The sequence below is a fragment of the Aotus nancymaae genome, unplaced genomic scaffold, assembly GCF_030222135.1.
Source record: "Aotus nancymaae isolate 86718 unplaced genomic scaffold, 86718_ANA_hifiasm-v0.15.2.pri h1tg000006l, whole genome shotgun sequence".
NCBI lineage: Eukaryota > Metazoa > Chordata > Mammalia > Primates > Aotidae > Aotus > Aotus nancymaae.
In genome coordinates, this window is record NW_026988417.1 from 37,564,069 (window position 1) to 37,636,157 (window position 72,089).

Below are 72,089 nucleotides of genomic sequence, written 5' to 3' on the forward strand. Positions count from 1 at the left end.
AGAATAAAGGTTCTCTTGAACTTCAGCTACCCTCAACTCCAAGCTGGCTAGACCCGAGGACAAATACCCAGGACCCTGATTCCAGGAGAGATTTCTGCATGGGATCCAGTTGCTGCCTTGCAAGAGGGCATTTGCCTTTGAGGGAGGTGGGGGCAGGGGTATCAAGTTCTGGGGGAGAAGACAGGAAGTTTGCCAGTGCTACCCAGAGAGGAAAAAAACTGCGGAGGAATCAATAAAGTTGACAATAGCAGGAGATTTCCCTTTTCCCCTGGAGTCCTGGCCTGCATGAATAGGTGGAATCAGAACAGCTAAGATTCAGTGAGTCCTTCCTGCACAGGCCATGCAATGCACTTGGGACCACATGCATTCATTCATTGAATGCGTTCAACAACCCTATGGCATGCGTTTTATTATTTTCAGTTTGCAGGTGAGAAAATCATGGTACAAAGAAAGTAAATCACCTGCCCAGGGGCTGCTCAGCCCCCAGGAGGCAGAACCAGAGTCTGAACCCAAGCGATCTTCTATGGCCCTTCCCTGCCAGCTGGCAGTGGGGTATTTCTATGGTCCCTCTCACTTAATTTTGAATCTGATGGCGTATGCCAAAGTATATACAGAAAGGGCATCACTTTGGAGGGTATGTGTGGCTACTATAACAAAATTTTATAAACTGGGTGTCTTATAAACAACAGAAATTCACATCTCACAGTTCTGGAGGCTGGAAATCCAAGATCAAGGCACAGGCAGAGCTGGCATCTGGTGAGGTTCTGCCCTTTGGTTCATAGATGGTGCCTTCTCACCATGTCCTCCCCAAGTGGAAGGGGTGGAGCTCTCTTTTGGGCATCATTGATAAGACACTGCTCCCATTCAGGAGGCCTCTGCCTTCATGACCTGATCGCCTCCCAAAGACCCAGCTTCTAATACATCACCTTAGGGGGTAGGATTTCAACATCTGGATTTTAGGGAGACACAAACATTCAGACCATAGCAGAGGGGCTGAGAGACACCTGAAGCCTGCTAGGGCTCCTGAGAGCAGCTGATAAATGCATAGGATTTTGAAGAAACTTTTAAAGTCTCAGGGCAATCAACTTTGTTCCTGCTCTGAGTCTGAGAGGCCCCCATTAAAAGTTAGCCCCTCACTCGGTCTTTTTTTTTTAATTCTGAGACAGGGTTTCACTCTGTAGCCCAGGCTAGAGTGCAGTGGCGCAATCACAGCTCACTGCAGCCTCACCTCCCAGACTCAAGCAATCCTCCCACCTCAGCCTCCTGAGGACTACAGCCACCATACTTGGCTAATTTTTGTATTTTTTGTAGTGACAGGGTTTTTCCATGTTGCCCAGGCTGGTCTGGAACTCCTGGGTTCAAGCAGTCCACTCGCATTGGCTTCCCAAAGTGCTGGGATTACAGGCCTGAGCCCCTCACTCAGTCTTTATTGCAGAGCTTAAAAGGGTGGAAGGAGCCTTCACAGAGCTGTTCTCCTCCTCCCACTACCATGAGAGGTACAAATTCTACCAAACCTTGTCTCCTGGCGTCTCTGCCTCGGGTGCAGGTTGAGATTTGGTCTTCAGGGAGTCTTCCTCTGAGCTAATTTCTTGCAAAGGACGTGACAAAGGTCACTAGAGAGAAAACACCTCAGCACGCTTTCCAAATGGCTCATGCGGTGAGTTCAGCACCGGCCCCATCACCGCGCAGACCAGATGAGAGGACTCATGCATAGGAGGCCACCCCACGAGCAGGGCTATTTTAATAGAATGTCTTCGGGGTGTGGTGAGAAACACCCCGGCCTGGGAGTGTTTGTGGTTCATCTGGACTCAGGCAGCGCTATTATAAGATTGTGGCCTATACGGGCTTCCTGGGTTTCTGCTCATCGGTGCCCATTGCAGGTCCTGAAAGAACGGTACTGGATCATTCCCTTGGTTATGTCCACGTACGAGATCATTCCTTTGTTTAGTACACTGCAAATACTTCAAGAATGCTACAGACAGTTTTAAGATCAGAGCCTTTCCCACAAAAGGTCAGGAGTTCCAGTTCTCAATAAGCGGAGGTATCTGTGGTTAAAGAGCAAGCCCAGAAAATGTGGGCTCTGGGCGCCCCCTGCTGGAGAGAGAGGCCCAAGCACGTGGGGCTTCTAGGGCTGGGGTCCTCTGAGGGTTCTTCCAGCATCTCCTCGCAGCTCAGAGGGCTCTTCTTCCCGTCCTTCCAGGACTGCCTTGCATGAGAGCAGAGCTGCTAAGGGTAATGTGGCTTAGTCTTCAAGAAGGTGGACTCTAGAGCCAGATTGCTAGGGCTCAAATCCTGCCCCTGCCACTGCTGTGTAACTTTCGGCAGATCATTAAACCTCTCTGTGCCCCACCGTCCTATCTGTAAAGTAGGGATGATCGTATTAGAGCCTACCTCACAGAGTACTTATGAGACATAAACGAGATGACATCTCAAACACTGAGGCACAAATGAGGCAACATGGCAAAACACTTAAAATAGTGTCTGGCACAGAGGGAGACACTATGTGTTAATTACATATTGATTATTGCTATTATTAATATGATAATCATTCTCTTAGTTATTAATAAAACCTAAGAGAAAGCTTTTCTCTTCTCTCTCAGCCCTAAGGGTCACTCATGGGCATCAGATTCTAGGCTCGAGTCATCGCACTAGGCCCATAGCCACTTGTTATTCTAGATACTAAGAGAAGGGAAGAAACTGCTAACACTATTCCAATAAAAGCATCTTCTGACCGGGCGCGGTGGCTCAGGCCTGTAATCCCAGCACTTTGGGAGGCCAAGGCCGGGGGATCAAGAGGTCAGGAGATGGAGACCATCCTGGCCAACATGGTGAAACCCTATCTCGACTAAAAATGCAAAAATTAGCTAGGCATGGTGATGTGTGCCTGTAGTCCCAGATGCTGGGGCAGGAGAATCGCTTGAACCTGGGAGGCGGAGGTTGCAGTGAGCCGAGATAGCACCATTGCACTCCAGCCTGGCAGAGTGCAGTGATAGAGCTAGACTCCATCTCAAAAAAAAAAAATCTTTCTCAAAGAAAAAAGGTAGGCCAAGTCCAGTGGCCATGTCTGTAATCCTGGCACTTTGGGAGGCTAAGGTGGGAGATCACTTGAGGCCAGAAGTTTGAGACCAGCCTGAGCAACCTAGCAAGACACCTTCTGCAAAAAAAAAAAAAAATTAAAAATTGACACATGCCTGTGGTTCCAGCTACTTGGGAGGCTGAGGTGTGAAGATCACTTGAACTCACGAGTTTGCAGCTACAAACTGTGATTGCGCCACGTCACTGCAGCTTGGGCAACAGAGCGAAACGCTGTCAATAATGTTTCAATAAATAAATAAATAAATTTTAATTAAAAAGAAAAGAAAAAAAGGTAGAATAACTTTCCTACCAGCCAGGCACTTCCAAAGCTTGTTGGCCCTGTTGGTTGTCTCAGAGCAAAATAATCTATAGACTGCCTTTTGTTTTTGCTTTTGGGAAAATTTAATAAAGTTTGGTTTCTGAAGTGGCAACATGTAACCTCAATTTAACAATTCTTTTTCTTGAAAATTCAGAGATTATACATATGTCTATACACATGTATGCATATATCGTATGTATATACACACATGTGTATTTCTGCAAATGTATATACATCTATATTGCATTTTAGACATTTGGCATATGCTTACAAAGATACATAAACATATATATAGTGAGCATGTTTAAGACTATATAGGCCAGGCACAGTGGCTCACACTTGTAACCTCACACTTTGGAAGGCCGAGGCAGGTAAATCACTTAAGATCAGGAGTTTGAGACCAGCCTGGCCAACATGGTGAAACACCATCTCTAATAAAAATACAAAAAAATTAGCTGGACATAATGGCATGCACCTGCAGTCCCAGGTATTTGGGAGGCTGAGGCACAAGAACTGCCTGAATCTGGGAGGCAGAGGTTATAGTGAGCTGAGATCACACTACTGCACTCTAGCCGGAGCAACAGAGTGAGACTGTCTGAAAGACAACAACGATGACGAAAGACTATAAATACACACACATACAGAATATCTTATAGATGTTTATGCCCTTTGAGTGGAACACTGGTGGTTGTGGCGAGGAAGGCACACATGAAACAGGTATCAATAGCCATAGGGTTCCCCAGGGGACAATATTCTCAAGAAATTTGGAATGTCAGCAGGGCACAGTTTAGAAAGATGATGGTGGTGGTGGTGGTGGTAGTGGTGTTGATGATAGTGATGGTGGTAGTAGTGATGATGGTGGTGGTGGTGATGGTGGTGATGATGGTGGAGGTGGTGATGATGGTAGAGGTGGTGATGGTGATTGTGGTGGAGGCAGTGGTGGTGATGTTGGTGGAGGTTTTGGTGGTGATGGTGGTTGAGGTGGTGATGGTGCTGATGATGGTGGAGGTGGTGATGGTGATTGTGGTGGAGGCAGTGGTGGTGATGTTGGTGGAGGTTTTGGTGGTGATGGTGGTTGAGGTGGTGATGGTGGTGATGATGGTGGAGGTGGTGGTGGTGATGGTGGGGGAAGTGGTGATGGTGGTAGAGGTGGTGATGGTGATGGTCGTGGAGGTGGTGATGCTCATCATGGCAGTGGTGGCAGTAGTGGTAGAGGTGACGGTGGTAGTGGTTGTGGTGGTAGAGGTGGTGGTGGTGATGGTGATGGTGGAGGTGGTAATGGTGGTGATGGTGATGGTGGTAGAGGTGGTGGTGGTGGTGGTGATGGTGGTAGAGGTGGAGGTGATGGTGGTGGTGGTGATGGTGATAGTGATGGCGGTAGAGGTGGTGGCAGAGGTTGTGGTGGTGATGGTAGTGGAGGTGGTGGTGATGGTGGTGATGGTAGTGGAGGTGGTGGTGGTGATGGTGGTGATGGTAGTGGAGGTGGTGGTGGTGATGGTGGTGATGGTAGTGGAGGTGGTGGTGGTGATGGTGGTGATGGTAGTGGAGGTGGTGGTGGTGATGGTGGAGGAGGTGGTGGTGATGGTGGAGGAGGTGGTGGTGGTGATGGTGGTGATGGTGGTGATGGTAGTGGAGATGGTGGTGGTGATGGTAGTGGAGATGGTGGTGGTGATGGTGGTGGAGGTGGTGGTGGTTGTGGTGATGGTGGTGGAGGTGGAGGTGATGGTGGTGGTGATGGTGATGGTGGTGGAGGTGGTGATGGTGATGGTGATGGTGGAGGTGGTGGTGATGGTGATGGTGGTGGATGTGGTGGCGGTGATGGTGGTAGAGGTGGTGGTGGTGATGGAGGTGGAGGTGATGGTGATGGAGGTGGTGGCGGTGATGGTGATGGAGGTGGTGATGGTGATGGTGGAGGTGGTGGTGGTGGTAGTGATGGTAGTAGAGGTGGTGGAGGTGGTGGTGGTGATGGTGATAGACATAGTAGTGGTGGTGGTATATCTACATGATGCAGCAGGCTAGTAGAAGATCTCAAAAAGTTAATTTCAAGAGTAGCTGGTGGTTGTGGTAGAACCAGCTTTGCCATTCTTTGCCAGGAAAAGCTTGTGCTTGGCATCACTACTTGTGGCACGCCTCTTCCGAGACCTGGACTACATGCCCTCTCTGAGCCTCCATAGCACTCTGTACCACTCACTCCTACCACAGTGTCTGTCACTCTCTTCCCTGATCTCTCAGTAGAATGGAAGCTTGATGAGAGTGAGGAGAGCTTTTCCTTTTCACTCCTCCATCTCCAGCCCTCAGCACATTGCCTGGCACAGAGTTGGCATGCTGTAAATATTTGTTGCATGGATGAATGGATAAGCAGACAGATGGACACATGCATGAATGAATAAACAAATGAATAAGTGAGTAAACGAATAAGAGAATCAGAGGGTGCAAGCCTGGAACCGGGAACTATCCCTACCTGAGGAGCTCCAGAGAGCAAGAGCAAGAGCTGGGGATTTACCGCCTGCTGGGGTTTGCCTCCTGGTAGAATGATGGATCAGTAGCAACGGCATTTTACCATAGCCCAAGGACATAAAGCTTCCCGAGTCAGGAAGCCTCTTTTCTGAGACTGAAGAACCTCCTAGCTGAGAAGATATTTCTCCAAGGCTGCCCTAGCCAGAGGGGAAGTCATTTTGGATGAAATGATGCTATGGTAGTTAAAGAACACAATGTTATCCACACCTACTCCCTGCAATGACGGCATCCATCTTCCTCTAGAGTTCAAAGCTTACTTTGGCCTTGCGAAGTAGGCATGAGTATTCTATAAAGTGGCTGGCTAGTAAGCAGCAGAGGCAGGATTCAGACGAGCTCTGTTGGCTCCAGTATTCCCTGTAGCTACTTGGGAAAGCAGCACTGATGAAAAAAGGAAGAAATTCTGTTGGCTAGAGTAACGCTCACTGCTGTAGCAAACTCTGAAATTTGTAATTGCTTCAACAATAGACGTGTATTTCTCTCTCACGTAAAGTCTCAAATGGGATTCCTGGTGAGCGATGGGCCTTCTCCAAGAAGAGATTCAGGATCCTGCGCTGCTTCCATCCTGAGGTCCCATCAACTTCAACCCGTGACTTCAAGCTGCCACGCCCATCTGCTTCAAGCTGGCAGCAGGGAAGAGCGTGAGGGAATGGGAGATTTTGTGGATCAGACGCAGAAGTGGCACACATCACTTCTAATCTCCCTTTGGCCGGAACTCAATTACATGGCCAGCGCTTACCAGCGATGTAACTTCAAGGTAGGCTGCAAAATACAGTGCAGCTCTGTGCCAGGAAAAAGGTGGCAGTGAGTTTGGTGAAGCTAGGCAGTCTCCACCACAACCCATACCCAACAATCGGGGCCAGCAGTGAGATTCCAGGACAGCAAAGGCCCAGCTCAGCCCTCCACTAGAGTACAGTAGCCCTGTAGGCAAGAAACTAAACTTTGAAGCTCTGTCTGGGGCTGCACATGTACCCAAAACCTTGTTTATTTTATCCCCTTCTTTGGGGAACTGTTCCTCTCGAACTTCAATAATGCCAATCTGAGTATCCCTAGACCCCTAGCTAGAAGTAAGCATATGGTTCAGGTTTCAGGGTCTGCATTCAGGGGTTGGTTTAGGGAAGGTCATGTGATCCAAGAAGAGCCTGTTGGCATGCTTCCCTAACCTATCAAGAAGGCTTTGCTCTTAATTGTCTGGTTACAGGGCTGCCAGAATGGAAGTGGGGAGTGGTCTGACATCAAGCCTGCACCTTCATTGGAGAAAGGCCAGAAGAAAGAAGACAGCCTGCAGAAAAGAGCAGAGAAAGAGAGAGAGAGAGAGAGAGAGAGAGAGAGAAATGACAGCGTTCAAGTCCCTGGATCTTTAAGACTAGTCTACTCCTCCTCTGCCTTTTTTTTTTTTTTTTGAGACAGAGTCTTGCTCTGTGCCCAGGCTGGAGTGCAGTGGCACAATCTCAGCTCACTGAAACCTCTGCCTTCTGAGTTCAAGCAATTCTTCTGCCTCACCCTCCTGAGCAGCTGGGATAACAGGTGCACACCACCATGCCAGGCTAATTTTTGTACTTTTAGTAGAAACAGGATTTCATCATGTTGGTCAGGCTGGCCTCGAACTCCTGACCTCAAGTGATCTTCCCACCTTGGCCTCCCAAAGTGCTGGGATTACTGGTGGGAGTGACCACACCTGGCCACCCCTGATATTTCTGTGGTTTGATTATATAACTCAATATATTCCCTCTTTGCTTAATCTAGTTCAAATTGAGTTTCTGTCACTTGCAATCCTAAGATTTATGAATTAACACATCCAACATGCCAGACACCAAGGCACCAATAGAGATTCTAGCAGGTAGATGGGCTTCAACAACAAATCCATCTCAACTCCCACAATGCTTTTGTCCAGTGTTAGCTCTGCTCATACGTATTCTCTCTCTCTCTTTCTCTCTCTCTCTCACAACACATACAAACCCTCTTGCACACTGGGTGTACCGCTAAAATGATCCATTGAAGTTCTAACTCCCAGTAACTCAGAATGTCACCTTCTTTGGAAAAAAGTCCATGACAGAGGTCCTCACGTTGAAATGAAGTCGTTATGGTGGACTTAATCTGGCATGACTTACGAAAGAGAGAAATTTAGACAGAAAGACACGCACACACAGAGGGAAGATGATGTGAAGAGACATCATGAGGGAAATGGACAATGCCACACGAAGATGAAGGCAGAGACTGGGATGACGTGTGTACAGGCAAGGAACACCAAAAATTGCCAACACATCACTGGAAGCTAGGGGAGAGGGCTGGAACAGACTCCCTCTCAGCCAACAGAAGGAAGGAACCAACCCTACTGACACCACGATCTCAGACTTCTAGGCCTCTGAACTTAAGACAATTAATGTTTACTTCTCACCCAATTTGTGGGTCTTCATTATGGCAGCCCTAAGAAACTAATACATACACTTAGTTTATTGTCAGATAACTGGGGGACTTTGCCAGCGCTATGGATTCTGGGAAGAAAAGCAGTAGCTATTTGTCTTTGTAAGCTCTCTGGAAAGATTGAGAAATTTCACTTCTCCTGTCATACTATATATGCACAGGTATGTGTATATGTATGTGTATGTATATAAACACTCTGTGTGGGAAAATGAATAGAGAAGATTAAGGCAGTCTAGCTTACAGATGGGGTGTGTGTGTGTGTGTGTGTTGGACATGGGGAAGAAGGTTTCCATAATTCTGGTAATACTAATTTCCATTTATTATTATCTGCTTTATGTCAGATATTATTCTTTGTAAATTATTTATTTTCTTTTTTCTTTTACAAGATCCTACAACCAGCATGTCAGATACTATTCTTGGACATAATAGAGACATGATTTCATTTAGTTCCAGTAAGAAAGAGTGTGTCTTGATTTGAAGTCAGTTCATACCTGAATTCGAATCTCAGTTCTGCTGTTCATTAGCTATCTGGCCTTAGATTACTTAACTTCCATGAGCTCTATTTTCTCTATGGAATAATAATTTCAATTCCATGGAATTTCAGTAAAATTAATGCAATAATATATGTAAATTGGATGGCCTATAGGAAGCCCCCTAATAAATGTATGACAGATAACATTCATCTTCAGAATCGCCCTCCATGACAGGCACTTATAATTCCCATTTCACAAATGAAGAAACCAAGTCCCACCCAGCTAGTAAGTGACAAAGAACTCAATTAGATGCAGATCTCCCCGGTAGTTCCAAAGCCAAGGTCTCTCTCCTACGCGATCCTCCTTGACAAGGAAAAGATGGAAAGGGCAATAATTTGTCAGTACAACACACTCATGTCGTAAGTGAATTTGAATTCTACATATTTGAAATTGTTTAATACAGAACATTTAAAAGGACTCATTTTGTACTCAAAATGAGAAATTGTGCCAATCCCCTAAATTAAAATAAAATCAAGAATTGCTTGATGTCAAAGCTGCTCAGACAAGTGAATTGTAAACTGTGCCACTTCAGTTCTAAAACAGAAATTCTCCTTCCATTTGCAGCTATCTCATAGACTATGCTGCTATTCACACCGCTCAGAAGCTCAAGTGATGCTGGTGACAATTGAAATGTTATTATAATTTAAAATACTTTGTTAATATCTTATGGCCATGTCATGTGAGCATTCATAATGTGATGGTGCAGAAAAGCCCAAGAAGCAGTGCATTTATTCTGCAGTTTAGATGTCATAAAAAGGCTCTGCAGAAGACCAGACAGCCATTATGATGTGATATGCTTGTAACTCGGCAGATTGATTCCTGCAAAATATAAGAGATCACGCTGAAGAAATGAAAAGCACCATTAAAAAGCAATTATGTACCAACTGGTGTAGATTTATGTGCACTGGAAATCTACTCTTCCATACTTTACATGTATTAATGTGGGAAAAATTGCTTTGAGTTACATAAGTTTTGAATAATGCAGTCTTCAGGAATGTATCCATTGTATAAAATAAACTCATCCTAAAGATATTATCATTTACTCCTAGGAACTAAAATACCCAATGCCTTTAGAAACTAAATTTCTCATGATAATTTATAAATTGATAGTTTGACTTATACATCAGTCTCTAAGGAGCTTATCATGAGTTACCTCTGGGGACACTGTGGAGAATCAATTATCCAGTTTGTAAGCCTAGGGCCTGCCTTTGTACTGTGGCAACTTAGCCTCTGGTATGCACGAGCATGTAGCACATCTGGGTGGACCTCAGTTTTCTCTTTCCATTTTGACCAACTTGGACAAGAGTCAAGGCTTTCTGAGAGGCAAGCAGATGTACAGTGGTATGCGATATACAGTTAGTAGCTACCACTTATTGGATTCTTTTTTTTGTATATCAGACATGATTCTAAGTACTTTATGGACATTATTTTATTTCATTGACCTAAAAATCTATGTGCATGAACAAATGAATAATTGAAGCCACAGGAATGTTGACTAACTTGTCCAGATTATTAATTAGGATGTGGCAGAGATGATTGTTCCAAAAGCTCCAATTTGCTTTTAAATATTTCCATACATACAGTTTGATGTCATGTGTATTGCTTTGATTAAGTCATAACCCAGCTGGTCAATTCTTTTTTTATTTTTTATGTTTAGAGACAGGGCCTCACTATGTTGCCCAGACTGGCCTGGAGCTCCTGGGTGACCCTTCTGCCTCAGCCTCACAAGTAGCTGGGATTACAGGCAAACGTCACTGTGCCAGGCCCAGGTGGTCAATTCTAAGCAAGAATTCTAACCCAGGTGGTCACGGGGCATTCTACTGTGCCCAGGCAGCAGCTGCTATACGTGCTTCAGTTATTTGTACCTTGATCAACAGCCACTGTGTAGCCAATCAGCAGAGAGAATGTCAGACACGGGTTTTTATTTCTGATCTTAATGACCTGTTAAATAGCATGATGGACTTTTAGAATAGGCTCTAATTGGGACATTTAAGGTATTTAAAATATGTGGCTTGGCTAAAGTATTTTAGAAATACTTGCACAGGTGGAACATAATGACCTTTGACTCCTGTAGTCTTCACTGTTGACGGTATAGCTCTGGGTTAAAGCCCTGACTCGTTCCATATAAAACCATGACTCAGCGGATCGCAGCTCACTCTCCACTCAGTGCCCACTGTCAAGGTAACAGCATCCTGTCTCTAGAGGTTCAGTGTGTCTGTTTTGGATGAACTTTCATTCAGTGTGGTAGATGAAGCACCTCAAGTGACGGAGAGTTGGGGCTTCTTTTAGCCTTAAAGAACCAGTTGCAGACATGGCTCTGGACTTGCTTGCTAATAAATGTTTGCTAAATAAACAAGCAAATAAGTAAGTAAATGTAGTGGAATTATAACCTGGAAGCATAATTGTGAGGAGGGGAGTCACCAATCCTCACTTACCTCACTCAACTCTCTTCTGAGACAATAGGAGAAACCAAGAGCTTTGTCTGACCAAAGTGACTCAGGTGAGTTTTAACATTGGTATTTAACCCAGAACTGTTTGTCTGTCTCCAGAAGCAGACAGATAGTCTGCTCTAGCCTTAACCTATATCTTAGAGCAAGAGCTATACTGAAAAAGAAAAAAGCATCATGGTTTCAACTACAGGGTCTCACACTGTTGTCCAGGCTGGAGTGCAGTGGTGCAAGCATGGCTCACTGCAGCCTTGACCTGCCAGGCTCAAGGGATCCTCCCATCTCAGCCTCTGAGTAGCTGTGACTACAGGTGCACGCCACCATGCCTGGCTAATTTTTTTGTATTTTATAGAGATGGGGTTTCACCATGTTGCTTAGGCTGGTCGTAAACTCTTGGGCTCAAGCCCACTTGGCTACATTTTCTTCTTTTTTTCTTTTTCTTTTTTTGAGATGGAGTCTTACTCTGTTGCCCAGGCTGGAGTGCAGTGGCACGATCTCCACTCACTGCAATCTCCACCCTCCATGTTCAAGTGATTCTCTTGCCTCAGCCTCCTAAGTGGCTGGGATTACAGGCGTACGCCATCATGCCTGGCTAATTTTTGTATATTTAGTAGAGGCAGGGTTTCACCATGTTGGCCAGGCTGGTCTCAAACTCCTGACCTCAAGTGATCTGCCTGCCTTGGCCTCCTAAAGTGCTGGGATTACAGGTGTGAGCCACTGCATCTGGCCTTTTTTTCATATTTTATAGAGATGGGGGTTTGTCATGTTGCTCAGCCTGGTCTCCAACTACCAGGCTCAAGCCTGCCTCATCTTCCCAATGTGCTGGGATTACAGGCATAAGCCACCATGCCTGGCAGCTTTCAAGTGTTGAAACAATGGGTAGGTCAAACAAAAGAGGAAAACCCAAAATTTTGGGAAATAATGGCTAGCAGACTCCAAATAGGACCATCACCCCATGATACTGATCTCTCTTGGAAACGACTGGCCTAGTTGAGAAGAGAAAAGACTGGTCAGCTCTCGGAGCTTTTCTGTCAGCCCCTATTGCACTCACCTATTTGGGTCAACAGGTTAAAGATGACCAATACCTTTAACTCATAGAAGTAGGCCAAACCCAGCTGAGATGTTATCAAAAGGAAGTTGGACCAGGCGTGAATTACAAAGCATGGGATAATTCTTGGGGATCGCTGTCATAGTTTGAAAACCAGAACATATATTCTCTTCAGGAAGCCATTGTGTTTGTCTGCAGAGAGGGACATGTGCTTCTCATGGCGGGCCTCACTTGCTGGGTGTTATGGTCCATCTCCCTGTCCTCTGCTCCTCGGCATCCAGGTTTAGTCCGGGTCTCGATACTGTCTGGCTTCTCATTTCTCCAGCCACATCTGGTGAACTGGATTGTAATGAGATTTTGGACAGAATTTCTTTACTTCTGGTTTGATGAGTAAGTTATGGATAAAGCAACCAAACTACCCCAAACTCTGCTTGACACTGGAGCATCTTAAATAGTCACCTAGACACAAATGCTGCCTTCCTCTACTGAGGTGATATTTTATGCTGATTTTGAAAGGAAGTCAACTTTCCATTTCCACAATAAACTCTTTGAATAAATAAACATGGTCACAATGTTTTATACTTTTTATATATGGCTGAATTCAAGTTACTCATGTTTAATTTAGGACATTTTCATGTATGTGGGATTGGCCTGTAATTTCCTTTCTTACAATGTTGTTGTCAGATTTTGGTACTAAGTGAATACTGACCTCTTAATAAACTTAAGAATTATTTCATCTTTTTCTATGCTCTGAAAGAGTTTGTGTAAAATTGGTTTTCTCTTTCTTTCTTTCTCTCTTTCTTTCATCTTTTTTTTTTTTTTTTTTTTTTTTTTGACAGGGTCTCACTCTGTCACCAAGGCTGGAGTGAAGGGGCAAGATCTTGGCTTGCTGCAACCTCTGCTTCCCAAGCTCAAGTGATCCTTCCACCTCAGCCTCCCATGTAGCTGGGACTATAGGAGCACGCCACCACTCCCAGCTAATATTTTTATTTTTGTAGAGATGGGGTTTCACCATGTTGTCCAGGCTGGTCTCAAATTCCTGGCTTCAAGCAATCTGCCTGCCTTGGCCTCTGTATTAGTCCGTTTTCACACTGCTGATAAAGGCATACCCAAGACTGGGCAATTTACAAAATAAAGAGGCTTAATTGGACTTACAGTTCCATGTGGCTGGGGAAGCCTCAGAATCATGGCAGAAGGCAAGGAGGAGCCGGTCATGTCTTACATGGATGGCAGCAGGCAAAGAGAAAGAGCCTGTGCAGGGAAACTCCTCTTTTTAAAATCATCAGATCTCATGAGACTTACTCACTATCATGAAAACAGCATGGTAAAGACTTGTCTCCATGATTCAGTTACCTCCCACGAGGTCCCTCCTACAACACGTGGGAATTCCAGATGAGATTTGGGTGCAGACACAGCCTAACCATATCAGCCTCCCAAAGTGCTGGAATTACAGGCAGCAGCCACCATTCAAGGCCTACAATTGGTACTATTTCTTACTTAAAGTCTTCATCAAATTCTCTGGTGAAGCCGTTGAGGCCTAGAGTTTCCTTTGTAGGAAGGATTAAACTACAGATTCAATTTTAAAATGTATTTATTAGACTAATGAGACTTCTAGTGTCCACTTTGACCCATTATTTTTCTTTTTTTCTTTCTTTCTTTTTTATTTTTTGGAAACAGAGTCTTGCTCTATTGCCAGGCTGGAATGATTTCAACTGACTACAACCTCCACCTCCTGGGTTCAAGTGATTCTCCTGCCTCAACCTCATGAGTAGCTGGGACTACAGGCATGTGCCAACATACCCAGCTAATTTTTGTATTTTTTAGTACAGACAGGATTTTACCATGTTGGCCAAGATGGTCTTGATCTCTTAACCTCATGATATGCCTGCCTCAGCCTCACAAAGTGCTGGGATTACAAGCATGAGCCACTGTGCCCAGCCGGCCAGTTATTCTTTTAAGAATTTGTCTGATTTATCTTAAAAAGTTTGGCTATATTATTACTTATAATACCACCTTGTGATCTATTAGCATGTAAGGTGACATATTTCCTTTTCCATTTCCAGTATTGGTGATTAGCCTTCTCTATTTTGTTTATGATCTCCCTCATCAAGGTCTTACTTTTCACTTTGCTGAATTGTACATTGTTTTCTAGTTCATTTGGCTTTTTAAAAAATCTTTGTTATTTTCTTCCTTCAATTATACCTTCTTTAAGTAAAATTTTCTGTTTGTTTTCTAATTCCTTCAGGTTTATTGATTTTTCAGCTTTCCTTTTTTTCTTTCTTTAATATATATATATTATTGTACTTTAGGTTCTGGGGTACATGTGCAGATCATGCAGGATTGTTGCATAGGTACATACACGGCAGTGTGGTTTGCTGCCTCCATTCCCCTGTCACCTGTATCTGGCATTTCTCCCCATGGTATCCTTCCCCAACCTCCCTATCCCCCGCTGTCCCTCCTTTATTCCCCCACAACAGACCCCAGTGTGTGATGCTCCCCTCCCTGTGTCCATGTGTTCTCATTGTTCAACACCAGCCTATGAGTGAGAACATGCAGTGTTTGATTTTCTGTTCTTGTGTCAGTTTGCTGAGAATGATGGTTTCCAGATTCATCCATGTCCCTACAAAGGACAAGAACTCATCATTTTTGATGGCTGCATAGTATTTTCCTTGTCCAGTCTATCATCGATGGGCAGTTGGGTTGGTTCCAGGTCTTTGCTATTGTAAACAGTGCCACAATGAACATATGTGTGCATGTGTCTTTATAATAGTATGATTTATAATCCTTTGGATATGTACCCAGTAATGGGATTGCTGGGTCAAATGGAATTTCTATTTCTAGGTCCTTGAGGAATTGCCACACTGTCTTCCACAATGGTTGAACTAATTTATACTCCCACCAACAGTATAAAAGTATTCCTGTTTCTCCACATCCTCTCCAGCATCTATTGTCTCCAGATTTTTTAATGATCGCCATTCTAACTGGCATCACGCCAGCTTTCCTTTTTTCTAATCTAAATACTTAACACAAATAGAACACTTATGGAAACTTAAAATCCTATAATAACAACCAAATTTTGCATCCCAAGAAAATTTTAAAAGTTAAGACTGTGTCCAGCTAGATTTATTTATTTGTTATTTATTTATCTATCTGTCTTAGAAACAGGGTCTTGCTGTGCTGCCCAGGCTGGAGTATAGTAGATATTCACAGCAGTGATCAAGCACATTACAGCCTTGAACTCCTGGGCTCAAGCAACCCTCCTGCCTCAGCCTCCTGAGCAGCTGGGACTACAGGCATGTGCTCTGTCACCTGGGTCTAATTAGAATTAAATTAGTGCAGCTCAGTTTATATGTTATCATTACATTACTTGAATTCCATCACCCAAAAGACCCATTAAATTTGGTAAATTAAAAACATCGGAATGGGCGCGGTGGCTCATGCCTGTAATACCTGCACTTTGGGAGGCTAAGGCAGGCAGATCACTTGAGCTCAGGAGTTCAAGACCAGCCTGGGTAACATAGTGAAACCCTGTCTCCACTAAAAATACAAAAACTATCTGGGCATGGTGGTGCATGCCTGTAATCCCAGCTACTCAGGAGACTGAAGCACAAGAATTGCTTGAACCTGGAGGGCAGTAAGCTGAGATGGCACCATTGTACGCCAGCCTGGGTGACATAGCAAGGCTCTGACTGAAAAAAAAATACAAATAAATAATAAAATAAAACATCATTTACAGTTTTGCCCTCAGCTTCACCAGTCACATCAAAATAACAGTGAGTCGTTTAAAAAAAAAAGATATTAATTCACAAGGACAAAGAGAAAAGAAAGTAGAAAGGAAAAGGAAATATTCTGGAAGCTGGAGAGCATACAGGACAAGTGATTACCAGCTTAGCTGACCAAAGAAGCAGGAGCCAGTTCGGGGCAGCCTGCAGTAGGATGATTTGAGACACAGAACCTCAGAAAGACTCAGGAGTTGATGGTCCCAGGGCTGCAAGTGAGGCTGAGAGCAGAAGACTGATTACAAGCCTGCACGGAGGTGCATAGATGCCCCCAGACCTGCCAACTGCTATCTCCAGTCTCAGAAGTTCAGAGTTGACCCCCCAAAAAGGGTTGGTTGGCCAGAGAGACTCCAGCTTCAGCGGCATCAGGGCAGGGCACCATACAGAAAACTGGGGATCAACTGGAGTTCTACATCCTGAACTCTGGGCCCTCATCCCCTTCCCTCCACTCCAGTCTCAGAATGCTGGCAGTCAGGTTTATAATTCTCAAATGAGAAAGGACTTGAGGAAACTGTCTAGCTTAAGAGAAAGGACTCAAAGAAACTACAAAATGGACGTTTCCCAGTGAAACATCCCAGAAAGATCACTGTAAAGGAAAGTTCATCCATTGGAAAACTCCCTCCAGCCCTCAACACCACCATGTATGCACATGCACACACACACACACACGTATGCACACACACACACTACACAACATGCAATCAGCTTTTTAGTGCTTCACTTTTAAATATGGGAAACGAGTCAAGGACGAACAAACATCTGAGAAACTTTCTAATAAGAAAACTGAGATAAAAACAAATAAGATTTTAAAAAGAGCTCAGTAGAAGCAGAAGTAATTTTTTAAAAAGCAGAAGAAAATTTCAAAAAGCTATAATTGATGTGTTCTGAGGGAAAAAAATGAAGGAAATTAGAAAGTTAGATGAAAGCTCATTGAAAGACCAAAATTTGAGCTCTTGGAAATTAAAACTACAGCAGCAGACATACAAAATACAGTAAAAATGTCAGAAGATAAAGTTTGGGAAAGTAAAAAGAAAAATTCAGAAATGGAAAATATACGAAAATACCCCGTGAGAAATAGCACCAATTTTATATAAACTCTTTCAGAGTTTGGGAAAGTAAAAAAAAATTTCGGAGATGGAAAATATAGAAAAAATTAAAGACCTGATGAAGAACTATAATATTCAAATAAAATAAGAGTTCCAGAAAGAGAGAACAGAGAAAATATAAGGGTTGAAACTATTCAAAAAATAATTCAAGAAAATTCTTCAGATTAGGCACAGTGGCTATGCCTGTAATCCCAACACTTTGGGGGCCAAGGCTGGTGTATCGCCTGAGGTCAGGAGTTCGAGACCAGCCTGGCCAACATGATGAACCAACACTCCCCACACACACTAAAAATACAAAAATTAGCTGGGCATGGCGGTGTGCACCTGTAATCCCAGCTACTCAGGAGGCCGAAACAGGACAATCACTTGAACCCAAGAGGCAGAGGTTGTAGTGAGCCGAGATCGCACCACTGCACTCCAGCCTGGGCGACAGAGGGAGACTGTCTCAAAAGAAAAAAGAAAAGAAAATTCTTCAGAGCTGAAAGACATGAGTTTTCATATTGAGAGGCCTCATAGAGTCTCCTGCATAATGAGTTTATAAAGTCCCACACCAAGATACATTATCATAAAACATTGGAATTCCAAGGACAAAAAAGATTCTAAATGCATTCAGAAAGGAAATAGTATGCCTCATTAAAAAGATAAAACACCAGACTTCCCAATGGCTGCACTGGAAGCTAGAAGAGCAACACCTTCAAATTTCTAAGGAAAAATATTTTCAATTTAGAACCCTAAAGCTAGTCCAATATCAATCATATATGAGGTTGAAAGAATTGTGCAGATACTCATGATCTGGAAGCTGCAGGAGGATGTGCTCACCCAAAATGAAAGTGTGAAATGAGAAACAGGGTGTCATGGGACCAAAAAAAAAAAAAAAAAAAAGGGATGCAATACAGAGGAGAACTGAAAGGAATTTTGAGGTTAAGAAAAGGAAATCCCAGGGTGACAGCTGGGCAGCAGATTTTGAGAGCAGCCAGTCCAGATTGCAGCAGGAGGAGAGAGAGCTGCAGGAAGGATCTCTTCCAAAAAAAGATTTACACTGGCAGAACATATGGAGAGATTTACATCTCTGATGCAGGGTTTGGGATGATTTCAGTAAAGGTAAGAAGTCTCTTACCTCTTAAAGAGGTAAGAAGTCTCCTCCTATCCGTGGGGATATGTTCTCAGACCCCCAGTGGATGCCTGAAACCACAGATAGTCTGAGCCCTACATATACTATGTTTTTTCCTATAGTACAGACCTATGATAAAATTTAATTAAGCATAGTACTCTTGGGGCCATTATTAAGTAAAATAAGGGTTACTTGAACACAAGCACTGTGATACCACAATAGTTGATCTGATAACCAAGATGGCTGTTAAGTAACCAATGAGCAGGGAGCACAGATCTTGTGGATAATTTTTTTTTTTTTTTGAGATGGAGTCTCGCTCTGTCGCCCAGGCTGGAGTGCAGCGGTGTGATCTCGGCTCACTGCAACCTCTGCCTCTTGGGTTCAAGTGATTCTCCTGTCTCAGCCTCCCGGGACTACAGGTGTGTGCCACAACAGGCTAATTTTTGTATTTTTAGTAGAGACAGGGTTTCACCAAGTTGGTCAGGCTGGTCTCAAACTCTTGACCTCAGGTGATCCACCATCCTCAACCTCCCAAAGTGTTGGGATTACAGGTGTGAACCCCATGCCTGGCCTAAATTTTTTATTTCTTAAATTTTCCACTTAATATTTTTGGAGTTGAACATGTGGTAACTGAAACCACAGAAAGTGAAACCACAGATAAAGGGGGATTGTTGTACATTGAAAACTAAGCAACAAGAAAAAAATGAGATGATAAACTCCAGTGAAAACAAATAATTGAAAAGGAAAGAAAATATAATCATAATATTCTATGTGGCTCAGCTATAGATATTTTTAAAATCAGAGTTATGTAAACACTAAATATTAATCTTAAAAATTTGTGATAGAGATATAGTGTCAGATGGCAGGAGAGATGTTTGGGGAAAGATGTGTAAATGGTGTTTTGTAACAACTGAATCATAATTCTTTTATAATAGAAAGACAGATAATAATAACTGAAAAGTCAATGTAACAACAGTAGTGCCAGGCACTGTTAGAAGTACTTATTTTTAACAAATTAATTCCTTTTGTTTTATTTATTTATTTATTTATTTTATTTTATTTTATTTTATTTTATTTTATTTTATATTTTTTGAAACGGAGTCTCACTCTGTCACCCAGGCTGGAATGAAGTGGTACAATCTTGGCTCACTGCAACCTTAGCCTCCTGGGTTCAAGCAATTCTCTGCCTCAGCCTCCCGAGTAGCTGAGGTTACAGGCTCACGCCACCATGCCCAGTTAATTTTTGTATTTTTAATAGAAACGGGGTTTCACCATGTTGGCCATGCTGGTCTCGAACTCCTGACCTCAGGTGATCCACTCCCTTGGACTCCCACAGTGCTGGGATTACAGGTGTGAGCCACCATGCCCAACCTGAATTAATTTCTTATAATGCTTACACTAATCTTATGAAGTTTAAAAATGTTTGTAATGGATGAGAATATGTAAAATAGTGATATAAGCATATAATTTAGAAATATGGGGGCAAACTCCAGAAGGAACAGCTATAAAAAAGAAAGTAATTGCCTCTGTGGAGAGAAAATTAGATGGAAAAGAGCATGTAGAGGTCTGCTAGCTTTCAGTAGAAACCTTGGCTAGACGCAGTGGCTTTCACCTGCAGTCCCAGCACTTTGGGAGGCTGAAGTGAATGGATTGCTTGAGCCTAAGAGTTCAAGACCAGCCTGGGTAATATAACGAGACCTCATCTCTACAAAAAATACAAAAATTAACCAGCCTGGTGGTACGCACCTATAGTCCTAGCTACTTAGGAGACTGAGGTGGGAGGATCACTTGAGCCTGGGTGGTAGAGGCTGCAATGAGCCATGTTCACACCACTGCACTCCAGCCTGAGTGACACAGTGAGGCTTGCCAAAAAAAAAAAAAAAAAAAAAAAGACAAAGCATTACAAAACAATTTTTTTGTTTTGTTTTGTTTCAAGACAGAGTCTTGCTCTGTTGCCCAGGCCAGAGAGCAGTGGCACAATCTCAGCTCCCTGCAACCTCCACCCACCAGGTTCAAGCCATACTCCTGCCTCAGCCTTCCAAGTAGTTAGTAGCTGGGACTACAGGCACATGCCACCATGCCTGGCTAATTTTTGTATTTTTAACAGAGACAGGGTTTCACTAAGTTGACCAGGCTGATCTCAAACTGCTGACCTCAGGTGATCTACCCACTTCAGCCTCCCAAAGTGCTGGGATTACAGGTGTGAGCCACTATGCTTGGCCTGAAACCATTTGACTTGTTAAACTTTGTACATATAAAACTTTGATAAACTAAAAATGCTATTAAAACACAATTCAATAGTTTATTAATCTATCAGTGATACGGTGGGGCTCTGGGCCCCGCCCAAATCTCACGTTGACTTGTAATCCCTAGTGTTGGAGGTGGGGCCTGGTAGGAGACTGGATTATGTGGGGGATTGGTTTCTAATGGCTTAGCACCATCTCCCAAGTGGTTTTTCATGATAGAGTTCTCATGAGATCTGGTTGTTTAAAAGTGTGAGGCACCTTCTCCTTCTCTTTCTCTTTCTCTCTCACATTGAGTTATAATGTCTAGCGTTGAAGGTAGGGCCTGGTTGGAAGTGATTGGATCATGGAGACGGTTTCTAGTAGTGTAACATAATTCCCCTAGTGCTGTCTCATGATAGAATTCTCATGACATCTGGTTGTTTAAAAGAATGTGGCACCTTCCCCTTCTCTCTCTCTCTCTCTCTCTCTCTCTCTCTCTCTCTCTCTCTCTCTCTCTCCTGCCACCATGTGGCACCAGCTGTTCCTCTCCTCCCTGCCTGGCCCCTGGCAACCACTGACATTTTCACTGCCTCCATAGTTTTGCTTTTTCCAGAATGTCATATAGTTGGAATCATACAGTGTGTAGCCTTTTCAGATTGGCTTCTTTCACTCAGTAATATGCATTTAAGTTTCCTCCATGTCTTTTCATGGCTGAATAGAACCTGATTTTTCTTTCTTTTTTTGTTTTTGAGATGGAGTTTCACTCTGGTCACCCAGGCTGGAGTGCAATCGCGCATTCTCGGCTCACTGCAACCTCTGCCTCTCCGGTTCAAGCAATTCTTCTGCCTCGGCCTCACAAGTAGCTGGAATTATAGACACCCGCCACCATGCCCAGCTAATTTCAACTGGGTGGTAGCAGGTGCTTATAATTTTTGTATTTTTAGTAGAGATGAGGTTTCACCACATTGGCCAGGCTGGTCTCGAACTCCTGGCCTCAGGTGATCTGCCTGCCTCAACCTCCCAAAGTGCTGGGATTACAGACCTGAGCCACTACACCCAGCAAAGAACCCTGATTTTTAAAAGAATCTTTTCTACTGTACTATTGAACATTTGTAAGTATTTTTGGCTTAAAACTTTAGAAAAACACAATACCCTTCCATCCATATCCCAGGATAACTCTTATCTTTTCTACCTCCAAGGTGGGTTCAGGAATTTGCGGGAGCCCGTGGCCAACCATTCATTAATGCATTCAGTGTCTGTCATCCACCACTGTGACAGTTATTATGGATTCATAACAAATAACCCCAGTGATTAGTGGTGCACTCCATTTATTACGCTCACAGACTCTGTGGGTCAAGACTTGGCCATGGCATACCAAGGATACCCCATCTCTGCTCTGCAATGTCTGAGGCTTCAGCTGGAAGACTTGAGAACTGGAGGGTGGGATCAACTGAAGGCTCATTCATTCACTCATCTATCTGGTGGGTGAAGCTGGCTGTTGGCTGGGGGCATCTTTCACCCTCCACGTGAGCTAGTTGAGGCTTCCTCATAACCCAGTGGCTGGTTTCAGGGTCGAACATCCCTAGGGAGAGAGCAGCAGGCAGAATCCTAATTGCTTTTTGTAATGTAGCCTTGGAAGTCAAGGATTCTGTAGCATTCCAATTATTGAGACAGTCACGGAGTCAGCCCTTCCCCAGTCCTGGGTCTCGGGAGAAGAGAACTAGATTCTGCCTCATGATGGGAAATGGAAAGTTTGTGGAAGAACATGTGAAACTGGAAATATTGCTGTTTCTATTTTTGGGAAACATAGTCACTTCTGCAGGGCAAGGACTTTGCCAGGTCCAGGGATTCACAGTGAAAAGCCATGGTTTCTGACCTCAAGACAAGGGAGAGGACTCATAGGGGAAGTTAACAAGCAACAACACTAATGATTTTAAGTTCTATACTAGTAAATAACTGAAGTGTTTTAGAAAACAGGAAAAGCCTCATTGATATGACAGGAGACAGGGAAATACTGGGTAGAAGAGGGCGGTTCCCTGGCAAAGGCCCCACCTGCAAAAGACCCGCAGCCCTAAACAGGGACAGCCATTTCTGTTTTTGCGTGCAAAAAGTTGCCTTTTGGCCCCCCATGCCCACCTATCCTGTACCCATATAGACCCCAAACCCCAGGATCCAGAAGCAGGTGAGCAGACAAGGAGACAAGCAGACAAATGGCAGAATGGCTCAGCAGAGAAAGAGAAAAGAGGAGGAATGTCTGAACACCGAGAGTTTGGCTGGGGGCGGTTAGAGGAGATCAGCTGCCAGATGGCCAAACTCCAGGGGATGATCAGCTTCCCACTCCACCTCCCTTCGTGGTCCCCCTCCATCCTGCTGAGAGCCACCTCCACCATTCAAGAAAACCCCCACATTTCTCCTTCAAGTCCATGTGTGACCTGATTCTTCTAGGATGCTGGACAAGAGCTTGGAATACAGAGGCTGTCACAGTGGCCCTCTGCCTTTGCTTGTTAACACTCAAGCCGTTCGCAGACGGCTAGGCTAAAAGAGCACATTGTAGCACGTGCCCACTTGGGCTCCTGCACCTGCCGGTCTGCATGCTCCTGCTCCCGTAAGGGGTCTGAGCGGTGGCCGTGACCGAACAGACAAGCCACCCCCCTGTTGCACGTCCTGCGAGAGGGGTGAGGGAACTCTCCCATTTCATTACTACCCAATTTTGGGACTCAAGAAAGGTTTCACAGGGAAATTCTTGCATAATCTCATGGAAAATCTCACATGTATTTGTGAAAATACAGTGTGTATCTGTGGGTTTCAACACAGGTCACAGGGGCCCCCTTCTCAATCCACGTGGGTTGTTATAAGTCTGCCTCAGTCTCCTTGAGAATGACATGATGCTATGTCATTTGGAAGGCAGGAAGTTTCCACACCTTCCAAAACATGGCAATATGAGCCAAGGCAGAGACTGTGGCTCCTGCTTTGGGAGTCACCTGGAATTCTTGAGAGTTAGCAATCCCAGAACCAGGTTTGTTAGGGTTAACTGCTCAACCAGGTTGTATTGAAAATGGTCTGAAGTCAGAGATGACAGACGCAAACATGGGCTCAATTGCTCAGTGAATTTTTCCTTTTCTCTTCCTCCTACTTGTTCCAGCTTCAGGGAGGACTCAGGAGAGCACTGTTTGAAAACCACTGATCTAGTTTTACACTTTCATTTTACAGGAAGAAACTGAGAGCCACAGAGATTCAAGTGACTCATCCAAGGTGACCCAACCCCTGAGTTTATTGGTGGTTGTTTTTTTTACACTATACAAAGCACTAAAAAACATTCATTTGAAACAGGTGAACAAAAATCGAATTTGTAGTGGGGTCTGGGGGGATTATCGTCCAGTCAATTCCTCAATTCATGAAGGAGCATTTGGGACGCCACAGAGAAACATACGCAGGTGTCCCTACTCCCACCCGACACCATTCAGGAGCAGCAGTTCCCTCTCCAATGGACTGGTGTCCCAGGAGGCAATGCACTGAAGCAGATTCATTTCCCTCAGGGCTGTGGGAGGCGATTGAGGCTGAGTGAATGATACAGCCTTTTAATTTGTTTTTAATTGTCGTGTCCTGGTAACCCTTCCAAAGACCCTTTACGGAGAGTAGTTTTTTCACTTATTAACCGCATTCACTAGACTGGAAAAAGAATTCCCCATCTCCCAAGAACTCTCCCTTTCATTCTTCTAATTCCTTTTTTTTTTTTTTTTCCCAGCACCAGGAAAGTAATGTGTGTAAAACTAGAGCCAAGTATATTGTGGTTTCAAATACAAGCCTGTTTGGAGCAGAAGCCCGTGGGATTGCTGCATTTCAGCCTCAGGGGATGGCCTGCCGTTGGCCTCGGCCTGTGTAAGGGAGGGGCTTGAATGGCCCTTTGATTCAGCCCAAGTCTGGGGGTGGAGAGTGGGAAGGGGCAGGCCTGTTATTTGACACTCTCTGTTGGGCTTGGCCCAGGCCTCACTCCTTGTGCAAGCCTCCCTGGAGCCTGCAGGCCCTCTCTGAGGATGCACATTTCAGCCACGGCTGAAATGCATAACATTCCTTGCTGCTTAGAAAGTAGACCCGCAATCCCCAGGGCTCCCAAATTCCATGTGCTTTGAGAATGGTGCTCTTCATAACGTTCCCAATCCACACACACACACAACCCAAACATACACACACAAGCACACACACTCCACATACACCCAAACGTGCACATACACACACACTTCACACACACACACCCAAATATTCACACACATGCACACACTACACACACACCCAAACATACACACACATTCCACACACACACACCTAAATATAAACATGCATGCATAAACTACACACACACCACACACACACACCCAAACATACACACACATGCACACACACTCCACCCACATCCCAAACACATACATAGTTTATACACACACCCCAAACATATACACACACTCCACACACACACCCTAAACATACACACACGCACACACTCCACACACACACAACTCCCATACACACACTCTACACACACACTCCACACACACCCCAAACATACACATACACACACTTCACACACACCCCAAATATACACACACATGCACACACTACACACACACCCAAACATACAAACACGTGCACACATGCACTCCACACACACACCCAGACATACACACATGCACATACTCCACATATACACTCCATACACACACCCTAAAACATACACACACTACACACACCCATACACACATATGCACATACTACACACACTATACACATATTACATACACAATCTACACACACACTCCATGCACACACTTTATACACACATCCCAAACATATGCACACTCTACACATACACCCCAAGCATACACACACATTCCACACACACACCCATACACACACACTCCACACAGACCCCAAGCATACACATACACACAGTCTACACACACACACAAACATATACATGCACACATTACACACACCCCAAACACACACACACTCCACACACACCCAAACATACATACACATGCACACACTCCATACATACATACTCCACACACTCTACACATACACTCCCCACATGCTCCATATGCACACACCCCAAACATACACAACACACCCATACACAAACACTCCACACACAAACCTCCAGAAACATACACATACACACACACTCAACATGCACACACACCCAAACATACACACACATGCACATACACTATGCACACCCAAACATACACACACACACTCCACACACATACTCCATACACATACACCAACATACACACACTCCACACACACTGTACACATACACACTCCATACATGCACACCCAAATATACATATACACACTCCAAACATATATACACACACTTCACACACATACTCTACATACACATTCATACACACATCTACATACACACCCCAAACATATACACACACCACATATACACACACACTCCACACACACCCCAAACACACATACACAGACCCTAAACATCCACATCCACACACATACATCCATCCACATCCACACACATACATCCATCCACATCCACACACACATACACACTCAAACACATTCACACATAAAAATCACACACACATACACACACTACATGCAGACACCCCCTCACACCCATACATACACTCCACACACACTCTACACTCACATACACACACTCCACATACCTCACAATACACACCCCATACACACCCTCCACAGACACACATCCTACACACTTTACTATGGCATTGACCATGTGTTTGTTTGCTAGCTGATTTTTAAAGTATTTATTATCACTGTTGTCTGCATGGAAAACCTGAGAATAGACAGGCATATTATCAGAATTAGTAACAGAGCTTACGAAGAGTAAGAAGTAAATGCAGTAGTGTGGGTATAGCCCTGGATGTTGGAGAACGAGTTGGAATCCTGGCTTCACCACTCATGCTGGAATCTACTTAAGCTCTCTGCACTTCTTTGGACTTCAGTTTCCTCATCTATAAATAGTTATAATAATAAGAGCTGCCTCACTGGATCATTGTGAGATTGAATGGCAAAATGCCTAGAACAGTGCCTGACACATGGAGAGAGTTATATGAATGTCTGCTGTTATGATAAGGTAGTATGATATTCTGATACGGCTTTGAGATCAATATGCAAAAATTGATAGTATTCTAAACACTGCAACAAATAGTGAGAAAATATAACTTGTAAAAGATCACACTTATATAACTTGTAATAGCAAAAACATAAGATATCTTGGAATAAATCTGACAAATGATGTGCCTGATCTTAAAAAGAAAAGTATAAAATGTTAACAAATGTAATTAAAGAGACTGACATAAATGGAGAACTATTCGATGTTCTTCATGAAAAATTGATTACCTGGAATACTTTTCTTCCTCTCATATAATTCCTTAATTCAAAGTAGTTCAAAACAAAATATTGATTGGTATTTTTAGTGTATGTTGTGGAACTGGATGAGTTTGATTTTAAACGGAGACTGGTAAATAATTAAGAAGCGTGGGATCAGCACAGAGATTGACAAATAGAACCATGAAATGCAAACAGACGTCCAGGAAGACTTTCCGTCATTTATAGAAACTTGACAGATGGCAAAGGTGATATTGCAGGTCAGTGGAAACAGGATGAATTATTCAAAAATAATAATACTGGGGCAATTAATCAGGCATTAGCAAAAGCTCAAAATTAGATCCTAGCTTCAGTCATACCCTGGACTAAAGAGTTCAGTGTGAAAAACAAAACAAAGCTGAACATCTTCCTGATGACCCTGGGTCACAGGAGCATTTCTTTTTCTTTCTTTCTTTCTTTCTTTCTTTCTTTCTTTCTTTATTTTTTTGAGACAGAATCTTGCTCTGTTGCCTAGGCAGGAGTGCAGTGGCGTGATCCCGACTCACTGCAACCTCTGCCTCCCGGGTTCAAATGATTCTCCTGCCTCAGCCTCCCGAGTAACTGGGACTGCAGGCGCCCACCACCACACCCAGCTAATTTTTTTGTATTTTTAGTAGGAACAGGGTTTCACCACGTTGGCCAAGACGGTCTTGATCTCTTGACCTCATGATCCGCCCACACAAGATTGGAAAGCACACACCATACAGGAAAAACAGATAAATGTGACTATGTTGACGTTAACTTTGTTACTGTTTTATTATTTTCTGGTTCACCAGGGTAGGTTACGGTCCCAGTTTTGCACTGTCTCCGCACAGTATCATCACACAGCTGTGGCCTTTACATGGTGACTTTGCGTCACCTGCCTGTAGGGTGGGTAGCATGCATCTCCACACAATTGAGTTTGAGTCTCACTGGGTGACTTGCTTTGGCCAACAGAATGTACGACAACATGCATGATGCCCAACCGATTTTTTTTTTTTTTTTTTTGAGAGAGTCTCGTTCTGTCACGCAGGTTGGAGAGCAGTGGTGCAATCTCCACTCACTGCAGCCTCCGCCTCCCAGGTTCAAGCAATTATCATGCCTCAGCCTCCTGGGTAGCTGAGATTACAGGCATGCGCCACTACACCTGTCTAATTTTTGTATTTTTAGTAAAGATGGGGTTTCATCACGTTGGCCAGGCTGGTCTTAAATTCCTGATCTCAAGCGATCCACCTACCTCGACCTCCCAAAGTGCTGGGATCACAGGCGTGAGTCACTGCACCCGGCCCCAACCTGAGATTTTAAATGTGCTTGTGTGGTTTTCTTTGGCCTCTTCTGTTTATCGTGAGATGAGCATACCCTGAGTAATTGCTATCTTTGAATGTGAAATATAGACCACAGACTTAAACCAGACCTGAAGTCTGAGGCAGACCCACCCTGGTTGAACAATAGAACTGTGAGTTAGAAAAATACAATTTTTTTTTTTTTTTTTGCTTAACTACTGAGATTTATCTGCAATATTATCCTAGTAATAACTGACTAGTAGGTCAACTTATTCAAAAAAAATTTTTTGGAGGGGAAAGGACATCAGGGCTCATAGAATCAGTAAGAGGGTAGAGGCTTCGAAACAGGCAGGAACCAGGATATTTCTCGGGGATGGATTCCAGGACCACTAGCAAGTGTAAAAAGCAGGGTCATAAGGCGAGGGCACAACTGCTAGGATGAAATAGAATTATTTTCTGCTTCTTTGATCCTCTGGTCAAGATCCAAATACTAGAAAGAGAGTATGCAATTGTCCTAGCTTGTACTACCTCCACCCATGAACTAGAGAGTACAGGTATCTTGGTCACTCTCTCCCAGACCATAGCCCTGGGAAGAAAGAAGGTCTCAAAAGAAAATGATGAGCCGGGCATGATGGCTCACACCTATAATCCCAACACTTTGGGAGGCCAAGGTGGGCGGATCACTTGAGGACAGGAGTTCGAGACTAGCCTGGCCAAGATGGGGAAATCTGTCTCTACTAAAAATACAAAAATTAGTTGGGTGTGGTGACTCGCACCTGTAATCCCAGCACTTTGGGAGGATGGGGCAGGTGGATCACTTGAGGTCAGGAGTTTAGGACCAGCCTGGCCAATATGGTGAAACCCTGTACATACTAAAAATACAAAACTTAGCGGGGCATGGTGGCATGCGCCTGTAATCCCAGCTATTCAGGAGCCTGAGGCAAGAGAATCACTTGAACGCGGGAGACGGAGGCCGCAGTGAGCCGAGATTGTGCCACTGCACTCCTGCCTGGGTGACAGAGTGAGACTCCAACCCCCACCCCCCACAAAAAAAAAGGAAATGGTGTACTTTTCAGAAGAAAAGATTGACACTAGGTAGCCAGAAACCAGAAATGGCCAGGACACATGCTGACCAAGCAGCCTTCTGATGATGCCATTTCATCCCGTGAGGGCCTCCAGGAGAGAACACCGCCAGCATATGCACTGGCCTGGTCACCTCAATAGCCATATCTCTCACAGTGAACTTGCGCTCTGTCTTGAAAGAAGGCCGTTCTACTCTGTGGCTCACCAGAACTGCCTTCCTGTGTCTGGATAGGACCTAACTCCACACTCCTAGTGACTTAACCCAGGTGCTACTTCCCAAGCACTAGGTGGCTTCTCTCCAAGTCTTCTCCAAGGCCAGCACTCTTCTTGTCACACACGTAGTCTAGGCGGAGCATAAGGGAAATCCACGGAGTAACAGCAAACAAGTTGGTTGATATTCAATTTGGACACCAAATTGCTTTGGAGATGACAGTGGCTTGATGTTACATAAGCAGCCAGGCAGAGCTGGGGATCATTTTGAGGGGGAAAATCACCCAAATAAAACTGTGTTTTAGGAAAATTAACCTTCCTAGGTTGTATAGGTTGAAGAATGAAAAGGAGACACTGCCCACGGACTCTTTTTCTCTATAGTGTAGCTTTTTCAAGCTAGAAGAACAACTATAATACTTTCTGAAGTCAGTTTCCTTATCTGCAACTTCCCCACAATCTCCCATCCAAGGCCAAGGTAGCCTGATCCCACTAGTCATCAGAGACCAGATAAAGTCAGGTGTGTTCAGGATTGTATGGTGTGCCATTTATAAAGCACTCAGGGTGTGCTTCTACACCGGGGGTTACCAGATTGCGGGCTAAGAATACCTTGGAGAGCTTTGGAGCTGTTTCACGAGACCCCAAGTCTATCTATGCCACAACCATGGTCTGAGGCTTGGTAGATAACATAATTTATATCCCTCTACTACCCTTCCCTGAATATCTATAGATGTTATTGGATGTTACTGGATTTAATTCAATGCAAATTCATTTTCAAGAGTTACTTAATTTATGGTAATAGTTTCTTCTTAGTGTAGATTTTCCTAACCAACAAATACTACAAACAAAATGATGCCACATGGGAGTCTGCAAAATAGAGATCACTATTTTGATCTCAGGTTGTTCTAAGGTTCAAATGACTATGTATGTGGAGGTGCTTAGAACAGTGCTTGGGACACAATAAATATGCAGTAAAGGCCGGGCACGGTGGCTCATACCTGTAATCCCAGCACTTTGGGAGGCTGAGGTGAGCAGATCATGAGGTCAAGAGATCGAGACCATCCTGGTCAACATGATGAAACCCTGTCTCTACTGAAAAAAAATAATAATAATACAAAAATTAGCTGGCCGTGGTGTCGCGCCTGTAGCCCCGGCTACTCAAGAGGCTAAGGCAGAAGAATCACTTGAACTCGGGAGATCGAGGTTGCAGTGGGCCAAGATCGCGCCACTGCAACTGCACTCCAGCCTGGAAGACGGAGCAGGATTCTGTCTCAGATATATATATATGCAGTAAATACCAACCATTATCATAAAGCGATCCTCATTCTTGAAAGGTGGAGCTCACTCATCTAGATGATCTTTGAAGCCATGCTTTGTGCCTCTGAGCTTTAATGGCTTTATAAATTCTATGAACAATCGTGATGGGAGCAGACATTCTTTGAGATCTGTTGCTGTCGCTGATGCAGAAAGTGACTTAGCCTATGAGCCATTCTTCTAAGCTTGGATAGAAGGCGTCCTTGGAAGAGGGCCCATATCTCTTCAATTGACAGTGTGGCCCAGAGAGGCCGCAGTCCAAGGCCTCTGCGCACTAGCACAAGGGCGGTCTGTTTCCTAGAGGGAGGAATGAACTGATTGCTGTTATGTCTCACGCCGCTCGTCCACCGCAAAGCTCAGCGAAAAATACTAAAGTGATCGCAAGGTGGCGCTGCGACCCAAAATTTCACACAGGAGCTCACAGCCTCAGTTCCATTTTTTGGTTGGTTTTTGATCATATCAATTATTTTGATTATCTTTAGAGATGGAAACACAAAACTTAAGAATTTTGTAGAGAACTTGAGTGACGTTAAGAGTGTGTCCTCAGAGTCCAGTTTAAGAAGCACTGCTTCAGAATGGGAAGTCCTGGAGTTGCTGGAAGTACCCTGCCTTCATTACCCAAATGTTTAATGCTCAAGTCAGGGTGAGGGTCTCGGAGGTGATTTATTCCTGAATTCGGGTATTTGCAAGCTTTTCAAAGCTTTCAGAGCTATCACAATCAAAGGGCCACAAGATGGAGAAGCCACTTCTTGAAAAAATATCCTTTATTTTAGGAAAGTAATTTTTTAAAAATTTGAATAGGTTTTGGGAGACCAGATGGTGTTTGGTTACACGCATAAGTTCTTTAGTTTCTGAAATTTTGGCGCCCTCATCACCCAAGCAGGGTACACTGTACCCAATTTCTAGTCTATTATTCCTCACCCCCGTCCTGCCCTTTCCCCTGAGGCCCGAAAGTCCATTGTACCATTCTTACGCCTTTGCATCCCCATAGCTTAGCTCCCATTTATAAGTGAGAACGTACCATAGTTGGTTTTCCATTCCTGAGTTACTTCACCTAGAATAATAGTCTCCAATTCCATCCAGGTTGCTGCAAATGCCATTATTCTGTTCCTTTTTAAGGCCCTCGGTTCATTTTTTTAGAAAAAGAATATATGATATTTTACATATTTATGGAGTACATGTGCTATTTTGTTACATGCATTAAATGTGTAATGATCAAGTCAGGGCATTTGGGGTCTCCATCACCCGGAGTATCATTTCTATGTGCTGGGGAACATTTCATGTTCTCTCTTCTAGCTACTTTGAAATATACAATACATTGTTGTTAACTTTGGTCACTTTACTCTGCTGTTGAACTCCACCCCTCCCAAAAAAGAGGTTGTATTGCTCAGTTTGTTTTTAAAGCCTTCTTTCTCAAGCTTTACTGTGCATAAAATCCAGCCAGGATCTTGCTAAAATGCAGCTTCTGAATCGGTAGGCCTGGAGGGAGCCTGAAAGTCCTCATTTCTGATGTCGCTCAGGTGAAGTGAATGCTGAAGCCTGGTTTTAGCTCAAGTAGAGCTTTCAGCAATTCTCTGTTCTTGTTTCTGATTAGGGACAGGAGTGAGAATTAAGTAGGCCAGAAAAATGGCCCCTTTCTGTGCCTTTAGGAGGTGATGAAGAGCAAGAAGAAAGAAAAATCAGAAACAACCAAAGAAAACCAGGGCGGCTTTCTCTTTGCATTTCAGTCCCATGAGACTTTCAGTTCTGCCCTCGGAGGGGACCGACTCAAGGTAGCAGGTGCCCTGGTGAAGGTGAGTTGTGGAGAAGGTCAGACCTTCCCAGCTGGTTCTTTCTCTGACACAAGGCCTCCTTCCAGAATTTGTTACAGAATTTACAACACACAAAGTGACCCGCTGCTTCAGCAAACACTTCATGGCTTCCCCCCAACCCAAGTCAGGGTTCCTAAGAGAGTGCATAGAAAGTAGGGGTGGTGGCAGGGCACAGTGGCTCACGCCTATAATCCCAGCACTTTGGGAGGCTGAGGCGAGAGAATCACTAGGTCAGGAGATTGAGACCATCCTGGCCAACACGGTGAAACCCCGTCTCTACTAAAACATAAAAATTAGCCAGGCATGGTGGCAGTGCCCATAGTCCCAATTACTCAGGTGACTGAGGCAGGGGAATGGCTTGATCGCAGGAGGCAGAGGTTGCAGTGAGCCAAGATCGCAAGATCGCACCACTGCTCTCCAGTCTGACAGCAGAACAAGACTCCATCTCAAAAAAATAAAATAAAAAACACAAAAAACAAAAACAAAAAAACCGGAAAGTCAGGGTGGAAGGGGCCAAACTTAGAATTGAAGAAGTGGAGTAACAGGAAGAGGCTCTCGGCTGGCAGTGTTACTCTTGCATACACAATGAGATCTATTTTAATCCCATGAACTTCTGCTTTCCACAGCGAGAAGACCCTGTGGGGAGCAACCGATGAAGTGAAACCGCTTCTAACCCAGTGCGGGGCGTCTGTAAGTATGGACAGGCCCTCGCTTTAAGGTAGATGCGTGCTGCAAAATGGGAAGTTGCATTTTAATTTTATTATTTGGATTTGGTTTAGATCTTAGATCTATGTGATTTAACAAGTATAACTCATGACAGACTTAGAACAGTGGATGGCACATTTGAAATCTCAAGAAAGGCTGAGCATGGTGGCTCATGCCTGTATTCCCAACACTTTGGGAGGCTGAGGTGGGAGGATCACTTGAGCCCAGGAGTTCATGATCAGCCTGGGCAATACAGTGAGACAAAGGTTTTTCCTTTTTAATGATCTTCATATGTCATTTTTGTCATTTTTATTCTTCAGCCTGAAGGTGAGTTTTGAGACAGTAAAACATTCAAAGCAAAATTCAATCTATTCAGTTTTTAATCTGTGATAATGGTTCAAGTTAGAGTTTCTTCAGCTACCTGCTTGGAAGGGCTAAGGAGGATGCTGGCTCTATGTTTTCTCTGAGGCTCTGACGATGGAGTTAATTTCCCACCTCTCCCAGGCAGCTTTAGAAGACAAACTTTCCCATCCAATTTGCAGAAAACATGGATCAGGGTGTCCTGGCTGCACCCAAACCAAGAATAACAGTTTGGCTTTTATCTGGGTGATGTTTACTCCTCTGCATCTGTGTGCATGAATTGATATGCATAGGTGGGTGGAAGGAGGAATACTTGGGGGTCGGAAAGGAGAGATGGGATGCAATCAGTACAGTGGAAAGGACGGGGTGCTGTCTCCCTCCTTGCCCCGTTGGGCTGGTTTGGAAATCCCACGAAGGAGGAATGAGAGCTGAAGAAATGGGTTTCATGCGAAACTCAGTGAGATGGTGGATCCCAGCATCAAAGCACTGGGATGCTGAGAGGTTGACACACAATTTTGAGGAGAGAATTATCGAAACTACTGCTAGCTCTGTGGAACCCGACATGGCTCCTGTCTCAAGGATAGTTGCATTTGGGATTACTGGGAGAAAGCACCCTTAGCATGGTTGTAACCATCATTGAGAAAGCACCTTCATTCGGCAAGGTCAATAGTGAGAGACTCTTGCAAGGACATGCAAAGGGCCCAGGGTTAGCTGCTGCAAGCTAGAGGGGAGTAGACTGCAGCAGCGTGGCGAGAGGAGCTGACAGTAAGCTGTTGGCACTTGCGAGAATCTCAGGTTTGAATGGAAATACTCGTGTGCATGTTTGCAGGAGGGCAAGAGGCCCCGCCTCAGCAGGTGGGAGCAGGAATAAGAACTGGGCTTACTGATGTTGTCGTGGCTTCTTTGTAGCCACAGGCTGGTGAGTATTGGCAGCATTTGGGTTACACACATCATGAAAAGAATTGCTTTTCCACAATGAGATACCGCCATCCAAGAATAGGGTCTAGCAGGAACAAGTCTGTCCATGTTACTATACATAGGAAAGAAATGAATTCTTCATGTCACAAGCTCTTGCTCTACCAGTATTGCATCTGTGAAAGCAGGCTCTGGGCAGGGACAGTGGCTCATGCCTGTAATCCAGTACTTGGGAGGCCGAGGTTGGTGGATCGTCTGAGGTCAGGAGATCGAGACCAGCCTGGCCAACATGGTGAAACCCCGTCGCTACAAAAAATATAAAATGTAGCCTGGTGTGGTGGTGCACACCTGTAATCCCAGCTGCTCGGGAGGCTGAGGCAGGAAAAGCACTTGAACTTAGGAGGCAGATGTTGCAGTGAGTGAGACAGCATCACTGTACCCCAGACCTGGGTGAGAGTGAGACTCTGTCTTACACACACACACACACACACACACACACACACACACAAAGCAGGCTCTGTCATCACACTGTCTTGCATTTCTGTCACTAGCCATGAAACCTTGACTTCTGGTTGGGGACTTTATCTGTTAATAGGAATAATTATAAAATTTAACCCTTATATCTATGCAATTTTAGAAGTATAACTCATGACAGACTTAGAACAGTGGCTGGCACATTTGAAATCTCAAGAAGGGCTGCGCATGGTGGCTTATGCCTGTATTCCCAACACTTTGGGAGGCTAAGGTGGGAGGATCACTTGAGCCCAGGAGTTCAAGATCAGCCTGCACAATATGGTGAGACCCTGTCTCTACAAAAAAAATTAAGATGTGAGCAGAGCATGGTGGCACGTGCACATGCCTGTAGTCCCGTCTACACAGGAGGCTGAGGTGGGAGGATCATCTGAGCTGGGAGGGGTGGAGGTTGAAGTGAACCGTGGTCATGTCACTGCACCCCAGCTTCGGCAACAGAGTGAGACCTTGTCTTTAAATAAGTAAATAAATCCTCAAGAAAGGTTAGTGCCTTGTATTGGTAAGTACATGACAGCATGGTAAGTACTAATGACAGCATGATGGAAACATTTTTCCAGAAATAAAGGAGCCAGAAAGAGATTGAGGGTGCAGGGTTAGTGAGTCCAGGAATCAAAGATATCGATTCCAATGGAATATCAGATGCTTTCAGCAGCTTTCTTTAGCCTGTTTTTGTTTGTTTGTTTGGTTTTCCCCGGGCCAAAGGCACTGCTGACAGGAAAGACACTTAAAGTCCTCAGGTCTAGAAGTTCCTGGGCATGACTAAGGATCTAACTCTCTTCACAGGGAGAACACAGTCTAATATTGTGGTGCCTTAACCCATCATGACCTAAAATAAGAAAGACCTCATCTCTTTTCCATTTTTAATACACGTCACAGGAAGAACATCCAATAAGCTTAATATTGTGGTCTTAGAATCTGCCTGTTCCAATCTGCCAGAGCAATCCATCTTACCACTGAATTTCACCACATCATCCATTAGCACTCGAGACAAAAACTGTCCTGTGGCCAATGACTTCCTCTGAAATGGAAACAAATCATTGTACAGCTAAGAAATCAGAAGCAATACACATTCTTGCTGCATAAGCCAAGATATACTCCTTCTCAGGACTGCAGGGCCCCTGTCTATAAAATAATTTGATTAAAAAATATATTTTGGCCAGGAGCAGTGGCTCATGCCTGTGATCCCAGCACTTTGGGAGGCTGAGACGGGAAGATCATCGGAGGTCAGGAGATCGAGACCAGCCTGGCCAACATGGTGAAACCCCATCTCTACTAAAAATACAGAAATTATCCAGGCATGGTGGTGCACACCTGTAATCCCAGCTACTTGGGAGGCTGAAGCAGGAGAATCGCTTGAACCTGGGAGGTGGAGGTTGCAGTGAGCCGAGATTGTGCCACTGTACTCCAGCCTGGGTGATAGTACAAGACTCCATCTCAAAAAAAAAATGTTTTGAGGCTAAGCACAGTGGCTCACATCTGTAATCTCAGCACTTTGAGAGGCCAAGGCAGGCAGATTGCTAGAGCCCAGGAGTTCAAGACCAGCCTGGGTAACATGGCAAAACCCTGTCTCTACCAAAAAATATACAAAAATTAGCTAGGAGTGGTAGTATACGCCTGTAGTCCCAGCTACTCAGGAGGCCAAGGTAGGAGGATCGCTGGAGCCCTGGAGGTGGAAGTTACAGAGAGCTGTGATCGCACCACTACACTTCTGCACTCCAGGTGAGAATGAGCTCCTGTCTCAAAAAAATAAAAGAGATTTTGAAATGAATGGACTCATGTGAGGTCCAGAGTTATTAATGAGGATGGGTACAGAAGAGTCATTTGCCTATTGTTTATTTTCCAGCTGGTACCTGTGAGGATTCTTTGTAGCATCTAAGCAACATCTCTTTCTATTCAAACACAGGAGCCATCTCTTCACGCATTTTATTGTCCAGTGCGCCGTTCCTGGTTGATTGCATCTCTCACCGAGAAGAACACAGCAGCAGTGTTGTAATTAACCACAAGGCAGCTCTTCAGAGCCTGCTCGCATTATGCGGTGTAGGTCTTCTTGCCTCTGCAGTTCCCTGACAGTATGTTTGTGATGCTGGTTGAATTATTCCCCGTGCCGCCACATCATCCATCCACCCTGGCTTCCCGGGACTCTCAAAGGTTGTTACTGTGCTTCGTGGATGCAAGCATTCCCCAGAGGATGCAGGGAAATGTGAGCCTGTACAGTATTCGTTTTCTGATTCTGTTGTTTACCATTCCGAATTTTATAGTATAAACATCAAACCACCCACCATCCAGACGCATTTTCTCTTGGCCTCTTGAGCTGGTAACCACTGCATTCCTACAATGGAAGCACTTTTGATTTTGACTGAATCCCTGCCTTCCGCATGCCGCCAATAGCAGGGAGGGTAGGCAAAGGGTCTGTGCACAAGGAAAGAAAAGCAGTCTCACTCCTGCAAGAAACATTCCTCCCTCATCAGGCACAGCTTAATACTGACTGGCAGGGCACCATGTCACCATGGGAGACAAGAGAGGACGTTGATTGGAAGGTCCATTGGTGTTCAGTGATGGCAGCTATTGCCCTGGATGCCAGAGGCTGGGGCACAGGAGGGCACAGGGTAAAGGACACCTGCTAGCACACCTGCCACCCTCAAGACAAGAGGTGGCACCACAGTCAAAACACAGATGGACACAGGTCCACACTGGTGGCTCAAGGCCAAGGGTCAGTGATGAGCTGCTGGTAGCCAAAACCCTGAAGTCATTTTGTGTTCAATGTGAGAGTCACCCCATTCAACAAGCCAGCACCATTCTCAGGCCCAATCCTGGGGGGCCTATACTGTTTGCCAGGGCACCCACCTCAAATGGGGACCCAACACCAGTCTCTAGCAGGGCCCCATAGACGTGAATTCCAGAGTTCCTTGGGATATCCAGTTGACCCCATGTTTGGGGTAGAGGGTCAATGGTCATCTCGAAGGGGAGAAATGAAGACTGGGGACCACATGGGTCTGGGTCTGGGCTGGGGCATCCCACTTGGGGAGCACTGACAGTCCTAATTGTACCAGGCCCTCAGAAGGACTTAAAAAGTTCAAGGGAGGCCTTCCAAAGCACGGGGTAAAGGGAGATCTGAGGCTGGGCCCAGGGCAAGGGCTTCGTTGGTCCAGTGCTAACCCATCTCCTTTAAAAAGGCTGAGACAGCAAAAGAACGGGGGCAGTGGTTGGGGGCGGGGGAGCCAGGCACCCCATTTGCAGTAATTCATATAATCTTCAGACTCCAAAATAGTTAAAGGGCTGCCCACAGCAAGCCCCTGAGATCTGGCAGTTTCTAACAGGAAGAGGCAAAGAGAAGATCCATGAAGTGCGTGGGGGAGGGGTGAAGAAATGGGCCAGTGATGGTAGGTCCCAGAAAGTGTCCGCAAAAATACAGATCTGCCTCTGATATGGTTCGGTTGTATCCCCACCCAAATTGCATCTTGAATTATAGCCTCAATTCCCACATGTTATGGGAAGGACTCAGTAGGAGATAATTGAATCATGGGGTGGTTTTTCCCAATACTGTTCTCATGGTAGTGAATAACTCTCATGAGATCTGATGGTTTTACAAGGGGTTTCTCTTTTTGCTTGGCTCTCATTCCCTCTTGTCTGCCACCATGTACAACGTGCCTTTCACCTCCTGCCATGATTGTGAGGCCTCTCCAGGCACATGGAACTGTGAGTCCATTAAACCTCTTTTTCTTTATAAATTATCCAGTCTCAGGCATGTCTTTATCAGCAGCATGAAAACAGACTAATACACCCCCTTACAAGTAAAATCTGTATCCTTGATTTCCAGCAACAAGGGCTGACACTGAAGGAGGCAGCCTTGGCAACAGAGGCCCTGCTGGACTTCAGAGGAGCAGAGAGGGCCAATCAAGAAAGGGTCCACAGAAAGAAAATCCTTGGGCAGTGGACCTGTGCCAGGAACTGTTCTAGGCAGAGATGGAGACAACATCTGTGAGCAAAACAGACAAAATCTCTACTCTAAAAGAGTTTGCCTTCTAGTGGGGGAAGACAGGGAATCAGCAGGATAAAGAGAAAGCCATCTAGTAACTTAGAAGACGGCAAATGCTATGGAGAAATAAAAAGCAAGGAAGGTGGACAATGAGTGCCGCCATTTTCAACGGGGTTAGCCAGGAAATCTTCAACAGAAATGGGATTAGAGCAAAGATTTGAAGGGCAAAAAGAATACTTAAATAAATGTCTTGGGGAAAATGCGAATGGATGTAGAGCCCACTCCCCTGGCTTTTCATTAAGTATTTCAAAATAATTATGAGAATGTGCGTGTGTTGTTAGAGTATTAACAGTTACCCTTGAGGCTGCTGGGACACCACTAACAAGACAGATTCTGAAGACAAGCATCTCTCATTGTGAAGAGGCAGACATGGGGCTGTGCGGAGTTGTGCTGGCCAGGAACCCCCACCCAGCCTCCCTGACCCTAACCCTGAACACCCCTACTGGTGGCTGCATCTTCGTCCTTGGACACCTGGAACACAGTGTCGTCCGGCAGCTCAGAGCCCCCATCGGTGAAGGAGGGCAGTGTCTTGGCAGCTGGCTGTTGAATAGATGTACAGGTGTAGGCCACTTCCAGATCCAGAGCCAGGAGTTCTTCATTGTGCTTGCCCCCTGGGGGGACTTCAGGATGTACCACCAGACCCACTCCCTCCCTCAAGTGTGTCCTCAAGGACCTTGTCCAGGGTTAAAAGGATCAATGCCGGCAGCGCGTCATGGGTCACAGCACACCAGGTGGAATCCTGAGCTCAGGGACCAGGGGATGTATCCCCAGCAGGATGCCAGTAATTAAGTTGCCTTTGAAACCTCCAGGAAAGAACAGGCTCCCCATTATTCTACATCCGTTACACAGAGAACATTTTTCTGGCTGATCTGAGGAGCAGCCTCCATTGAAAGTTACTGATGGCAAAAGGATGTTTTTTTTTCAGGGATGGAATCAGATGGCAAATACAGGATGCTCTGGACATGGAGGAAGACTGCAGAGAGCTCTGTAATTGAGAATTACAATAGAAGGAATGAGAGAATAAAAATCAAATACAAAATGTAAAGGCCACTTTGTTGTGGATTGGCAGGAAAAACATTAGGAGTTAAGACTATGACCTTGGGCTTGGGTGGGTCATTTAAAATTCTAAAACCTCAATTTCCCCATTTGAAAGTGAGAGTTATACTTGACAATCTCCAAATTCTCACTCACTTTAAATATGCCTAGTCTATGCTTCTCTTGAATGGTTCGTCATAATAGATAAAGGAGTGAATTTGGAGCAATATTAGATATAAAATTCATTTTTCCCACTAATCCGTTGGGAATTCAAGGATTGCAATTCCATTTCTGTACAGCCCTCTTTGCCACATCTGCTGAGAGAATACAGACCATTCTCAACAACTCAACTGTTGATGTCCAGAAAGGATTGCCATTTATCTATAGAGATGCTGAGAGATTGTGAAGGTCCCCTGAGGAATGCAGAGACAGACTTCAGTTAAGAGTTCGGTTTCCTTGGGGAAAAAATGAAAAAAAGCTCCAGGTTGACAAATGGCAAGGAAATAAAAAGGAACTTGAAAGCTTGCAAGCCCCAGAGTCATTTTTAAAACATGATCGGAGTTCACGACACCAGCAGCCGTCACAGTATTCAGTCTGGGTATGCTCACTTCCCCATCAGTGTCATGAGTCAGAACAGCGGGTCTTCATTGAAATCTGAAATTTCTTGGGTAAAAGCATATCATCAGGTTTGTATGAGGCTCAGTGTTACTTGCATTTCAAGCCTCAAAAGCAAATAACATTCAACTCATGTAAAATTCTTTTTTTCTCATTGTAAATCGTAAGAGTCAAAACCAAGCGTATTAGGAAATTTTGGATGGTATCTAAGTTTCTGAGACAGAAACAGTACAATGACTTGATAGGTAATATTTAAGGATTATCCAGCTGTGAAGTTGCTGAGAGCTCAGCCTAACGTGTTATTTTTAAAATTGTAATAAAACATATCTATTTTATAAATGGTATTGCTAACCTGAGAGTTCCACCATGAAATAAGTAAATCCTGGTGACTTTAGGGCTAATCTTAAATTCTTTGCATGTTCCCAACTAATTAAAGGTGAATTAATTAATCAAAGGTGAATTCATTAATTAAAGGTGAGTTGATTAATTAAAGGTGAAAGTCTCATTCTGAATAATTTACTCAAGATTTACAAACCCTTATGCAGAATCGGTCTCACTCCTCCAGAAGCCGAGAATCACACTCGCAGCAGCGTCCCGCTGGGAAAGGCACCCTCCCCATGCTCTGTCCCCACTCCACCCTGGTTTCCTTGGGTTTCCCTTTCTGCCAGACCGACCATGGGCTCACCAGGGAGGAGAAAGAGAGATGCTCAGCACTCAGGCTGCTGGACTCTAGCGCCTCAACTCCAGCTACTGGCCAAATGGTAGCACAACCTGGCTTCTAGATCGACACCCCGTCCCCTCCCTGTATTCTCAGGTTGGCCTTCTTGAGTACAATTTTTAAAATAACCACTAGCATGAGGAATTCATAAGCTCACAAACTATAAGAAAATAAATGAGATGCAGAATCCAGTTTTAACTTGTTAGATTAGTCTTGGTAGATGGTGTGATGGCTGATATTGAGTGTCAACTTGATTGGATTGAAGGATGCAAAGTATTGTTCCTGAGTGTGTCTGTGAAGGTGTTGCCAAGGACATTAACCTTTGAGTCAGTAGAATGGGAGAGGCAGACCCACCCTCAGTCTGGGTGGGCACCATCTAATCAGCTGCCAGTGTGGCTAGAATAAAAGCAGGCAGAAGAACATGACAAAACTAGACTGGCTTGGCCTCCCAGCCTACATCTTTCTCCCATGCTGCATACTCCCTGCCCTCAACATCGGACTCCTAGTTCCTCAGTTTTGGGACTCAGACTGGCTTCCTTGCTCCTCAGCTTGCAGATGGCCTATTGTGGGACCTTGTAATTATGTGAGCCAACACTCCTTAATAAACATAAAATAAAAATAAAAAATATATATAAAGGGGAGTTTATATAAGGGGTATATATATCTCTCTCCTATTAGTTCTGTCCCACTAGAGAACCCTGAATAATACAGATGGAATGAAATTTTTAAAAGTAGATATTTTTCTAGGTCAAGAGCAACCAAATTTTGGCAATTTCACATGACTTGAGCTCTACTTAGGAATCCTTCAATTCTGGATTCTCTGTCTTTTTACGTGAGTTTAACCTATTCCTGCTCTTCCTGCCCAGCTTCTCAGAGTATTCCTTTAAATTCCACTACCTATCTTTAAGCCAGTTGAGTTCCCACTAAGCTCCTCTAGCCAACCCAATGTCCATTCCATAAATGTTCATTGAGCACCTGTTCTGAACCAGGGACTGCTGTGGACACAAGGGCAGGTGTAAGTCTGTCTTAGCCTTTGAGGAGTTCATAGTCTAGTGAGAAACAGAAACTTTAAAAATGTACACAATTAGGTTGATGATAGAAATATGTCCAAAGTGTGGAAGAGAATCAAGAAGCATCATGCTTAGGGGAAAGACTGAGGAAGATTTCAAAGAAGAGTCGACATGTGGATTTTGTCCTGAGGGAACTATAAGATTTCCTGAACAAACCCAAGTGGGGAAGGCATTACAGTAGGCACAATGCAAAATCTAGGCTCTGGAACCATTGAAGAACACTGAAAGTTCTGGGTAAGGGCTAGTAGCTCCATAGGGCCCAATGATAGGATGCAAGGAGGGGCTGGGTGTGGTGGCTCACACCTGTAATCCCAGCACTTTGGGAGTCCAAGACAGGAGGATGGTTTGAGGCCAGGAGCTCAATGCTGCAGTGAGCTATGATCGCACCACTACATTCCAGCCTAGGTGACAGAGCAAGAGCTAGTTTCTAGAAAGAAAAAATAAAGAAGATGCAAGGAGATAAAAGGAGATTGGTGTCAGATCTTAAAGGAGCATGACATTCTCTTCCTGAATCATGTGTTTAAGCCACACATTATTTTTCTAACCAGGAAAGTGACATGATGTTTGTTTCTAAAATATAATTTTGCAAAAATTATATTTCAGGAGTGCTTGTTTTCTTATTGTGACCTGTGAGACCAGAAAGAAGAATCAAGCCAAATGAGTAGGATGTGTAGCCTTTAAAAATTATCTTTATTGTTTTTTCTACTTATAAAAGAAATACAGATTCATTCTGAGCAATTCAAACATTTTGGAAATATACAACATAGAAATCAAATGCTCCCTATAATCCAACCTCCCAGACCCAAACCACTATTACTACATCTGGTATAGATTTATTTTTTATTTTTTTTGAGATGGAGTCTCACTCTGTTGCCAGGCTAGAGCACAGTGGTGCAATCTTGGCTCACTGCAACCTCTGCCTCCCGGGTTCAAGCGATTCTCCTGCCTCAGCCTCCCGAGTAGCTGGGACTAAAGGTGTGTGCCACCACACCCGGCTAATTTTTGTCATTTCAGTAGAGATGGGGTTTCACCATGTTGGCCAGGATGGTCTCGATCTCTTGACCTTGTGATCCACCCACCTCAGCCTCCCAAAGTGCTGGGATTACGGGCGTGAACCACCGCGCCCAGCTGGTATAGATTTCTTTACACTTTTATTTCAATGACAAAAAACACAATTATTTTTGCACCAACCTAATAGTTTATAACATATTAATATAATTTTTCCATACCAGTAAATATAGAGCTACCTCATTCTTTTTAGTGGTATGTAATATTGTATTACATTAACATATTATAATTTATTGAATTAGACCTTATTTTGTGGACATGAGGATGTTTTCCATTTTTCATGAATATACATAATGCTGGGATGAACACCTTTTTACATAAGCCCTTATAAACTCGTGATGATGTTTCTATAGGATACATTCTTAGAAATCCTTCCAGAAACTGATATAAAGGTTATAACCATTTTCTATTTTAACAAATATTGCCAAATTCCCACCATAAAGGTTGTATCAATTTATATCCCAACAATGTATGTGGTCCCCAACCTCCCCAGGGCTGTGCGATTTTATAGGCAGTCTGTTCTCATCAGAGAGATTGTAGAACCTCGAGACTCTTCATTGAACTCTGTGAATGTCTGTAGTTCACACATTTCTCTGGTGGCTGATACATGAATGTTAAGAGCAGCTCGAAGGTTTGCCCAGAAAAGCCCACATTTACGCCTATCCTTGGGCCATTCCAAGTATGCCTTTTTTTCCAGGAGAGCTTTCAGTTTATGATACCTGGTGGGAATGCAGTAGAATGGAATGGGTTCCAGTAAGATAAGAATTATACAATCAGAATTTTCATGGAAGAGATTGTGGTGGGCAAAGTAGACTTCATAATGGCACCACTCACTCTGGACAAAGTTGGGAGACAGAACAAAGATGGACTTGTAACTCTTCTCCATGAAGCTCACAATATTTTCACTAACACTCTTTCCAGGGTCAAAATTTCTTTCATAAAGGCAAATCAAGATAGAACCATCTTCTTTCTCTAGATTGGGGATCAATTCATTCTTCACCCACAGAGAATCATGTTCACCATATGCAATAAATGTGTGGAATTGGACATTTCTCTTGAGTTGTTCTTGGGCTGTCTTCCTAACCCTGTGCCATGTTTGTGTGCATTGACCTAGCATCCTGAGATACCAGGGCAGATCAAAGTGGAGACAACAGAAGGCCACAGCCAACCCCAGAACTAGCATGATAAGCACAATGGTGACAATCAACAGAGCTGTGTTGCAAGATAATTCAGGAAGATGAACATCTTTTAGCCGAGTCCCCCTTAGGTTTAAAGGGTATTCACAGATGTATGAATCTGACCATCCAACCATCATGCCCTCTGAATATGTTTCAAGCTGAATGAAATGTTTTAATTCACAGGTACACCAGAATGGATTTCTTCCTGCATTTAGAGTCTTAACTTTCTGACAGCTCTGAAAAAAATCCAGAGATGGGCTGAGAATTAAGTTCATTTCAATGTTCAGAACTGAGAGTCTACTGAAAGGACTACACCCAGGGAGATCAGTTAGAAGATTAAATGCAATATTTAGCTGTTGTAAGGCCATTAGATGAATAGTCTCTTTAGGTACAGTTTGGATTTGGTTATTATTTAGGTCAAGTATTTGAATACTTTTGGGTAAGCACCTGAAAACAGAATCAGACAATTTATTGTATGACAGGTTCATGGTGACCACAGTTTCTGGCCATGAGCAATTTTCATCATTGTTATGTTGTAATAGATTTTGACTCAAATCCATGTGTTCCAAGCGTGTGTTGTTAGCAAAGCGACTCACTAAAGAAAGTGTCTCCAACTTATTACCCTTCAAAATGAGAGTTTTCAAGTGAGGCAGTTGGATAGTTCTTTTAAACAACTCATCTGTTAAGATATTATTGGCAAAATTTAAATATTGTAATTTTGTAGGATAATTGGGGAATAGCATGTGTGGAATTTGTGCATCTGATATTGTCAGGTTTTCTATGTCCATTTTGGTCAAAAGCAAATAGATTTTATCCTGCTGAATGTAAGGCATTCTGTAATGTACATACTCCAATTTTATAGTTCTCATTACAGTATTTGAGTAGTCAAATGAATTGTGGTCAAGATAAACCTTACCACCAAAAGTCACATTTTGGATCTGAAAGTATTCCACTGATGTATGCCAAACAAATTGGAAGATAGAGAAAAGGTCGTCCCAGAGTAAATCAACTTTATTAAGTAATAGAACCGATGTCTTAGCATTTTCTAAACTCAGATTTTGTTGCATTTCATAACTTACAAATTGGCTTTTGCCATCTATATTTGTCATTTCTAATATTTTTGAAGTCTTGATTCCATCACGCAAAAGAACCCAGAAATTTGTATTCATTGGTAAAACAATGTGCAGTTTTGTTGTGTTTAAGATGGGCAGGCTACCTTCTTCATAATGAGAAAGAGTTCTGAATCCCAAGAAGACAGTATTTAGATGCAGATGAGCAATTTTCTGGAAATCTGATTTTTGTATTTTTGCCCCACTCAAACCTAGGATTTCCAGGTGTGACATGTTGCCAGCTTCCTCACAGATAGGCATGGTGTCAAAGTCATTAAAAGAAAGATCTAAATACCTGAGACCTGCCAGTGAATACCAACTTACACTCTTCAGTCTGTTATTAGACAAATCTAAATATCTTAAGTCCTTGTTGAATTCAAAGATTTTGAGATTCAGCTGCTGGATTCTGTTATAGCATAGAATCAAAACTTTCAGTTTGGAGACAAAATGAAAATCTGAACTCTGGAGTTGAAAAAGGAGATTATAGGATAAATCCAGTGTGGTTGTGGCTGGGGTCAAGTCTGCAGGAACCTTTCTTAGAGACATGTTGGAGCAGTTGGTCATCAGCTCCCTTTCTCCTGGCAGCTCTGGAACCTCGCCCTCTACTGTCATAACAATACTACAAAATATGTAAATGTTTCCAATGAGTCTCATTGTATTTCCAAGGATTTTACCACTGATTTCCTCCTATGGATGATGAAGATGAGCTCAAAACCCTAAAAAGACAGTATATAATGTTAGGCTTTTATTTGGTTTGTTAAATCCTGTAGGATTTTTATTTGTGAAAAAAAAAATGCCAACAGCTGACTATATTCCCCAAGAGGTTGGAATAGGGTCCCGACCTGTATGTTGGGTCTTCGACTTGATCTTAGAGCATTGGCTGATACGTTTCCCAGCTGGTTACTGTGCCATGTCTCCAATGTTGAGGCAAGCCAGGATTCTCAGAGAGAAGAAGCATAATTAAATGCAATAGAAAATTAAATGCAATATTTAGCTCTCATAAGGCCATCAGATGAATAGTCTCTTTTCACTAATGGTCTCTTTTCTCAATGAAGCTTACATTACATCTGTTTAAGAACTGCATTTTCAGGTCAGACTCAACACCCTCCCTCACATCTTTGATAGCCTGAAGATTTCAAGACAATTGAAAGTAATTTGTTTTATTATACCAGACGTTGTGAGCCTTTGACTTGACATCACGGAGTTAACTCTCAATTTTTGTATTTGTGGATATAGAAAGTCCCTGGAGTTAATATCTGACTTTCAACGCACTTACCTATATACATGGAAGTTCCAAAACATGAAACAAACAGAATGATTCCTGTCCTTCTGCCTCTATATGTCTTCAGGTTGGTGGCAAAAGCAATCTGGATCACTGCCAAATAACAGTAATAATGTCAAAAAACAATTTCCAGATGGGACATGTTTCCAGTTTCCTCACAGATAGGCATGGTTTCAAAGTCATTAAAAGAAAGATCTAGGCTGGGCATGGTGGCTCACATCTGTAATCCCAGCACTTTGGGAGGCCAAGGCGGGCGGATCACCTGAGGTAGGGAGTTTAAGATCAGCCTGACCAACACAGAGAAACCCCATCTCTACTAAAAAGTACAAAATTAACTGGGCATGGTGGAACATGCTTGTTATCCCAGCTACTCAGGAGGCTGAGGCAGGAGAATCGCTTGGATCCAGGAGGCAGAAGTTCCAGTGAGTGGAGATCATACCATTGTGCACTCCAGCCTGGGCAAAAAGAGTGAAACTCTGTCTCAAAAAAAAAAAAAAAGAAAGAAAGAAAGAAAAAGAAAAGAGAAAGATCTAAAAGTCTGAGATCTGCCAGTGAATACCAAGCTACAATCTTAGGTCTGTTGTTAGACAACTATAAATATTTTAACTTCTTGTTGAATTCAAAGCTCTTGATATTCAGCTGTTGAATTCTGTTATGACATAGAATCAAAACTTTCAGGTTAGACTTCAGTGTGCCAAGATGTACATGTATATTACCTCATTTATCACTATACTCTGTGAGGGAAATACTATTACTACCATTTGATAGATGAGGAAACCATGGATATGGAATTCTGAGGACATTGGGAAACATGTCAGGCTTCACCTGATTTGATTAGACATAACACAGAGGTAGCTGGAGAACTAAGATTTTTACAATATTCATTATTCAAGATATTTATTAAGTACCTACTCTGCCAGAAACTTTTCTAGGTACTGGGGAACAGATTTCTGTTTCTACACAGCTTATATTCTAGAGAGAGGGTAAAAAAAGAGAGACTGGAAACAAAACAATACATTTATATTATGACTCACAGTTCCACATGGGGAGGCCTCACAATCATGGCAGAAGGCGAATGAGGAGCAAAGTCATGTCTTACGTGGCAGCAGGCAAGAGGGCATGTGCAGGGAAACTCCCCTTTATAAAACCACCAGATCTTGTGAGACTTACTTGCTATCATGAGAACAGCACAGAAAAGACCCATCTCTATGATTCAATTACTTCCCACCAGGTCCCTCCCACAACATAATCAAAAGAGAAATAAAATAAAAAAGAAATCCAGATGAGAGAGAGGTAACATTCTAAGTGACCTTATGTTTTGATTCTCCCACAACATAAATAAAAGCACTTGGCAACTTTCCTCTGACTGAAATAAGAAAGCAGCGGATTTAGAGTCCAGGAGGGGCAAGTTCTGACATCCATTTTAAAGTGTGTGGGCGGGAAGGACTGGGAGCGAGGAGGTTGGCAGGGAAGACTCCTTGGGACACTGTAGAGTAACTTGTGCCAGAATGTTTCAGTGGAAGTGGAGAGAAGTGGCTAGATTCTAATTTCAAATTAGTAAACAATTCAACTCTACGCCTCCCCACACCGGGCACTCTGAAGGCACTGAGGGCAGGTGATAAGTTAGTGTGGGAGCTTTTCTGCTTCCATTTGTATGTGTCTGTTACACATTGACCCTCCACCACCACTCCCATAGACAGACAGAGGGAGCAAAAGACATGCTCAGCAGAAAGAGGATGGGGTGGAGAGATGTCTGATGTCTCTGTGCTTGCCATGCTCCCATCATTCTCAGAGGCTGGTCAGGAACCAGAGGAGGTGATGGGCACACCCACCCACAGGCATGCCCACAAACATGGCAGGGTAACAAAGTTGGGGCAGAGTCAAAACATAAGGCCACTTAGAATGTTACCTGTCTCTCATCTGGATTTCTCTTTCTCTAGAAACTTCCCAAGTCTGTTTTTTTCTTGAAATGAAGAAATTCCAGAAAACCTATGGAGAGTAGGGAGTGAGAGGGCCACTTCTGAGTTTTCCATTAGCCGCTGATACCAGTAAAGGAGAGAGAGCATCTTACATCTGATCTTGAGAACACATATGAGCATAGATTCTTTGTGGGAACTCCCTCAACTGTACACACTTGGAGAATTCTTCTGTGAAAATATTAATTACCCACATTGATTATATAATTTTTATATTTTGTAAACTATTTTATCTGGTAAGTGCTCTCAAACATCTTGGAAAAAAGCAATAATTTTGGTAAGGTCACCACAATTAGATGACTTCTCAAAACACCAACTTTTAAAAACATGGTCAAATGACTTAAGATGCCTCTGGCCATATTTTTCTCTGCTCACATTTTAGTGACTCCCAGAGTGTAATATGTACTAAAATATTATACTGCATTAATATGTAAATATAACACAGTGTAATTATCAGAAAAAAACAGGTGAATGTTGTTTAACTTAGTTTCTGCTAGATTTTTGAACTGTTGTATATTTAAGAGTAAGTTTTCTACATCTACTTTTAAATATTTCTAATAGAAAATCAGTTTACAACTGTGGCATGGAAGAGTAATTACTACTCAAATTATTGTATTCAAAGTATCTAATGTATAATGATAAACCTTAAATTTTCTTTCTGTTTTCTTAAAACTATATGTTAAATTTTAGAATATCTTAATTTTCAAGCCACTAGATGCAGAAAATAATTTTCCATGCATTCATGATCTCTTCTGAATGACCTCTTTCCATTCATTTGTTTATCAACTGTCCCCTCTCCACTCATTCCCAGGATCGCTGTCTGTCTTGTTCACTTCAGTATCCTCAGAACATAGAATAGTGCTTGACACATGGTGCATGCTCATTAACTACTTGTTGAATGCACATATGAATGCATGAATGCATATAGGTACGAATTTCAACATTTTAATCATTAGCACAACATGATGCATAATATGCTCTCATAAGTATGTGTTGAATGAATGCATTTATGTTGTGAATTCCTGATACATGATGGTTGAAGAACGAGTCTGGTTTTAGGGATTGATGGGTCTGCGTTCAAGTCCAATGTTAACCATTCATTAGCTATATAACTTGGACCATTTATTTAACTTCTGGAAGGTTTGGTTTTGTCATTGTAAAATGAAGCTTGTGAATAGGCATAAGACAATGTATATAAATCACTTAGTACCATGCCTAGCATATCACGCTTAATAAACTGTAGCAGTTATCAGGTCAAGACTCAGGTGAGTCAAGGAAGGCATAAATGTTAAGAGGATGCCAAGGAGCTCAGTAATCAAGAAAATGTTTACATGAAATACTTTTAAAAATAAAAATTAAAACGGGCGCGGTGGCTCACGCCTGTAATCCCAACACTTTGGGAGGCCGAGGCGAGTGGATCACGAGGTCAAGAGATCAAGACCATCCTGGTCAACAAGGTGAAACCCCGTCTCTACTAAAAATACAAAAATTAGCTGGGCATGGTGGTGCGCGCCTGTAATCCCAGCTACTCGGGAGGCTGAGGCAGGAGAATTGCCTGAACCCAGGAGGCGGAGGTTGTGGTGAGCCGAGATCGCGCCATTGCACTCCAGCCTGGGTAACAAGAGCGAAACTCCGTCTCCAAAAACAAAAAAAAAAGAAAGGAAATTAATGCAAAAATCTATATTGAATAAAATATCGAAATTTTTCATAAAGACAGGATCAGTATTACTGATTCTTTCTTTTGCCTCAGGCTCCATTATGGCTTGGCAGGACCCTGGCAGTTATAATCATTAGGTTGACAAAGGTGCTTTTAATGTTATCATCTCACAGAGTGCTTAATTTGTAGCAATTGACTTTAAGCTTTTAGGTCTTAGAGCCATGGCCCCTTAAGAATGTAGCAGAATCTAACCCGGTTGCTTTATCTGGAATTCTCTGGGCTGAGATGTCAGAATTTCTATCTCTTATCCACCTCTTCCCCCTGCCCAATACCACAGTCTTATCTGGGACTGTAATGGAAGAGGAACTAACTCTTTTTGAACTTCTCTTAATATAATAATAATAAAGGTCCTATCTCTCAGGCAATACTTATGCATTATGACATTTTATTAAAATAACTTTTATGTAGAGACACGGCCTCACTATGTTGCCAAGGCTGGTCTTAAACTCCTAGCCTCAAGCAATCCTCCCACCTCAGTCTCTCAAAGGGGTGGGATTAGAGGTGTGAGCCAGTGTGCCTGGCCTCATTAAAGCAATTTTAAAAGGAGGACATAACCCCCTTTTTTTTTTGAGATTGAGTCCCACTTTGTTGCCCAGGCAGGAGTAAAGTGGCATGATCTTGGCTTACTGCAAGCCCCAACTCCCAGGTTCAAGCGACTCTCCTGCCCCAGCCTCCCGAATAGCTGGGATTACAGGCACCTCCAATCATGCCCAGCTAATTTCTGTATTTTTAGTAGAGATGGGGTTTCACCATCTTGACCAGGCTGGTCTTGAACTCCTGACCTCAAGTGATCCACCTGCCTCAGCCTCCCGAAGTGCTGAGATTACAGACATGAGCCACTGTGCCCCACCTAAAAGTAGGACATAAACTTTTGATGAAAGATGTCTTCTATAAATACTATGTATATATATTAATATCATATTCCTACTGCTATGCTAAAAGCAGGTAAAAAACAGAGAATGACGTTCCTTAATAAATCTTTAATAGCTTATAATTTAAAAGTCAAGTAAAAAGACATCATCAAATGACAACTAGTGTTTTGCCAAAGAATATTTAATCATCTAATTTCTCTTTTCCCAGTGATATAAAGAAATAGAAAAGAGATTAAGAACCTATTGAATGTTGAATGATCTTTGGAACCTAAGAGTAAGAACGACTTCTTTTTAGTATTTCCTACGTGTCTGACATGGAGCTAAGGGTTTTCTGCACATCACCTTGTTTCATCCCTCAACAACTCAACAAAATGGCGACCATTATTATTCCTATTTTACAGATGGAGGAGTTAAAGCCCAGAGGTAAAATAACTTGCCCAAGATGACTCAGTGAATAAGCAGAGATTTGAACCCAGACCTGCTTGCTCCCTCCTGGATGGTAGCTAAACCCAAATGGAAGGCACCTGAAACCTTGAAATGAGGTAGCTTAGGATGTAATCACATCCCAAGGACGGAATCACCGAGGCTGAATCCATTGACCTGATCAGCTGCCGTGGCGGCCACTTCCTCCCTTCCCATCCCATGCATCTCTCTCGGAAGCTTCCTGCAGCTGCTATGGGACACTCTGCTAGGTGCCACGAAGTTCAAGAGACTGCCTACATGTGTATCTATTCTTAGGAAATTTGTAAGTTCACAAGAATTGAAGCAAAACTCAAAGTGCATGCATTCCTAATTAATAGCTCAATGTAGGTGGTCTGGGAGAAAGCTCTTCAAGAAATCGAATGCCCACAGGTGGTTAACCGTCCTCTTCTTTCCAGCAACCCATGGCCCTCTTTGTCCACTTCTGAAGGAAACTGAACAAGAACTGCGTTCTACAAGATCCCCCAGATCTGCCCCTACTTTTAGACAGGCAACACAAAGGCAGAACTTTTCAACGGGATAAAGGAGCAACAAATACGCCTTAACTAGCCAAATGTTTTATCCAGCAGAGGTAAACATACACCATGGAGAAGTAAGAGAGAAAACTTGCCACAATACCTGGGACCGTTCAATCTGGATAGAAGGACTGACTAGGTTTGATCCACAATCAGTGAAAAGAAACCCACACCCTCAAGCAGCTGCAAGAAATTCCTCAGATCCACAAATCATTAATTTAGATAAAATAATAAATACCAAAAATCCAAATAACTCTACTTACCTCCCTCTATATTAGCTCAAAATATCTCTTTAGAAAAGACCTATGCAGCCCTTTTATCTTTTTCATGAGAGTTACAACGAACAAAGTTAAGGTTCTTACCCCGGGCTTGCACTGTCGCAGCAGAGCTGCAGGTGTGTGAATGATTCGTTGACAGGGTCAGAATTGGCTGCAGGAGCAGAATGAGTCAAGTTTTTCCGTAAAGCTTAAACCCCATCCGCCCTCTACTGCATGCTAGTGGTATTGCATGCTATGTATATTCATAGTAATCTTAACACTTTTTAAAATTGCGGTAAAATACACGTAACATAAAACTTACCATTTTAACCATCTTTTTATTTTTTATTTTTTTCAGACAGGGTCTCACTTTGTCATCCAGGCTGGAGTGCAGTGGTGTGATCACTGCCCACTGCAGCCTCGACCTCCTGCGCTCAAGCCGTCCTCCCCACTCACTCCGCAAATAGCTGAGACTACAGGCACATGCCAATTGGCCTGGCTAATTTTTTTGTATTTTTTGTAGAGACAGGGTTTCGCCATGTTGCGCAGGCTGGTCTCGAACTCCTGAGCTCATGTGATCTGCCTGCTTCGGCCTCCCAAAGTGCTAGGATTACAGTGTGAGCCACTGCACCCAACCTTAACCATTTTTAAATGTACAATTTAGTGGCATTAAGTACATTGACACCATTGTGCAGCTACCATCATTGCCAATCTCCAAAGCTTTTTCATCACCCCAAACTGAAATTCTATGCCCATTAAACAGTAATTTCACATTTTCTCCTCCCCTCACACCCTGGAAACTACAATTCTACTTTTCTGTCTCTATGAATTTCACTACTCTAGGTACCTCATGTCTGTGGAATGATACCATATTTGTTTTTTTGTGACTGGCTTATTCATTGAGCATAATGTCTTTAAGGTTCATCCATATCATTCTATTATTATCACGGAGAATCAGAATCCTGCCTTTTTAAGGCTGAACACTATTCTGTTGTATGTACGTCCCACATTGTGTTCATTCATTCATCCATCAATGGACATTGGGGTTGTTTTCACCTTTTGGCTCTTGTGAATAATGCTGCTATGAACATGGTGTACAAACATCTGTTTAAGTTGGTGCTTAACATTCTTTTGAGTCTATACCTAGAAGTGGAATTTGTGGATCATATGACCATTCTGTTTAATTTCTTGCAGAACCACCATACTGGTCTTCCACAGCATCTTAGAGCACTTTGATGATGCCTTTCTTCAAGGTGCAGGTCAGTTATCCCTTTCATCAGCTGGAGGGGCAGTCATGTGATGATTAGCAGAAATAGGAATGGTGGCTCCATAATTTCAGCAATCTAGCAGGAAGAGGATGGGAAGGAGTTATCTAGAGCAGGGGTCCCCAACCCCTGGGCCACAGAGAGGAACTAGTTCATGGCCTATTAGGAACTGAGCCACACAGCAAGAGGTGAATGGTGGGTAAGCAAGTGAAGCTTCATCTGTATTTACAGTCACTCCCTATCGCTCGCATTACCACATGAGCTCCACCTCCTGTCAAATCAACAGCAGCATTAGATTCTCATAGGAGCACAAACCCTACTGTGAGCTGCATATGTGAGGGATCTAGACTGCATGCTCCTTATGAGAATCTAATGTCTGCTGATTTCTCATCGTCTCCCATCACCCCAGATGGGACCATCTAGTTGCAGGAAAACAGGCTCAGGGCTTCCACTGATTCTACATTATGGTGAGTTGTATAATTATTTTATTGTATATTATATTACAATGTAATAATAATAGAAATAAAGTAAATGCGATATGCTTGAATCATCCTGAAACCATCTCACCTCCATCTCCAAACCTGGAGAAACTGTCTTCCATGAAACTGGTCCTTGGTGCCAAAAAGATTGGAGAACACTGATCTAGAGGCCTTGTCTTGAAGTGAAGTGGTAAAACAAACATGATATTTTTTAAAATGTAGATTGCAAAGTACAGATCAATTTTTAAAGCAACATTTTTGAGGTTTTTTTCATATCGACTTAAGATTTAGGTGACTGCTGGAGATCACAAGTAAAGAAGAAAATTTCCAAATACAGTTGTCCACAGGAGGAACCATCAATTTAAACATGAATGATTATAATCATTCATTTATGTCGTGAAAAATGGGGGAGTGGGTGGGTTCTTAAAATACATTTTTTTAACTGTCACATTGGGTTTTTTTTTTTTTTTTTTTTTTTGAGATGGAGTTTCGCTCTTGTTACCCAGGCTGGAGTGCAATGGCACGATCTCAGCTCACCGCAACCTCCGTCTCCTGGGTTCAGGCAATTCTCCTGCCTCAGCCTCCTGAGTAGCTGGGATTAGAGGCACACGCCACCGTGCCCAGCTAATTTTTTGTATTTTTAGTAGAGACGGGGTTTCACCATGTTGACCGGGATGGTCTCGATCTCTTGACCTCGTGATCCACCCGCCTCAGCCTCCCAAAGTGCTGAGATTACAGGCGTGAGCCACCGCGCCCGGCCTACATTGGGGTTTTTTAATTAAAATGTAGTGCATATATTTCCACATACATTTTAGGGGAGAATAAATAACTGTATAAAGAAAAACAATAGCAAAACAAAACCAGCTCTGCTGCTCACCTAAACATATACAAACATGTACATTACACAGACATGGGAAGACAGGTGCTGGCTGCACACCCCTCGCGAATGTTGGAAAGGGTATTCCTAGCTTGTTGGATGAACTAAGCTCTAAAATCTTTTTCAGTTCAGAAATTCTCAAACTACTATGATCAGCACACTCACATTGTATATTGCCCTCTCAAGGAAAAATGATCACTTGGGATTTTTGTTGTCCAAATACATAGTCTTCCTTTTCCCAGAGACCAGAATGTTTAAATACTTTATTGTCAGTAAATGGAGAAGTTTTCTTTACGTGTTTTTACATTTGTTTACGAAAAACAAGTTGAGCCAAGTAAGGAGTTGTCTGTGTCATCTAATCAATTATCATTAAGCTTGCATTTACTTCCTAAGTGCAGAAAGTATTGCACACAAGATATTGGCTAATCATCACCACAAACTACATAGAACATATACTTCATTCCCATTTGACAGCTGAAGAAACTGGTTGAGAGAGAACAAAAAACTTGCCCAAGGTCATCATCCAGTACAGGATTGAGCCAAGATTCAAAACTAAGTAAGTCTGCTTCCAAAACCTACAATTTTTTCACGACTCCAGATGCCCAAGAGATGATGTAATACTCTGTTTGCCTTCACCTGAGATTTCTAAAACATTTAAATCCTTATTCACAACTAGCAACCAAGAATAGTATGCTCAGAACCATATGTGCTGATAACTTTAATATGTAATATTTTTATTCCTTTCAAACAAACATCCCCCCACCCCCTACACACATGCATGCACGTGGGCACGCACACACACACATACACACTCACTTCCCCTGTTATGCCTTCCTCTGACTGCAGACATGGGCCTGCTATGATTCTGCCTTCATATGTAAGTTGCAATGAACAGAGAACCTTGGGTTACCATAAGGGGATGGAGGTTTATTTTAAAGACACTAGAGGTGGTGAGGAAACACAGCAGCACAGCCAGGACCTGTAAAGACCAAGAGCAGTGGCTTCTGGGCACTCCCAGAGCAGCCGTGGTGGTCAGACTGTCTTGTTGGGCTGCTCTCCACTTTAGCTATGACTTGACTTTTCTTTGATTCTTCCTCAATCTGCTTCTCTTTCTATTACCCACTTCTCTTTATTGCTGCCTTTGCTTCTACATGTGTCTTCCTGCTGCCTTTTCCCACGCTCATGGCTTATAGTCAGGGCTGAGGCTCACTCTGAGAATACTTGCCCCAAGACGGGAAATCTGATCAGAGCTTTGCCTCACTACGCAAGATGGAGCACCTCTATTGGGCAGAGGATTCATGACCACCTTATGGTCTGCTAGCCTAATTTTATTTTTATTTTTATTTTTATTTTTATTTTGAGGCAGTCTCACACTGTCGCCCAGGCAGGAGTTTAGTGGCATGATCTCACCTCACTGCAACCTCTTCCTCCTGGGTTCAAGCAATTCTCCTGCCTCATCCTCCAAAGTAGCTGGGATTACAGGTGTGTGCCATTATACTCGACTATTTCTGTATTTTTGGTAGAGATGGGGTTTGACCATGTTGGCCAGGCTGGTCTTGAACTCCTCACTTCAGGTGATCCACCAACCTTGGCCTCCCAAAGTGCTGGGATTTTAGGCATAAGCCACCGTGCCTGGCCTATTTTTATAGTTCTTGCCTTTAAGAGGGCAGGTAGGAAAGTCACATGACGTAGAACTGCTCCCGGGTGGGAGGAAGGGCCTGGCTTGCATTCTCCCTGGGGCCCTGCAGGTGGCTCAGAGTCTAGTGTGGAGGATGTGTTAGTTGGGGAAAGCTCCTTTACTTTAATTACTGGTATCAGCAAGTGAAAATAGCAACAAAGGTTTTATTTTGTTTTTGTTTTGTTTTGTTTTTTCCTGAATCCTGTTTCTGAAAAATAAATGAAAAGTAATAAAATTCTCACATGGTTAGGAAATTTAAATAGTTTGTCATTCATTTACTACATTTGAGTATAAGGAGGGGAGAACATTTTTGTTCAAACGAATAAAATGATCCTGGCCAGGTGTGGTAGCTCACACCTATAATCCCAACACTTTGGGAGGCCAAGGCAGGTGGATCACCTGAGGTCAGGAGTTTGAGACCAGCCTGGCTAACATGGTGAAACGCTGTCTCTACAAAAAATACAAAAATTAGCCAGCGTGGTGGCAAGTGCCTGTAATCCCAGCTACACAGGAAGCTGAGGCAGCAGAATCGCTTGACACTGTGAGGCAGACAGAGGTTGCAGTGAGTTGAGATCATGCCATTGCACTCTGGCCTGGGCAACAAGAGCAAAACTCTGTCTCTAAATAAATAGAAGAAAAATAAAATAATCCTAGATATGTACTAGGAACCTAAAAGATTTTGAAGGGATTTGGTTACATTAAAAAGACCAAAAAAGGTGAAATTAATAATATATTTTATATAATTCACCACATTAAAATATTATCTCACAAGTATTCAATTTAAAAAATAACTAGCAAGACATTTGACATTCTCTTTTTTTTTTTAATTGTACTTCAGATTCTGGGGTACATGTGTAGATCATGCAGGATTGTTGCATAGGTACACACATGGCAATGTGGTTTGCTGCCTCCATCCCCCAATCACCTACATCTGGCATTGCTCCCCATATTATCCCTCCCTGACCTCCCCACCCACCCCCGCTGTCCCTCCCTTGGCCCCCCCAACAGACCCCAGTGTGTTATGCTCCCCTTCCTGTGTCCATGTGTTCTCATTGTTCAACACCCGCCTATGAGTGAGAACACACAGTGTTTGATTTTCTGTTCTTGTGTCAGTTTGCTGAGAATGATGGTTTCCAGATTCATCCATGTCCCTACAAAGGACATGAATTCATTGTTTCTTATGGCTGCATAGTATTCCATGGTGTATATGTGCCACATTTTTCTTGTCCAGTCTATCATTGATGGGCATTTGGGTTGGTTCCAGGTCTTTGCTATTGCAAACAGTGCCGCTATGAACATACATGTGCATGTATCCTTATAATAGAATGATTTATAATCCTTTGGGTATATACCCAGTAGTGGGATTGCTGGGTCAAATGGAATTTCTATTTCTAGGTCCTTGAAGAAGCACCACACTGTCTTCCACAATGGTTGAACTAGTTTACACTCCCACCAACAGCGTAAAAGTGTTCCTATTTCTCCACATCCTCTCCAGCATCTGTTGTCTCCAGATTTTTTAATGATTGCCATTCTAACTGGCATGAAGTGGTATCTCAATGTGGTATTGATTTGCATTTCTCTAATAATCAGTGATGATGAGCACTTTTTCATATGTGTTTTGGCCTCATATATGTCTTCTTTTGAAAAGTGTCTGTTCATATCCTTCTCCCACTTTTGGATGGGCTTGTTTGTTTCTTGTAAATCTGTTTTAGTTCTTTGTAGATTCTGGATATTAGCCCTTTGTCAGATGGGTAGATTGCAAAAATTTTTTCCCATTCTGTTTGTTGCCAGTTCACTTTAATGATTGTTTCTTTTGCCGTGCAGAAGCTGTGGAGTTTAATTAGGTCCCATTTGTCCATTTTGGCTTTTGTTGCCAATGCTTTTGGTGTTTTAGTCATGAAGTCCTTGCCTATGCCTATGTCCTGAATAACCATTCAGGTTTTCTTCTAGGGTTTTTATGGTGTTAGGTCTTATGTTTAAGTCTTTAATCCATCTGGAGTTAATTTTAGTGTAAGGTGTCAGGAAGGGGTCCAGTTTCTGCTTTCTGTACACTGCTAGCCAGTTTTCCCAACATCATTTATTAAACAGGGAATCATTTCCCCATTGCTTGTTTTTGTCAGGTTTGTCAAAGGTCAGATGGTTGTAGATGTGTGGTGTTGCCTCCAAGGCCACTGTTCTGTTCTATTGGTCTATATCTCTGTTTTGGTACCAGTACCATGCTGTTTTGATTATTGTAGATTTGTAGTATAGTTGGAAGTCCAGTAGTGTGATGCCTCCAGCTTTGTTCTTTTTGCTTAGAATTGACTTGGCTATGTGGGCTCTCTTTGGTTCCATATAAAGTTTGAGGTGGTTTTTTCCAGTTCTGTGAAGAAGGTCATTGGTAGCTTGATGGGGATAGCATTGAATCTATAGATTACTTTGGGCAGTATGGCCATTTACACAATATTGATTCTTCCTAACCATGAGCATGGAATGTTTCTCCATCTGTTTGTGTCCTCTCTTATTTCCTTGAACAGTGGTTTGTAGTTCTCCTTGAAGAGGTCCTTTACGTCCTCTGTTAGTTGTGTTCCTAGGTATTTTATTCTCTTTGTAGCAATTGTGAATGGGAGTTCACTCATGATTTGGTTCTCTGTTAGTCTATTATTGGTGTATAGAAACACTTGCGATTTCTGCACATTGATTTTGCATTCTGAGACTTTGCTGCAGTTGCTTATCAGTTTAAAGAGACTTTTGGCTGAGATGATAAGGTCTTCTAAATATACAAGCAGAGACAATTTGACTTCCTCTTTTCCTAATTGAATACCCTTTATTTCTTTTTCTTGCCTGATTGCTCTGGCTAGAACTTCCAATACTATATTGAATAGGAGTGGTGAGAGAGGGCATCCTTGTCTAGTGCCAGATTTCAAAAGGAATGCTTCTAGTTTTTGCCCATTCAGTATGATGTTGGCTGTAGGTTTGTTGTAAATAGCTTTTATTATTTTGAGATATGTTCCTTCAATACCTAGTTTATTGAGAGTTTTTAGCATAAAGAGCTGTTGAATTTTGTCAAGGCTTTCTCTGCATCTATTGAGATAATCATGTGGTTTTTGTCTTTGGTTCTGTTTATATGGTTGATTATGTTTATAGACTCGTGTATGTTGAACCAGCCTTGCATCCCCAGAATGAAGCCTACTTGATCGTGATGGATAAGCTTTTTGATGTGCTGTTGCAATTGGTTTGCCAGTATTTTATTGAAGATTTTTGCATCTATGTTCATCATGGATATTGGCCTGAAGTTTTCTTTTTTTGTTGAGTCTCTGCTGGGTTTTGGTATCAGGATGATGTTGGTCTCATAAATGATTTGGGAAGTATTCCCTCTTTTGGAATTGTTTAGAACAGTTTCAGAAGGAATGGTGCCAGCTCCTCTTTGTATGTCTGGTAGAATTCAGCTGTGAACCTGTCTGGACCTGGACTTTTTTTGGTTGGTAGGCTATTACTTGCTGCCTCAACATCACCTGTTGTTATTGGTCTGTTCAAGGTTTCAACTTCTTCCTGGTTTAGGCTTGGCAGGTGCAAGTGTCCAGGAATTTATCCATTTCTTCCAGGTTTACTGGTTTATGTGCATAGAGTTGTTTGTAGTAATCTCTGATTGTAATTTGTATTTCTGTGGAGTCAGTGGTGATATCCCCTTTATCATTTTTTATTGCATCTATCTGATTCTTCTCCCTTTTCTTTTTTATTAATCTGGCTAGCAGTCTGTCTATTTTTTTGATCTTTTCAAAAAACCAGCTCCTGGAAATATTGATTTTTTGAAGGATTTTTTTTGTGTCTCTGTCTCCTTCAGTTCTGCTCTGATCTTAGTTATTTCTTGTCTTCTGCTAGTTTTTGAGTTTTTTTTATCTTGCTCCTCTAGTTCTTTCAGTTTTGATGATAGGGTGTCCATTTTCGATCTTCCCTCACTTCTCTGGTGGGTATCTATTGCTATAAATTTCCCTCTAGACACTGCTTTAAATGTGTCTCAGAGACTCTGGTATGTTGTGTCTTCATTCTCATTGGTTTCGAAGAACATGTTTATTTCTGCCTTCATTTCATTGTTTATTCAGTTGACATTCAGGGGCCAGTTGTTCAGTTTCCATCAAGTTGTGTGGTTTTAAGCTAGTTTCTTAATTCTGAGTTCTAATTTGATTGCACTGTGGTATGAGAGACCGTTTGTTATGATTTCCGTTCTTTTGCATTTGCTGAGGAGTGATTTACTTCCAATTATGTGGTCAATTTTAGAATAGGTGCCATGTGGTGCTGAGAAGAATGTATGTTCTGTGGGTTTGGAGGTGGAGATTTCTGTAGATGTCTATTAGATCCACTTGGTCCAGATCTGAGTTCAAGTCCTGGATATCCTTGTTAATTTTCTGTCTCATTGATCTGTCTAATATTGACAGTGGAGTGTTAAAGTCTCCCACTATTATTGTGTGGGAGTCTAAGTCTCTTTGTAGGTTGTTATGAACTTGCTTTATGAACCTGGGTGCTCCTGTATTGGGTGCATATATATTTAGAATCGTTAGCTCTTTTTGATGCATTGATCCTTTTACCATTATGTAATGCCCTTCTTTGTCTCTTTTGATCTTCGTTGGTTTAAAGTCCATTTTATCAGAGACTAGGATTGCAACTCCTGCTTTTTTTTTCCTCTCCATTTGCTTGATAAATCTTCCCCCATCCCTTTATTTTTAGCCTATGTGTGTCCTTGCATGTGAGATGGGTTTCCTGAATACAGCACATCAATGGGTTTTGAATTTTTCTTCAATTTGCCAGTCTGTGTCTTTTGATTGGGGCCTTTATCCCAATTACATTTAAGGTTAATATTGTTATGTGTGAATTTGATCCTGACATTTTGATGCTAGCTGGTTGTTTTGCCTGTTAGTTTACACATTTTCTTCATTGTGTCAATGGTCTTTACCATTTGGTGCATTTTTGGAGTGGCTGATGCTGGTTGTTCCTTTTCTTGTTTAGTGCTTCTTTCAGGAGATCTTGTAAGGCAGGCCCAGTGGTGACAAATCTCTCAGCAATTGCTTGTTCATAAGGGATTTTATTTCTCCTTCACTTATGAAGCTTAGTTTGGCTGGATATGAAATTCTAGGTTGAAAGTTCTTTTCTTTAAGGATGTTGAATATTGGCCCCCACTTTCTTCTGGCTTGCAGAGTTTCTGCAGAGAGATCCACTGTGAGTCTGATGGGCTTCCCTTTGTGGGTAACCCGATCTTTCTCTCTTGATGCCCTTAGCGTTTCTTCCTTCATTTCAACCTGGTGAATCTGACAATTATGTGCCTTGGGGTTGCTCTTCTTGAGGAATATCTTTGTGGTTTTCTCTGTATTTCACTTGAATGGTGGCCTGCCTTGCTAGGTTGGGGAAGTTCTCCTGGATAATATCCTGAAGAGTGTTTTCTAGCTTGGATTCATTCTGTCCATTGCATTCGGGTACACCTATCAAACATAGATTAGGTCTTTTCACATAATCCCATATTTGTTGGAGGCTTTGTTCATTTCTTTTCACTCTTTTTTCTCTATTCTTGCCTTCTCATTTTATTTCATTGAGTTGATCTTCAGTCTCTAATATCCTTTCTTCTACTTGGTTGATTCGGCTATTGAAACTTGTGTATGCTTCACGAAGTTCTCGTGCTGTGTTTTTCAGCTCCATCAAGTCATTTATATTCTTCTCTAAGCTGTTTATCCTAGTTAGCATCTCATCTAACCTTTTTTCAAGATTCTTAGTTTCTTTGCATTGGGTTAGAACATGTTTTTTTGCTCTGAGAAGTTTGTTATTACCCACCTTCTGCAGCCTGTTTCTGTCAATTCATCCAATTCATTCTCCATCCATCTTTGATCCCTTGCTGGTGAGGAGTTTTGATCCCTTGGAGGAGGAGAGGCGCTCTGGTTTTTGGTGTTTTCCTCTTTTTTGCGCTGGTTTTCTCCCATCTTAATGGTTTTATCTACCTGTGGCCTTTGTAGTTGGTGACCTTTGGATGGGGTCTCTGAGTGGACGTCCTTTTTGTTGATGTTGAAGCTATTTCTTTCTGCTTCTTAGTTTTCCTTCTAACAGTCAGGCTCCTCTGCTGCAGGATGGCTGGAGGTCCACTCCAGACCCTGTTTGCCTGCAGATCACCTGCGGGGGCTCCAGAACAGCAAGCGTTGCTGCAGCTTTCTTCCTCTGCTATCCTCATGCCAGAAGGGTACCTGCCCTTCCCCTCACTAAGCTGGACGCTCCTGGGTCCAGCTGCACTTGCTATAAAACTCTCAATCCAGAGCATTTCAGATTGCTTGTTTTGTGGGGGTGGTACCCACCAAGCCAGATCCCCTGGCTCCCTGTCTTAGCCCCATCCCTTTCAGTTGAATGGGCAGCTCTGTCTTGCAGGTGTTCCAGGATCCAGCTGAAAAGGCAGCCCAGACTTGTGTGAATTTCTGTGCACCGACGGGGCACCAGCTGAAACCGTGGCGCTGAAAACTCTTAGCACTTTTCGGCCCGGGAATCTCCTGGTCTGTGGGCAGTGAAAACTTGTTTTGAAATGCGGTGAGCACTCACCCTCTGTGCCACTCTTGCTGGGAACGGCACTCCGGAGCTGTTCCTATTCAGCCATCTTGGATCAGTCCCCCGACATTCTCTTTTCATATAATGTCTCTGAACCCTGGTGTGTGTTTTATACTTACAGCACATTTCAATTCAGGCTTGTCACATTTCAAGCATTCAATAGCCATACATGCCTAGTGGCTACCATATTGGGCAAATAGAACTAGAGCCTCAGGTGAATAAATACAATCAGCCAACAAACTTGAACTCTAATGCACCCACAAAACTTCCCCTAATGATGCCAAATATTGATATTTCTCATCTCTCATTTCACCATATGCTACCCCCTGACTCCAGCTCCCGCTTCCCTTTTCAACTGACCCTGCTCACTCTGGAAATGGTCCTCTTGTAAGAGCTATCACTCAGGACCTGCGTCCTTAAGAATTATCTCAGAGGCTTTAGGGACAGGAAAGGAATTGTGTATATATTAGAGGTGTGATGGGGAGAAAAGGAGGACAAACAAATATTAAAGAAAAATTAAAGAGAAAAAGAGAGAAATGGAAGAGAAAAGCACCAGAAAGAGAGGATCAAAAGGAGAAAGCAATAAAGAGAAAGAACGGGAAAAACAGAGGAAATTAGGATGGAAGGCAAAGAACAAGAAAGAAATGGAGAGAAAAAGAAGGGATAAAATAAAATACAAGGCTAAACAAGGGAGTGGTAAAGAGAAAAGAGTACAGATGGAAAGAGGAAAGTCTGGATTTCTCATCCAGGTCTAGGTACCTTTATAACTTTATTAATTAGTTGCTTAGCATTGCTCTTAGACAGAGTTCCAGGGCTTAATCTTATACCAAATATCAAAAAAGATGTGTCAGCATGAGGAATTCCCCTGGACTTCCTTGTTTGCACCACACCACATGCCACTGTTTCTTGCACTGAATATGAAAAATTATACACTGAATCATGCTTACTAAGATATATTTCAGTACATCCAGGGCTCCGCTAGAACCAGCTTACACCAGCTCATAAAAGCCACGTTTTAATTTTCAAGAATTTTGTGAGCCAGTTGTTAAAAACAATCATTATTAAAAATGAAATTATATATACCTGCATTTAAATAAACTAGATTTGGGGCCAAGTGCAGTGGCTCATGTGTGTAATCCCGCACTTTGGGAGGCCAAGGAGGGAGGATCCTTTGAGGTCAGGTGTTCAAGACCAGTCTGGGCAACATAGCAAGAGCCCATCTCTACAAAAAGATGTTAAAGATGGATGAGCTAGGTGTAGTGGCATGCCCATATTCCTAGTTACTTGGGAGGCTGAGGCAAGAGGATTTCTGGAGCCCAGGAGTTCAAGGTTACAGTGAGCTATGATTGTGCCACTGCACTCCAGCATGTTATTTATGTCTACTGTATCTGTATGGTGGAAACACTTTACAACGAATGGTAGACTGCACATCTCTTTCCAACCCCGCCTTCAGTGATGTCACGTTGGTACCTTGAAATCAACTGCGGTAGGAGTATTTACACCATAAAATTGGCAAACACTATAAATTAGGACTTTATTGTGTTGCCTAATTTTCTAGACTTATAAAAGTAATTAAGAAAACGTTAATAATTTGTCAAAGCTTTTTTTATCTGCGAATCTGTTGTTAAACATTTACCAGCACATCACTGCAGCTGGTATCATTTATATCTAATTTTAAAAAGAAAGCATTTCTCCAACTCAATGGTTTATGGGTTTGTTTTGTTTTGTTTTGTTTTTTGAGATGAAGTCTTGCTCTGTCGCTCAGGCTGGAGTGCAATGATGTGATCTCAGCTCACTACAACCTCCACCTCCCAGGTTCAAGTGATTCTTGTGCCTTGGTCTCCCAAGTTGCTGGGATTACAGGCACATGCCACCATGCTCAGCTAATTTTTGTATTTTTAGTATAGCCGGGGTTTCACCATGTCACCCAGCCTGGTCTTGAATGCCTGACCTCAGTTGATCCACCGGCCTCAGCCTCCCAAAGTGCTGGAATTACAGGCATGAGCCACTGCGCCAGGCCTCAATGGTTTACTTTTTAAAAGAGCAATATTTTGGCAGAGATTTAGATATGAACTCTGACTTTTGGTTAAATTGATGTTCAGTATTTACATTCTTATGACCTATGTAATTTTGGGCTTCACTAAAAGCTACATTATACACTATGATTACAATCTATGATTATACTTTTTGGTTTTCTTCTAGTTAATAATTGCCTTGCATTTTGTTTTGTTAGTTTTCAATGTTTCTATGATAATTTTCCTCATATTCTCAAATAGCTCTCAAGTAAAAAATGTAATTTAATGAAATCTATCAAATAAACAGTCACCTCTCTCAAATTACCTTCTGTCATTTTGTTCCAGTATGCACTGGATTTCTGCAGAGCTGACATCCTCTCACTTTGAGTTGCTGCTACCCTGGAAAGCCATTGCTCCTCTCTCTTGTATTAGATCTCTTGTTTCTCGGAATGCACAGCATCTTCTTTCTTGGTTTTTATCCGTTATAGTGGAACTCATCATCCAGTAGTCTACTGAAAGAACACATTGATAGTTAATTTGGAGGGAGAACTTGAATGTCATGCCTCATATTTGACTGATTGCTTGGCTGGATATAAAGTTATAAGTTGCAAATGATTTTCCCACACAATTTTTGAAGGTATTGTTCTATTATCTTCTAGCTTCTAGCATTGTATTGAGATGTATGACCATTCTGATTTCTCATGCTTTGTATGTAACCTGGTTTCTTTTTTCTTTTTCTCTCTCTAGAAGCTTTTAGTATTGTTGTCCCTGGTGGTCTAAAATTTCAAGAGAAAGTGCCTTGGTTTGGGTCTTTGTACTGTTCATTTTGCTGGGTACTTTTAGGAGATTCATGTCCTTCAGTGGGATTTCTCTGTCTTATTTCTGTTTATAATGTCTTCACCTCATCTCTTTTTCTGATTCTGGAACACCTATTAGATGGATGTGGACTTCCCAGACTCAGGCTCTTACTTCTTATTTTTTTCTCTTGCATTGGCAATTAGTCGTTTTGTTCTAATTTCACAGAAATTCCTTTAATACGTTTTCCAATGTTTCTATTTCTTCGGGTAAGGGACTATCAAACTTTTTAAGTTCTAAGAAGTATCTGTAACTTCAAGTTGTCTTAGAGAAAAGACGAATGTCCTCATAGGTCTGCCTATATCATTACAGGTGGCACTTCTGTTCCCTGGCTCTCAAGCTCGTTTGGGACCTTGTTGACTAACTTGGACAATGAATTTTTATTAAAGCTTGTCATCACACGGGTGCATGTTCACTTGGGGAATTCAAGAAGCAGCTCTGTCCTAGTAGGATGAAGTCTGTCTCTCAGTTCCAGAACAGCCAAGGAGAGCAGTGCCAGCTCTAGTCCAAAGCGACAGGGAGCTACCAGAAGAAGCAGTTCAGAAGGAGAGAATGTGAGTCAGCCAGGCAGTCCAGCTCTTCTCTGAAATCATCAGGAGGAACTGCTTTCCCGTAACCATAGGGTTGGGGACCTGAGTCATTCTACTTAAAATGAAAAGGAAGTGGTAACCCATAAAATGAGAAACCTTGGGGACACTTGGGCTGCATTAATGAGGTTGAAATTTTTTTATAAGTTTGTTTTCTAACTGGATCCTGTTTTGAACTGACCATGCTTATTGCCCGCATATCAATAGAGATCTTAGTGCTTTTCTATTTTATTCTATTAGAATAAAATAGTTCTTGATATATATGCATTTTATCTATGATATTTGCTAGCAGTTTACTTCCCAATTTCTTATTTCCCCATTTGCCATGTTTAGTTGTTTTGTCTGCCTCATTGGTTCATTTACTTCTTTAACATGGAGCTGTTCTCAGTTTGTAAGTTTTGTCTCTTTTCTGATTTTATTTCATCTTAGAAAGCCCAGGATAATCTAGATGAAACATGATCAGCATTTCAGCTCCAGTTTCATATTTGGTGGTGTAAGATAATAGGGATAAGAAGAATGATGATAATGACATAATAACTCTAACATTTATTGAACTTTTGCTTCATGCCAGGAACTGTTCTTTGCCATTATATATATTAACTCATTTAATCCTCCTAGCAATAGTATGAGACAGGTATTTTCATTACTCTCATTTTACTTTTCCACAATAATGAAGCAGAGAAGGAGTACATAACCCCCCAAAGTCGCTGGAAGAAGGTGGAAGAAGCAAAATTCAGGCTGAGCTCTGAAATGCTCCTTTTCCCCACTGTGTCTGCCACCTCTAGAGTGAATAGCCGGGACCCTGATATAAGTCAGTTACACACATTGTACCACTGATTGCTAAAACAACTGTATGAGAGAGGCGCCAGTAGTATACCCATTTTGTAGATGAGAAAAAGGAGGCTAGGAAAGGTTAAGGAATTCATCCATGGACAGAAGATTTGTGCCCTCTCTTTTCTCTTCTACAGAGAAATTGAGCCAGGATTTAACCCCAGCATGTCTGTTTACAAAGCCCAGCTTTAGAACCTTTATTCTCTATTGTTCCACTGGGAGAGGCCTATTTTTGGTCTCGTAAGCCCCATTTCCTTATTTGTTGGTTGTAAGTTTTTCAAGTACAGAAAAGTATAAAAACAAGAACAAACACCAGTTGCAGGCAAGCAGTGATAATATTTTAATATTTAATCTAGACCATTTTTATGCATATTTTAACCTAGTTGAAATCATATTGTACATATAATTTTGTATTCTATGCTTTTTATTTATGTCATCATATAAGCATAGCTCATTGTAGCCTTGAACTCTTGGGCTCAAGCGAATCTTCCTGCATCAGTCTCCTGAGTTGCTGATATTACAGAAACTAAGCCACCACACCAGGCGCAGTACATTTTTTTAATTGTTGTAAAAAAACACATAATATAAAATTTACCATCTTAATCCTATACATTATTTTAAATGGTTGTACAATATGTCATTGAACACATTTCTACATTGTTAGGAATTTGTAGTGTTTCAAATTTTCCATGGTTGCTAATGACCCTACAGTTAATATGCTTATAAACAAATATTTGTTCACATTTCAACTTATTTCCTTAAGACAGATTCCTAAAAGTGGAACTGACAGATCAAAGAGTATTTTCAAATGTCATATATACATATATCTAAATTACTTTGCCCTCCCATTATTGCCATATGAAATGTACATCCCACTGCAGTTTTGCTAGTATAGCAGGCTGAGAAAATGGAACCAGGTTAGTCTCAATTTTGGTGGTGGTGCCCCAAGTGAGGTGTGAGACTAGATAACTGGCTTTGTGACCTTTGCTAACTACTCATCTCTAGCCAATAAAGGGGAGAGACTGAGAGGAGGTATACATTAGAAGAGGATTTTGGAGACAGGTTTTGGTATATTATGAGTTTTATTTAACCTCAAGAAGGCTGGGTGGGGTGTACTCCCTCTGACCTCAGTCCTAGGGAAAGGGCTTCAACAGTACTGCTTGGAAAGCTCGCTATGTGAAACCTGTACCAGTCTTTAATTTATACCTGGAAATCTAAGGGTCTTGACTAGCTACTCTAAGACTGTATTTTACAAATAACGAAATCTATGCTTAGAAAGTTTAAGTAACTTGTCCAAGGTCATCCACAAATAAATGACTGAGCTGGAATTGAAACCCAGACCTAATTCAGGGCTTGTGTGTTTACCCATTCTGTAATACTTCCTCTCATTTATCTGTGAAATCTTTCTTATTTTCACTGATATTCATCCATACTTTGGCCTGAATTCTTCATCTTCCAACTTTGAATTCTTTGGCAGGAGACTCCACCAAAACAATTTCAACCTCCTGCCAGCTTCCTTAAAACCACTTATGAGATCAGCTATTTATATATAGGACTGATCTAACGTCTAAACATTTTGAGTTTGTTAAATAAACTCTAAGTGACTTTATGCTCCTTTCAGGGAATTCTTTTTCAGATTTACAGGGTGTAACAAGTTGAATTGTGTCTCCAGAAATTCATATGAAGTCTTGAACCCCAGAACCTTAGAATTAGACCTTCTTTGGAAATAAGGTTGTCGAGAGATGTACTTAGTTAAAATGAGGTCAACAGAATGGGCCCTAATCCAATATAGTTGGTGTCTTTGTTAAAAAAGAAAAAAAGAAAGAAAGAAAATTTTGACACAGAGACAGACAGGCATAGAGGGAGGACGATGTGAAGAGACAGAGAGAAGACAGCCATTTATGAGTTAAGAAAAGAGACTGGGTTGTCCACAGTTGAAATGGATCCTTCCCTCTCTTCTCTCAAAAAAAGCCAACCCTGCCAACACCTTGATTTTGGACTTTCAGCCTCCAGAACTATGGGAATAAATTTCAACTGTTTGTTTAGGCAACCCAGTTTGTTAAAATAGACTTTGTTAAAAAGAACTTGAAAATGAATACACAACTGCTTGCTGAGCAGTTGAAACTTGGTTATGAAATCTTGCAGTTCAATACAGAAAGTGCAATCATCCTAAAGAAAATGGGAAAATCCAGTTCTTACAATTTTTGCAATTTCATTACAGAACAACAGTTTTCCTATTTTTAGCATACACTTAATGGTTTGAATTTGCATCCCACTATTATGCTTCAAAGATGTTAAATAATGACTTTCCTGTATCCCCAAGCTCTAACTCCATGGTTTGACTTTCAAGATCCTTGACAATGTGGTCTTAATATAACTTTCCACAGTCCTAACCTACTGTTGCTTTTCATGAACCTCACGGTCCAGTCAAACTGAGACACCAGTCCAAGAATAGGCCTGGGTATTCCTGCCTTTGCTCCCTTTATCATTCTGTTTAGAACGGCCTTTCCATTCTTCATCATTACACATTGAAAAATCCAAAGTTAAAGTCTTCCTTCAAGACCTAATGGCAAAGAAAACCCACATCATTTCCAAGAAGATTTTTTTTCACTCAATTTAAGCAACCTCTGAACTTCCATTTTATAGTTTTGTTGCATTGATTTTTATTTTAGTGATTTGGATGCATGTAGTGTTCTCTGATTGACTGCAAGCTCTTTAAGGCAAGAAGCTAGTAGTATATGTATGTGGTATTTGGGTTCCTTCACACTCAGAAAAGTAAAGACTGAGACGAAAGCTTTGTGTGGGGGTCATTTGTTGGTTTTTTGTTGTTTGTTGCTTTTTATTTTTTTCTAGACTCCTTGAGTTAAGGGAAGTTTATTTGTTTGGAGAGGTGATCTCAGGGCTCAAGAGTGAGGGGAATGAGAAGAGTGACCAAGGAAGGGAAAGTCAATCCAAAAGCAAGTTGCTGAGCTGGTTACCCCTGTGGATAAGTAAAGCTCAATGCCACTGGGGATTGTTTGAGAAAAGGTATAGATTACATCTATCTCATTTTTAAGCTTAAGAATAGAAGAAAGAAGCCTTTGTATAATGCCTCCCATCCCATAGTGGTATCCCTGGCACTTCCATGTTTGTGCATGTATTAGAATGGTTGAACAGGCTTCTATAAGCATCTCATGCAGTGGTATCAGTGAAGTCATGGATATAAAGTGAAAGATACATGGTGTAGTTATAACAAGGTTCTCGTCAGACTACACCTGCCCAGAGCTGGCTGCCAGAGTAAAAAGGTCGACTGACAGGATGTTTGATGGGTATAAAAAGCTTCGGATATATCCATTCCTTACACTGCCCTGTCTGCTCATGCTCTACTTACATAGTTCCCCAAAGAGACAGATGCTATATATAGAAGCACTACATATCAACTATATTCCTCCTTCTAATCAAGAGAGCAAAGGTTTTTGTGCATGTTAGTTCATACAAACAGAATCTCAGCAAGAGCTCCAGCCATAGAAACCTGGCTCAGATTTTCCATTTGGACTGAGGTGGAACACTCTCTCGGTCTGGGCTTCCTCTGAAGCAGACCCTGAGACAAATATTCAGTGACAAGTAGTTTATCACAGAGGTGACCCCATGGAATACCCATAGAGGAATAAGTAAATCAGAAAAAAACAGGAAGGAAGCCGATCAAGAATACTTCATCAAGCCATTTCTACTGTGGACAACCAGAATTTTATCCTACTGGGGAACTCAGGGAGAATGTAAAGTATACCCCAGATTTATCTCAAAAAATGAATAAGAAAGTTGGGGTATTTATCCACCAACTCTCTTTC

At 42.5% G+C, this 72,089-nt stretch overlaps 2 protein-coding genes and 2 long non-coding RNA genes across 9 annotated transcripts in view; 2 read left to right on the plus strand and 2 right to left on the minus strand.

The window, feature by feature from the left end:
• The first annotated feature begins 18,226 nt into the window (after window positions 1-18,226).
• LOC135270626 (uncharacterized) lies at window positions 18,227-38,923 on the plus strand. Its single transcript, XR_010338767.1, has 2 exons — window positions 18,227-18,346; window positions 33,308-38,923. It is a non-coding gene; the product is annotated as an uncharacterized LOC135270626 (long non-coding RNA).
• LOC135270628 (uncharacterized) lies at window positions 21,337-24,351 on the plus strand. Its single transcript, XR_010338769.1, has 2 exons — window positions 21,337-21,693; window positions 23,792-24,351. It is a non-coding gene; the product is annotated as an uncharacterized LOC135270628 (long non-coding RNA).
• Window positions 38,924-43,337: 4,414 nt separating the features above from the next.
• Window positions 43,338-53,290, minus strand: TLR10 (toll like receptor 10). Of its 4 annotated transcripts, XM_064366329.1 has the most exons (5): window positions 53,127-53,143; window positions 48,338-49,292; window positions 47,298-47,396; window positions 46,864-46,961; window positions 43,338-46,737 (listed from the first exon to the last, which is right to left on the minus strand). In XM_064366329.1, exon 5 carries the CDS (start codon window positions 46,673-46,675, stop codon window positions 44,240-44,242), a length of 2,436 nt encoding a protein of 811 aa, XP_064222399.1. In that variant the 5' UTR covers window positions 46,676-46,737; window positions 46,864-46,961; window positions 47,298-47,396; window positions 48,338-49,292; window positions 53,127-53,143; the 3' UTR covers window positions 43,338-44,239. The 4 variants fall into 4 exon arrangements, with proteins under 4 accessions (XP_064222399.1, XP_012330420.2, XP_012330423.2 ...); XM_012474997.2 differs by lacking the exons at window positions 48,338-49,292; window positions 53,127-53,143 and adding an exon at window positions 53,226-53,290; XM_012475000.2 differs by lacking the exon at window positions 48,338-49,292 and having other exon boundaries at window positions 53,127-53,218.
• Window positions 53,291-68,801: 15,511 nt separating this feature from the next.
• Window positions 68,802-72,089, minus strand: part of TLR1 (toll like receptor 1) — an 11,320-nt gene continuing 8,032 nt past the window's right edge. For all 3 annotated transcript variants that reach the window (XM_064366363.1, XM_064366360.1, XM_021675653.2), the window contains one exon: window positions 68,802-72,089. This exon is cut by the window's right edge and continues 2,982 nt beyond it. The gene's annotated coding sequence lies outside the window, so the exon portion shown is untranslated.

Bases quoted from the DNA above. Each gene is read 5' to 3' on its own strand.
- TLR10 (XM_012474997.2), bottom strand. From the start codon at position 46,675: ATGAGACTCATTGGAAACATTTACATATTTTGTAGTATTGTTATGACA.